This window comes from Stegastes partitus, unplaced genomic scaffold (assembly GCF_000690725.1).
Source record: "Stegastes partitus isolate 25-593 unplaced genomic scaffold, Stegastes_partitus-1.0.2 Scaffold1842, whole genome shotgun sequence".
Lineage (NCBI taxonomy): Eukaryota > Metazoa > Chordata > Actinopteri > Pomacentridae > Stegastes > Stegastes partitus.
The window spans coordinates 57,576-119,539 of NW_007579573.1; the positions used below are offsets into that span (position 1 = coordinate 57,576).

Below are 61,964 nucleotides of genomic sequence, written 5' to 3' on the forward strand. Positions count from 1 at the left end.
AACACAATCAGCACTCAAACGCTACTTAAGTTTCATACAAAGGCCTTTTGTGGCACATGATGAGCAAAAGCTACTTCATCTATTATACGGTTTGTGTGTTTGGTGTGAGGTGAGAAACTTGTTGACAGTTTTTGAAGTTGTCTGCTTTAAATTCATTAAGTTAGAGTTCCAAAAAAAGCACTTAACAACAAGATCAGCTGCATCACAGGATGGTTCAACTGGCAGGTACCTACCGTAGTTCTTCGAAGGGATGGACTTGAAAACAGCAATAAGCTCTGCATGGTAGCTCACTTCCACTCTGAAGCGGTCTTCTGTGTGAGGTACACATTTTCCTCTGACAGAGATGGCAGGTTTTTTTGCAGGTACAGGATTTGAAGGTGCAGAGTTGGAGGGAAGCTGTGCTGCAGGACTTTGGCCAGGTTTACTGTTTTGGTTGTAGAATGAGCTCAGTGAACCTCCGGAGCTGCTGGAGGTGAGGTTAGGTTTGGCCTGAGCTGACTTGACACCAACACTTCCTCCACCAGACAAGACAGGGCTGTTGATATGTGGACTTGTCCGTGGAAGTGGGTCAATGACTTGTATCTACAAAGGAAAATGACACAAAGAATGAAATCACTGCAAGTCACCTCCACAACAGAACATGAATACACATTTAGGCACAAAGCTCACCGGTCTTGAAGAAGTAGAATTAAACCATGAACTATGGCTGGTTTTATTGCCACTGGTGGACAAGTGCTGCTGATGATTTGGGTGTTGATTTTGATCACTGAAGCTCTGCGAGTCTTTTTTGAAGGGTGGAACAAACCGTTGGGGTGCAGGAGCTGAGACTTGTCTCTGATGAGCAGGATCCGTAGAAAAGCTCTGTTTGGGGGGCTGTGCTTGCACCGAAGTGCTGCTGGAGCCTGCTGAGCTCTGCTTATCGGTGCCGATAGTCTGTCCAAGTCTTTGGGCTCTTCTCTCTAAAGCCTTCCGTCTGTTCTCCTCAATCTTTCGCTGCTGCTCTGCAGTCAGCTGATTGGACATGTTGAGGGACTTTGTTGATGTTAAACAACTAAAGCTAATTAGCACAAACTCAGATGACTGCTAATCACAATCTGAGCTAGCCTGTGCATATAGTTACCTGCAGATGAGTGATCCATGTAGACGCATCTGGTGTTTACGAGCGTTTAGTTAAAACTTTGAAAAGGCGCTAAGTTGCTTGCACTGCTGCTCCCATGGCTAGTGATACCAGCTAACGAGGCTAGTCCTGTCGTCAACAGCTAAACGTAGCAACAAAACACGTCAACAAAGTCACAGTGGCGCTAAATGCAAGTGAGCAATCTTCCGTGGAACTGCAGACGACCAACAGCGCGATCTAAACTAAGTACAAACCGTAAAGTTTGTATGAAGGCAGCGGGCGCTCGTTAGCAACGTGCTACTTCTGTATCTACCGCGCAGGAGGTGACGTAGGAAAACACGCCTGCACGTGAAGGTGGTGGTTGCTAAGTGACGGAGGGAGACGGTGAAATATACCCGTTAATATTCACCGTCATAATATCAGTGAAATTGTTCCTCAGTTCGCATTTGTTTAAAAAAAAATAGCCCATATGGACACATTTTACAAGTTAGCTCAAAAAATAAGGCAACAATTCAAAGAAAATGACGACACGTTAGTCGCTACACCGTCCACAGTCCAGTCAGGTAAACGTTAAGCATGAAGATTAAACTAGCTGCTGTCTGAACAGTAAATAGATCAAGTCGGTTCTGTATCTACGTTAAGTACATTAACGTTTGACGTGACATTTTTCCCCCAGCAGATCCATAGTAAGCACATATAGCTGATAATACTTTAGTAAGATTTTGAATTAAGAACATTTAATTGTCATATTTTTTTTCCTGAGGTGTTACTACCTTTAACCCTGCAGACATGTTTTACAATAGTTAAAAAAAACACTGTGCTTTGAATCATAATTTGTGTCTACAATGGTTTGTACATTTAAAAAAAATACCTGTTTAAAATTCATAAAATGACATCTAGTTGTTCCTCATCCTTTACAGAACAAATACAATATATAAAAATATTTTGTTTATCGTTTTTCATTTCCATCCATCCATCCATGTAAAGGAGAGACCGTGTGAGGAGATTCTCTGTCATCTACACCTTTCTTATTAATCATTAAAGGGTTGAAATTGAAGTAATCGCTGTCAGACTATGAAGTTGCTTTGATTTCAACATGCTTTCCGTTGAAGGTGTCCAAACACACTGGCGAGTTCGAAATTCTCCAGAAATCCTGTACTACGTCCGCTCACTGTGTTCAACACACCTCAGGCATAATCAGGTTGGCGTGGTGCTACAACCCAGTCTGTAAGCAGCTGCTGTACCCTGTCCAAAGGGCGAAGTCATAGCCTGTCTTTTAGAAACATCCCCGGGAGTCCCGTTTGTTTTTCTGTGTTTGACATGTGGGGCAATGCAGCTAATGTGGATCTACTGTAGAACTGACTATGTCTAGGGGAAGGACCAGACTCGGTGCCATTCAAATACCTCAATGAATCAACAACCTCACTGGAAATAGGGAAACCGCAGTCCCCTTCTGGAGCCATTGCAGGGCAGGGAGCTTGCTGGCTTGCATCTGGTAGCTAAGCCCCCACCCTATAGCCACCACCCAGCAGGCCCACCACCTGCAGGCATAAGCACTGAGGTTGGGTGTACTGCAGGTCAGGCGGCAGGCAAGGGCACTACATGTGCTGACTCCTGACTAATGTCAGCAGCGGCAGCATCTACTGAGGAAGCTCAACACCTTTGGTGTCAGCAGCAACATCCTAAGGTCATTTTCCTTCATTGAGAATATCATTATATTCTTTATAACCTGCTGGTTTCACTCCATCGGGCTGCAAAACAGGACCATCAAGGTCTGCTCTAAGATCATTGGATTCACACTTAGACTACTTTGTACCCCATGTGAGCAGCAGGACAGCTAGCAGGTTCCTCCAGGACCCCTGACACGCTCTGTTCCCAGCATTTGAATAGCTGCCTTCAGGACGTCGGCTCTGCTGTCCTGGATGCAGGACTAGGAGGAAGAGAGCAACCTTTTTTTCCCAGGGGCTGTTCAGCTCCTCAACTCCCAGTCAGCACTGCCTCCCTGCGCTGGACCCCTCTTACTCACCCTGCTTTTGATCCCCCCTCCTTGCATGTAGGCATTGCATAATCCATACATCATGGACATGCACCTGCACCTTAAATTATTTATTTGTTGATCCAACTGCTCTGCGTTTCTTAGATTGCCCCCAGGGGACGAATAAAGTTTTTTCTATTGAATTGAATTGACTCCTGGTGATGCAGACAGGTTCTGGGGATTTGGAAAATGCTGGCCAGAGGAGCCAGCTGAGGTGGTTCAGGCCTCTGATTGGAGTTGCCTTCTTGGTGCCCACCTATGGAGGTTTTTGGGTGTGTCCAACTGGGAGGAGACCCCAGCTTAGATCCCAAATCCACTGGAGGGACGATTTATTTAATCTGGCCTAGGAATGCCTTGGAATTCCCTAACAAAAGAGTGTTTCTAGGGAGAGAGATGTCTGAAACGTCCTGCTCAGGCTTGCTGCCACTACAAACGAATGGATGGATGCCTGCATGGATGTCTCTCACATCACTGGAAGTCAGTTGTCAGTCCAGTATGTGTGAAGACAGTTAGGTTTTCAAACCACACTTGTGTAAGGTTCCTTTTGAATCAGGATTGGCTCCCAAAAAAGTTGCGATACCACAAATCATGTGCACACCTTCAACTCAGTTTTAAAGTAAACACAGAGAAACTTTTCACGTTTAATGGAAAGCATTGTCAAAAACCTCTATTGTAAAAATTGTGCTTCATTGTGCACAGTGAAGGCCAAACACAACCAAGCATTGGCCCAACACAATGCAGAGTGGAGGTGGACTTAAGTAACAGACCTGAATACTTCTTCCACCATTGTGGAAGATCCTAGTTTGTGTCAGATGTTTTTTCCACAAGTCTAAAATGATCAGCTGTCTTGGTTGGCTTATTTTCAATAGCTATTTAATCAAACACTACTTTGCACCTGAGATGCGATGTAAGAGCAATCACTGGCAATTACCTGCCAGAAAAGAAAGCCAGCAGGAGTGAGAGCTACAAGTTTAATGTGTCAGTTTACTGTTGGCAATCCATTAAACGCTCACCCCGTGACCACTTGTCTGACAACAGTCTTATATAAATTCTGGCAAAAAAAAAAAAAAAAGAGAAAGGAATACATTTCTGCTGGCTGGCAGAGTCCAGCCACAGGTGTGTTCTTTTGAATTATTCAATCAGGCAACACAGCTGCCCCGGCTGTCCAGCTAATTGTTCTCTCCTGTGTCTGTGTTTTTTGTTAATTTTTTTGTCTTTTAAATTTACCAAGTGCACTAACTAAATATTGGATTTTAATTTTGAAATACTTTTTGTACGTCATGTGCTAATTTATATTTCTGCTGGGCTAATTGTCAGAGGAAAATGTTGTCATTTGTTGTACTCTGCTGCATTTGTCCAACGTCTACATTCTAATTTTAACCATATGATCAGCTTATTCTGATACAATAAATGACCAATTAGTGTTTAAAATAGTAAAAATAGTTCTAACTCAACCAGCTACCAAACAGCTGCTCATGTGCCAAAGTATGAGTAATACAATAAATATTACAAAGATACTCTTTAAAGGGTCATATTGCATCTTGGGTATGCTTTAGATACTTTAGGTACATTTACAGGAAAATTCTAGATAATACTTTAAAGTACTTTTAGATGGCTCTTAGCTAGTGTGAGTGTTTTCGCAGTGTGTCATTATTACTGATGAAATAATTAAAAGTGGGGGAAAATAGGCAAAAAAATTTAAATTAAAAAAAATAGCCTATTATTTCTATGCATAATTTCTAAAAGTAATTTCCGGTTCCAGCTGAATATTATCTGTTTTATTAATGATGACAATATGGCTGGATGACTGTTTAGAGACCAAATGATGACTCAGTGGATTAATCAAGAAAAACAGCAAATTAACTATTAACTTATTTTAATGTTACTTATATAAAAATAAGAAAGAGAGAGAGTGTGTGTGTGTGTGTGTGTGTGTGTAAATATATATATATATGCATGAATCATGTGGTGAATTGAGGGTTTTTGTTGGCTGCCTTAGGGATGCAATTTCTCCCTTAACTCCTTTAGACCTAATCATTTTTGCAAATATTTTAGCCACTTTCAGCCTAATTAAAAATTAATATGTATGCTGAGCTAAATGAGTCAGTCGAGCTGAGATATTAGGAACATTTTGTGTTTCCCTTGTGTTGTCTGATGTTTGAATTGTTTAATTACAGTACAACTTCATTTTCTGCTCCCCTCCCACCTTTTTTTTTTTTTTTTTTTTTTTGCCTGATGTGAAAGTACAAGCCATTCTTGAAATCACATCAATGTCACCTTTGACTTAATCCCTCCTCGAATTCCCAACGCTGAGTAATTAACCGTTTTCCATGTATTTGTCTCAGTCCACAGTTGTAATGAGTTGGCTGCTTGCATCACTGTGCGGTGGTGACGTGCAGCGTCTGGGAGCTGTCCCAGGAATCATGGTGCTGAAGCTGCAGCACCGATTCAGCAGCCAATGATCACAGGAGAATCCGGGGCTACGGATGCTTTCACCCGGAGCAGGACAGTCCGACAATCGTGTTGGATTTATACGGACGGATTTCTGGATCCTGCTTGTTCCTCGGACATGGAAATGCGATAATTGGGGGATGTAAGCTTCACAGAGACTTGCCAGCGACCTGCAGTCTGGCTGAAAATCTATGAAAAAAAAAAAAAAAAATCCTGAAACTGTGAATCGTATGGAAATCGGTCTCCAGGTAAGACGGATTTTGCTTCCTAACATGGCACGCCGTCGATTGACTTAATTTGGTTTGAAAGCCTCACAAGACGTCGACAGCCATCTGAGCTGTGCTGATTTATATACACATTTAGGAAGAAAAAACAAAAAAAAACAAAAACGTGGCTTTCATTGTTGTTGGAATATTTGAATTTTAAGACTGAGCGCTGACATTTTGTTTCTAGTTCAGTTCGTTGTACCAAAGGCAGATTTGATTCTTGGTTCCTGCACTCACCGTGAATCTGGAGGGAGAAGCCTGTCTAGATAGTTTCTGTTGTAGGGAGCAGGCAGACTATTAAGGCCATGAAATGACAGTGGACACTGAGTGAACGGGCCATAGCCTTATTACTTGAATGCATATTCCTATCAGTCTTAGCCTTTGACTTTCCTCGTTTGGCTGTTTTAATTCATTCAACTTAATGGCTTCAGACACTTGTTTGCATCAATGGGATTTATTTACCTTTTGCATCCTCGTGGGAAGACAATAAAAGGCACACCATTAGAATACATGAACATCAGCATCAGAAACTAAACAACGCTGCTGTAAACCCCGACTGGAAAACGCACCCCACTCCTCCTCCTGCCCCCCACTATCCCATCCCACGACATATGAAGAGGTGCTTGCTTATGACGGGGACACACACGGCACACACTGTTGTTTCCCAGCACCTTTGCACGGTGCTGTGAGTTTTTTTTTCTGGCCGGAGACAGCCCGATGCTGCGCAGCCAGGGCATGCTGAAGAGCCGCTGTTGCGTCCTGCTTGGTGACCTGAGGGTGCTCCTGCTCGGGCCACCGGCACCGCCGACACCGCTGCCTCCGCTGACCCCCATGAGCGGCCAAGCTTCTGAAAGCCATGAGACAGGCGTCACCGTCCCCGACAACAACAACACGTTAACGCGGGGCCACCAGCACGCCGGGGACCGAGCGGCCGCACCTGCCACGGGAGCCGCCGGGCCACCGGGCGGAGAGCGACCGGTGTCTGGCTGGGTGGATTCTGCAGAGCTGTCGGCGGCCCTGCGCGGCTGCAGCAGCTCCTCCGATGACTGCTCAAAGGGCAAACTGGAGGAGAGGTTCTCCCTCACCAGCTACACGGAAAGTGGCTTCAGGACGCCTGTGTGCAGGATCTGCTTCCAGGGACCAGAACATGTAAGTCATCAAACGTTCATCAAATGTTAAAATGGGATATTTATACCATGCACTGTCCATCTAATCCATTCATTAGTAATCACCTTCCTGCTGGGGCTTCATAAAATAGTAAAATGTGATGGTGTTACATTTAGCTGGAGTGGAATCTTCTAACTACTTGCTCTCCAAGGAGCATAGGTTAACTGCAGCAACAAGTCCTCCAACCCACACACCAGAGCAGGTGATGCAAAAGTTGCATCTCTACATCCAGGAATCTAACATGCAGGCTTTCTGTTACATGCTGTGGTCAAGCTTGTTTTCCAGTGCATAAGAAAAACACTGGCAGTGTGTTGTTAGGGCAGCAGGAAAGCCCTCTGAGCAGGAATCCCTCTGCATCCTGCACTCATCCCATTGCGTGGCTTGAAAAGACAGCTATAGCTAGCAGTGGGAGGATAATGAAAGACCTTGTCCCCGTGGCTGACAAGTGTGGAGGATACACAGGGATGCAGTAACAACTCATTACAGCCAAACAGTGCGAATTCACGTCGAGGCATTATATGCATGAAAAAATCAAATAATACCTCTCACTCGGCTGCTCACGCTTTCCGCTTGGAAACAGCAACAAAAAATAAATAAATATATAATAATAATGTGCACAGAACAGAAGGGAAGAGCCTGCAGGTTAATCACACTGCGTGCCTCCGCCTTTGGGGCCATATTGATGATAATGTCACACCACATCAATCAGGAGAGGAAAATGTGAAAGGAGATGGCTACAATAAATAATATTAAATTATAACAGAAAAGCAGACACTTAGCAATTTGCAGACGCATTAGTTACACTGTTTGACAGAGCTTTTGAGAACACATTGACGAATATGTCACACTTCACCAATTGGTAATGGAGGCAGGGAGGTTATAAAAAAAAAATATCAGGAAGCAAGGTAGCTGAGGTGTAGAACATAACTTTTTTTATCCGGCAGCCTGTACTCACGGTTGCTTTTCCTTTACCCCAGCAGCAGATTTACTGTATCATTTCATGGTCATTGCACTGTGTATAGCCTATAATCTTTCTATGTTTCATCAACTAATTACTCCAACAGCAATTTTGTGCATCATTCCACCTCTGAGCTCAGACTTTGTAATTATTACTGACATGGGGTCTAGTTATGGGATTGGAAGACAAGGCATCATCCTTGCTTTGTTTTGTTTTGTTTTTTTCCCCAAAAAAACTCCACAGATAGTCAGCACACTCATAGTCAGCAGTGCATACAAAGTACCGGCTTCGAAATTTCCACTATTTCCCATGGCTTCCTCCAATACATCTCATTATGCTTCCTTGAGACATTGCAGCAGGTCAATAGTACTCGATTTCATGCTTATCATTATGCAAGTTTTTATCTTTCACCCTCCTTCCTTTTCCTGTCGTCTCTGAGTTGTTGGTTTGGGTGAAGTCCAGATATGGATCTGCTGAGGTGTAAATGGGTACAAGGAGAATGAGGCTCCATTTGAAAAGAGAGATGAGTGGACTGTCTGTGTGTCACTGTGTGATACAGGCAGAGGGGACATTAGTTATCCTCTATTCTCCCTTAGCCTCCAGGATGTCACATAGACCAAGGCAGCCAGTATCTGATCTGACAATCCACCTCCAAAACACTTCCATCCCCAAGGCTGAGATAGTCAAGACAGAGTAAAGAAGGGAGGGAAAGACATAGCTTTCCCCTAGCATCCCACTAGGAAAGGGCCTTGAGTGTCTGAGAGAGGCAACCATTGAAAAATGATTGTTTCCTGATTTAATGTGACACCAAACAATGTAATAAGTCTGTGTAATCGAATCCCTGTCAGTGTTTTTGGTGCTGTTTTCTTTGAGGTGAGATTCATAACCGAAGTTCTTGCTGTTTTTAAGGATCAGTTCTTTTTTAAAATTTGTCTCATATGTAAATGTAAAGACTTATTGGTGTCTGCAAGCATTCGTCTTTGCCATGAATTGATCCGTGTAAAGGCCTGTAAGCTGAATCGAGATGAATCACGACAAATTCCTTCTCTGTGACACTATCTCTTCTTTACAGCTCAACAAAAAAGCGCTGTACACAGAAACAAAAATAAGGAATTCTGTATTACATTGACGGTAACTGTGGAGGATGCTTTCAGTTGCACAAATCAAGAGCTGTGGATTTTCTACCTGTTACACTGAAATCATACTATCATACATCATGTCACGACCAGTATGGACAGGATGAATGATTCATCCACCAATAACTTTTTTACTGCATCTGTGGGCCTGTGACTTACGCACTAAGATAGACTTGAAAAATAATCCGAACCAGACTGTAGGTGAGCACTACCAAAAACACATAACGTCCAATACAATGAACAGCTGAGCCAGTATCAGAAATGGGATAAATTCTTTTATGTCCCGACCTCAGGTTATTCATCTACTGTTTCACAAACAGCTAACTCGAGACATATTTCAACCCATTATTTGTTCTATTTAGCTAAAGGTCAGCGACAACCTTTACAGAGGGCTCATGGAGCTTTTGCTTTATTCAGGCTCGTGCTTTCGGACTTAATCTCAACCTTGTCGCTCAAAGAATAAGCAGTTTCTCTGCAACGTCTTCAGATTATTAGCGATTGCCAGGAAAATGTTCATGTCATACACAAACTCATGAAAGGCACTGTAAAAGTAATATACCAAAAAAGAAGAAAAAGTCGTGGATTGTCTCCCTGTGTGAGGGATCCTGAGGTGTCACGAACATTTACACTGAAAAGCCCTTTGGGGATGATTCTCCTACTGTCTTCACTTAAGCTTTATGCTGAAACCATGCGAGCTGCTGCTGCTGCTGCTGCTGCTTAGAAAAAGATGTGTGCTGTCCCTTCAAACGCGGATGATGCACTTGCACGGTGTGTTTGTCTGAGACACAATGAGAAGCCTTGAGGGGTCAAGTTAGCATCATTCTTTCTATATGGCCCCACGGTTGCGAGGCAATCTGTATTCCATCATATGCAGTATGGCTGCTCTGCCATTTGTTGGGAATGGGATATAAACAAGTTACATAAGCACATGAAATGTTTTTGGCTGCTTTGCTGAAATCTATAGACGGGAGCTATGAAATCATAGGCTTAAATTAGAAACCCTGGTTTCTCTTTTATTCAATTATCATTAAAGAGTCATTAGCTGTCACTGTAGGCCCAGTGGTTCCCGTAAAATCTGCCGTGAGTGGAGCGTCCTCTTGCATGTATTTTATGACTAGTCATTATTGGTAAATACATTTGAAATGATATCCTTATTGGACTTCTTTTCCCTGAAACTTGTTGCATATGGTTAAAGCGTATATATGAAGCTGTTTTTTAGTGCAGTATTGCAGGCTTTTATAGAAGAAATGCTTATGAACTGAATATTATTGGCCATTGTAAAAATCACTTTCATTCAGTTTCTGTGCGAGCTAGTTTATTATAGCGCAATTTTCCCTCGCTTAGAGTTAATGGAGTTCACTTGCATTGATTCCAGACCCTTAAGAAATGTGAATAGCCATCTCTAATTTATTTTCATGTCGTTATATACATTGGGAGTGGATCTAATTTTATAAGGAGAAAATTAGGTGCAATGAAGTGTTTTGGGATACTGCAGATCAGAGAAATGGAACAATACTGCCTAAACTATCAGACATATCTTTATATATATTATTCTATTGTGGGGGGTTTTTTTTCAATGATTATTGCTGTTTGATCAACAAAAGGACATTTAGTTATCACTTTTCATATGCGTGGGCTGTAGTGCCACGTTTGTTATCAGTCTCTCTTGCTCTCTCTCCAGCCTCAGTTGTATTGGAGTGATCTAGGTTTCAGCTCTTGGCTGCGATCAGGCCAGTCACAGTGAGCGGCCTGAGTCCCACTGGACACGACAGAAGTGTTCTGGTGCTCCTGCCAATACACTCCCACCCTGGCCATCTGTAGATGGGCCTTTTCTCCTCTAACTCCCTGCTTTTTCCTCTCTTTTCTTCAACCAGGGCGCTGCTCCGTCTGTCAGAAATGTCAGCATAATAATGACACGGAGAAATAATTTGGAAACTTACTCCATTTTGCGCTTTTAAAACAAAAAAAAACAGTTTTGTGTTTCTTCCTACAGTCTCTTCTCTCGTGGTAGACTGGGAGAGGGAATACTGAATCAACAATACCTTAGTAATGTAATGCCTCCGCTTAGAGAGGAGAGAGAGGAGGAGATTTCTTGCAGCAGACGGGGGTTGGCTAATTTATTTTTTCATTCACTACAGGCTTTTTATTCAGCCCTATTAAGATTAAAACATCATATACAAGAAGGTCCTGCTATGAATCTCATAGATCTGAGTTCCTTAAGTGCAGGTCAGGACCTAAAAATGGTGGCGGGCCTTCATCTTTTAGGTCATCATCAATATCCAATATGACAAGATTAGTAATATATTTTAATGAGCTTGGGGCCCAGGGTGAGAGATTATAAAACTCTCATCTGTTCCTCAGGCTGAATACGGCTTAAGAAGAATGGCTGGTTAAGAATATGGCAGAGCGCATATTGCTGTTAAGTGAAAACCTTGTGATCCCAAATTTAGTGAACTTCATGGTTTCACTCCATTTGAAGAATTTAACAGTGTTATGTACTGCAAATATAAAGAAAAGTCCCCTAATGCTTTGGTTTGCTGAAATCTTGTCATCCCCAACTGGATAGGCTGAAAACAGGATGGAAAGACCGAGCATACGGCTGCCAGGTCTCATCTCCTGCACCTGACAGCAGTGATATTTTCAGCAATGCTTTTCACGTGGTTCAAGAGTTCACAAGTCTACCTCTGTTGACCACTGAGCAGCTCTTCAGGAGCAAAAACCGACCTTTACTTCAACTGCTTTGAGGTGCTGAAGGAAGGGTCATGTTTTATTTCAGCTGCTTCGACCTCTGTACCTCTTCAAGATATAGTCTAGTGCCACCTAGAGGTTAAACACACAATGCAAGCGTTGTTATTCTGATGTTCACTGACATCAATCACACAGTATGTGGCTGTCACCGTGCTGACATCGAGGATTTGAAATGCCCTCAGTTACACTAACATCCTGACTGACTGACAGTGAGTTCAAAAGTGTCACTCCAAGATGACCAGCGTGTCAGGAAACCACGCTTTCTGCAATCACTCTACCAAATGTTGGACCTTGTTTAAAATTGTAAGATAAATGTTGGCCAGCCAGATTTCAAGGATAACATCGTGTCCTTAAGATAGACAGAGAAGGGAGTCAAGGAAGACATTTTACATCTCTATTTGGTCTCAAATCGCCAACTGTAACTATAAAAGAACATTTTCATGCCACCTGTGAGAGCTGCATTAATTTTATGACCTGCAGTATCAGTGTAACTTTAACGCGGCATTCTGCTGCTTTGTTGCGGTTTGCTCTTTCACAGGAGCTTCAGTGACTAATCCTCCACTTTCAGAGGTACTAGTAATCAAGCATTTTGCCTGTCAACTAGGTGTAAGGCAAAGCTTTCATTTCACACCTGAACTGGCGTTCTGCTGTAATAGGTCTGCGCAGTGCTGTGTGCTCTGCGTGACTGTGTGTGTGTGTGCGTGCATGCATGCTTGCCTAAACCGTGCACAAAAAGCCCTTGGAAAATCAATAAGCCAGCACAACGAACCGCGAGGAAATATAAATATATGTATAGTGTAACCACTGCTATATTGCATGTAAAAGAGTTACTGCAGGGGGTAAATAAGATAAGAAGGACTGTCAGCGGTCAATGATTGCTGTAGGCAGATATTTCTTCTGAATCACAAGTCACTACTTAACCGTATCCTGCTCACAGGCGCCAGTCAAGCAAGAGACTGTAGCAGCTTTTTATTCTTGTATCACAGCACATATATATCCACTCACAGCGAAAACATTTTTTCATGTAATTTGACTGAATGATACAAACATGTGGCAGGTACTGATTGGCTCTGTGTCTTTTCCTGCAGGGGGAGCTCCTGAGCCCGTGCCGGTGCAGCGGGTCGGTACGCTGCACCCACCAGCCCTGCCTCATCAAATGGATCAGCGAGAGAGGCTCCTGGGCCTGTGAGCTCTGCTACTACAAATATCAGGTCATTGCCATCAGCACCAAGAACCCACTACAGGTGAGCTGTAGGTGTGAAGAGCACCAGTGGTTAGAAGGAAAAAGAGCTGGGAAAAAACTGAAGTGTTAAAGTGTAAGTCTTGGTATGTCTTTGGGAGAACCTTCTCCTCCAGGAATCATGTTGGAGGCATTTCTGGGTTTTATGTCAGAATTGATTTGGGAGGTAACACCCAAAACACTTTTTTTTTTTTTCCAAATCACAGAGTTTTAACTGCAGCTCCAGCTTTACTCTGATCATGAGCTGAGGAATTCAGGGGGAAAATGAGGCGTTTTGAATTAAACAAGGCGCATTTGCTCTGATCTTCAGAATTGGAAGATTGCAGAAGGAACTTTTTATCAGTTTTCAGGTTTAATGGCATCAATGGGTTGTTTGTGAGTGAACACAAATTTTCTTTTTAGGTTTTTCTGCATGAGACTGGTGTGTGAAAGACTGCTTTTCGGAGTGGATGCTGAAGTATAATGCTTTTATTATAGTGCAATAGATGATTATGATCCAGATTAACCATTTATAATGTAAATGTTTCTGTTCCTTTTACCTAATGATGGTGTCCAGTGACAGTGTCTTTATCTTCTCCTTGCATTTGTATCTATCTGGCCTCTGTAAGACTTCAGTACAAGACAGAAGAAAGAAAAGCAATGAACTGAGCTGTGCTGTGTCTTCTTGCAGTGGCAGGCCATCTCCCTGACAGTGATAGAGAAGGTGCAGATAGCAGCAGCCATCTTGGGCTCCCTGTTCCTGATGGCTAGTATCTCCTGGCTGGTGTGGTCGTCTTTTAGCCCGTCTGCCCGCTGGCAACGTCAAGATCTGCTTTTCCAGATCTGCTACGGCATGTACGGCTTCATGGACGTCGTCTGCATCGGTGAGGTTTTAACCAGTTAGCAGTGATTTAATATTTTTTAAAATTTCATGCAACGTTTCTACTTCTGCTCGGAACGATTTTGTGCCTTTTTACGACTGAGAATAATATTGAGTCTTTCCACTCCGGTCACATTAATGCAGGTGCATTCAACAGGCAAAAGTAAATGTCAAAAGTGTTCAGCAGAGTCAGTAATTATACCTGACGGCTGTTCACAAAAAACTGTGAATGCCATGAACAATTTACATTATTGACAATCAATGCAATTAATCTACACCACGTATTCAGCTGCTTCGAATCAATATTGTGTGCAGTCGGTTCATAATTGATTGCATACGTGATTGTTTGGCCAATCTTGGTGAGCATTCCTGCAATATTGTCTTTATCACAGTTACTATATGAAAAATGATGAAATGCCTCATCAGGCCTACTTTATAAATTAAACATGAACTCCAAATGTTCAAATCTCAGTGTTTGCACCAACTAAATTGGTTTTCATTGCATACATTAAAATGCATTTCAAACTATAAAAATAATAAAAAAGCTACAGTGCTAAATGCAGGCAAACCATTGTGTGCTGTCATAACACAAGAGAGAGAGAGAGAAAGAAAAAAAAAAAGGTGCACTGGAGCATTTTTTCAGAATTTGCGTGGGTGTCCAAATTGAAACTTATAGCATCTGTTTTAAGCCTGCTGTCCTCCTCTGGCGCTTCAGGGCCCACATGTTTTGGATGAATGTGTGATGGCATCTCACATTAAGAAAACTCTTAACTGCCACTGCAGCAGACAGCGGGGGGAGAGGAAAAGGAGATTGATTGTCTCCGGTTTGGTGGCGAGGATTGACTGTGGAGTCATTAACTCTGCACTTTACAGAGATTAACTTGTCACCTGGTAGACGTTAAAGAGCAAAGACCTGACTTTCACTTATCCGCAAAGTTAGAGGGGGGGGGGAAGGAGCAGAGTTGAGGAAATGCGACAGGATTTTATCAATAAACGCCGACTGCTGTCACTGTGGCTGCCGCCTTATGTAACGGCTCATAACAGAGGGCGTTCTCATACTATAACTGTAATAAAATACTGCATCGGTTACAATCGGTTAGCTGTGTGATGATTCATGTGCGGCGGTAACGCTTTAACACTCCCGGTTTGCATTTATAAGCAGCGTATAAAGATATAATTCATTTAAAGCACATTAAAGTGCAGTTATAAGAGGAATTAAAGACATTTTGTTGCACAGTATTTTCAACAATTACATCTCCTATGAAGATTTATGTATCTGTTTATATAGAAGCATCTAGTGTTGGATGGAGGAAGGGTTAAAGTTAAGACAAATACTTTAACAAACACGTAAAAAGACCTTATTACCATATTGCATTTTTATATGTCATTATATGTCAAATGCTTAATAAGGGTTTAAAATAAAAACCGTACATACTGTATTTCCCTATACATGACTTTAATATGGAAAAACACACACACAGTAAAATCTCCGAGTCTGAGCATCTGCTGTTACACATTGATTTCAATTTTCCAGATACTGAGCTCGATGAACATGAGTCAATAAGCAATTCTGAACTGAGATAAGATGTTATCGAACAACCCCAGAGAACAGATGCAGCATTTTTTTGCTAACCTAAATCTAAAAAACGGTGGAGTATCGCTGTGTCATGAGTTGCACCATGTTTCCACTTTTTCTTAGAAATAAAGATCTTCTCTGTGGGTTATGGTGCAGCGCTTTAAAGATAAAGAGTTGTTTTGTTCTGCCACTGCCTCGGCTAATACTTTCTGCAGGCTTTAACACAGAGAATCCACCACTGCAGCGGTGTACAGTACATCACTTTGTGGCGTCATTAAGACTGCTGCCACACAGTGACATCGTCTAACTGATGCTTTGATCCCCACAGCTTTAATTGTCCACGAGGGACCTTCTGTGTTTCGCATCTTCCACCGCTGGCAGGCCGTTAACCAGCAGTGGAAGGTCCTGAACTATGATAAGTCTATGGACAGCGATGACCTGAAGGACTCCACTGTAGACAGGACTCTGTCTCAGCCCAGCCCGGGCTACCAGACTGGGATAGGAGTGTCCACCTCCACCTCCTCGCTGATGGTGGTGGCCTCTACAGCCGCCGGCTCCACTTCTACAACCGTGGTGACGGCCGCGGGAGGACTGGGAACACACGTGGACCCCAACAGCGGCAGCGCAGTGCCAGACCAACACTGTCCCTACAACATCCTCCACCTGCTCAGCCACCTGAGGCAGCCGGAGGCCCGCAGCCAACCCAGCAATAGCACAAGAGAGCTGGTCATGAGAGTTACAACAGTCTGAGGAGTCAGTTGAGGCCTTATCTCACACGGAGGTGAAAGATTTATGAACCAGCTGACAGTTGAAAAAAAACAAAAAACAAAAGTCCTATCTTAACTGCACTGGATTAATACCATGTTCTTGTTTGTTTCAAAATGCATCTCTGATGTCCTTACATTGATTGAATAAAAGTCAAAGTTGTTTGATTTGCAGAATCTGGTGGAAAATTTTTGAGTATTTGTAGGAAAGGAGCAGCGAGTGAATGTGTGCATCGGTGCTCAGTTGTGATCTTTAGAAGAGTTCATTTGCAAAAACAGATTTTCAGAAAACTAATATCAAACTGAAGCTGAGTGGATTTGACTCAGTAGAAATGACACCACAAAAATAGAGATAACTGAAGTTTGATTAATTTTGTCTCAGGTAGACGATGGAAAAGTTGGTTTTCTGAAGGTTTGTGAAGATGGAGTTATCTGTTTTTGCAAATGGACTCTTCATATATAACTTACTATTGTTACTAATAAGAACATCGCTAATTTAGATCTTACAGCCAGTCAGGCAAAAAGCCAGAAAACTAGCAACCACATGGAAGAAAAAACATTTAAAATCTTCTGAAGATTTGAAGGTTTTACTGGTATAGTTGGTGTCAGTGTATTCATAAGAGGAATTTCTGAGATTGTTGTCGATTTTTCATAAATTGCTAATATTTTTACCTGCCTGTGAGGGAGAAGAACTAAAACCAAAGCACCACAGTCCTCTGAATTTCATTTTACAATAGAAAATGTCTGACATTTTTGCATATGTATCCAGATCAACACCGCAGCTAGTTGTGATAGACACACATGGAATTCATTTAGATTTCTTTAAGTACAGTCGCTCTAATCAAAACTGTAATGAGGTACTCAGGGTTTTTCCTGCTTAGAGGGATTTTTTTGGATCTTATCATGTGTAGGCAACCCCAAAAACCTATTCTGAGCCAGGATAACCCCTGATGCTGCATGTTTTTGTCATTTGTTCACATGCTGTACTGTGTTACCATTTATTGGTTTTCTGGTATTTTTCACCCAAATATTAGTACTAGAACCACAGGTTGCTATTTAAATCTGTTTCTATGTGAAAGTGTGCAGAAGTAACAGTCTGGACACCTGCTGTATGTCAGAGTAGAATTCAAAATAGTAGAAAATGCAGCTGATGAATATGAGGTGGGAGCATTTATCGAGGCGCGACAGTTATTCACCTTTTTCACATGTGGTGTTGCAGTTCAGCCGATTCTTTAATCCAGTGCAAGAATAGCTTTTGTTATAACGATAACACTGCAGAGGGATGCCGTGTTAAATGTGTTACAGAAATATTTTTCATCCCAGGTGTGGATTGAACCGTACAGTCTGATGGAACTCGCAGGCAGGATATGGAAGAGTTAACAGGCTGCCTAAAATCATTTGTAAACATAATTTTCAGGGCTTTTTTTTTCTCCATCACTGGATCAAAGCAGGTTTGATTCTGATGCACAGTTTAAAAAAAAAAAAAAGAAGATGAAGAAGAAGAAGAAGAAGAAGAAGGGGGGTTTTTCTTTGTACTGTCTTTGATGGACACTTCTTTTTTTTTTGTTACAGCATTTTCTTGTCAGGCATCATTATGTGATTTTGTTGATTGTAGGAGGGTTATTGAGCATGTGTTATTGGAACACCTTTTCCTCAAAATGCACAAAAGAAGATGCTTTACGGTGCTTCTAACAATGAGGAAACGCCGTCGTAAAAGGAAATCATTAGCTAGTTTGTTTAATTGCTCCTGCCAGTAAGCCCGCAAGTGAAATCACGTTCGGGCTTCAAAGCGGTGATGTCACTCGGCTCCGCATTCATGTTCACGTTTGACTCACAAAGCCAGTGATTTCCCCGTCTCTTGGCTCTCAGATTCAGATATGCTGTTTGATATTGCTTCACAGCTCTTGTTTCATGTCCATGAAAGATGAGTTCTATCTCGGGGGGGCTCCACATCTCTAAAGCATGTTGTGGGAGGGAAGCAACACTGTTAAAAACATCCTGGTAGTGGGGCGTGGTGGGGGTGGGGGTATGTTGATGTTACCTGTTTTATCCGACACACTGTACAGTCACCGGGCAGGCTCTTGTTTAAACAGAAAACGGTTTTGATGCTCGCAATAGCCTCTGCAAGAAAAGAAACACCAATCATAAAGTGAAGCATTTTGCAGGCCTCAGATGCCTTTGAGCCTTTTCTCACATTACATTAAAGACACATCATTAGCTTAAAGATTAATCTCATGTGAATGATCCAGATTAATTTAAGTGAAGCTGGAGCTCACAGTGCAGCAATACCACAATATAACACTGTCTTATCAATACACCTGCTTAACAGTTGCATCATTTGCTGTCAAAATGCATCTTGCCGAAGTGCAACATCTGCTTTTCTGTTTATGATTTAGCATTGTTTTAATTAATCTCCACAGCACCGGGCGGATCTGCTCTTTCACAATCCTGCTACATCCGTCATCATAATCAACTACCAGGAGTATAGTATCTGCAGAGAATCAGGTAGCACCGTGATTTTCTGCTGAATTATTTAAGCCATGAAGTGCTGATATCAATGGGTGGGAGCTGCTGTATAGAACGAACTTGCAAGGAGCCGGGAGGTTGCAGAGAGTTCACCATGAATCTGCTTGCCTCAGTTCTCTTCACACCTTGTCTCTTTGAATTCACAGACGCATACACCTAGCTTTGATGAAACACAACTAAAAAAAAAAAAAAAAAAATGCACAGGAATCTTATTCTTCGAGGATTGACGGGGAGCGCCTGCAGTTTATTCATCCATACTAACTGCGCTCACATGTTGCACATGCTTAGATCACGCAATTAAAACACGCTGCGTGTTGAAATTCAGTTCCTGTAGCTGTTGCTGGGGCAAGGAAGTCACACTTGCTTTTGAATGCTGTGAGACAGCTGTGAGGTGGGATTTAGCATTGTTTACACTATTCAGCTTTCATTTAAGCTCCACACAATTCTCCCATCGGAAAAAGAAGTATTTTTAGCAAGTTCAATTTGAAACTAAGGCAGAAGCGCTGAAGCAGTTTTGTCGTGTTTAGCTCAAGAAAATCACGACAAAAACAAAGTCTTTGATGAAACTCATCAGTCGGATGTTTAATCCAGTACAAAAGCTTTTTATCAGTGTTTTATAAGTAAAAGTATCTCTAATAATTCTGCTCTTTGCCTGAATGTGTAACATTCAGATGAACCTTTGATTTCAGAAACGTCGTCTTTCCTCTGGTCCGGGGAACACTGTAGTAAAACTATTGCTTTCATTTGCAGAAAATTGACCCAGAAAGGATTTTTTGCAGACTATATGGAACTCTGAACCTTTGAAACGGAATAAATTGCATACAGCTAATGTGCTATTCATGCAGGTTGTCTGAAGTCTGAATCACGCTGGAAGAAAGCGTCGCATTCACTCCCTGCAACTTCTTCTAACGCTGCAAATGAAAGAGGGCATTTCGAAGAGCCGCTTTTTTGTTGTTGTTGTTGTTGAGGTGAGAGGAATTGACAGGTGTTATAGAGAAGCTGGAAGCGTCGACGGACAGTGACAAATTGCAGGAGAGTGAATGCATAAATATACTTCTGTTCTTCTGTACCCACTTATTCTTGTTCAGGGTCAGAGGCTGCTGAAGGCTGAGGAGACATTCACTGTTTTTCTGAAAGACAGGCTTATGGGTAATTTACAGTTCAACTGTGGGTGAAACCTAGAGGTCCTACACACACACAAATGTAGAGCTGAGATTCACGGCCAGGATAGTCGCTGTAAATTGTCAGAACAAACCACTGAACCACTGCCATGCCTCTGCTTAGAGACCTAAACTGTGCAAAAAGGGGGAAGAAAAAAAAAGATTACTTTATCTGGGATCTTTCATTATGTTTAAATAGACTTTTACAAGAGTGGAACCAATTGAAAAGATGAAAGGCGTTCTTCACTTCACTTGTCAAAAATGATCATCAGTAACAGATATGATTCTCCGTGACTTGTTTTTGCAGCTTGTGTTCCCCCCCTGGTGGATAACTCACATACTGCTCTTGACTTCTTGCAGAACAGGGGCCGCTTGGAGATCTTTGGGCTTGATGTTCACACCAAAGTGACAAAATCTGAGGAGTGGGCAGAGATTTACGTGTCAGTCACAAGGCGACGCTCTGTGTGCACCTTCAGCCTCGACAGAAACGACCCGTCCGTGTGACGATGATGTACAACCTATGAAATCACTAGCGGTGCTGACTCAAGCCCTTTTTTTTTTTTTTTTGCTTGAAGCATCATTTGAACTTGAATCGCTTGAGTATTTCCACAAAACAACAACTTTGTACTTCACTGAAGAGAAAGATAACATACTTCAATACTACATTTCTCTGTCGTTTAGAGCCGCGGCGAGGGTTTTAGAGGTCACAAGTCCTCCCAGCCCGCCCCTTCAACACCACAAACTGAGTAACCAGAAGCTAAAATAAAGAATTTATTGTACTTATTAAGCGTTCCTACCTTTAGACCTTATGCTAATGTATTTTCCCACCATAAGAGCTTCACAGAACTGTGCACACTGTCAGAAATACTATCTGGTAGCTTGTAGATACCAAACAAACACACGGTTTACTGTTCGATGTTGCTAAAAAGCCACAAATGTACACTGAGAATCTTCACAGTCACAAAATGTATACGAGAAAAAATGCATTTTTGCAGCTGCATTCAAGTAAACCTATGTGGAGCCACTATGTAAACTGTTTAGATTTATTTATTCTTTGCTTTGTAGCATCCAGCTGTATCTTCAAGAGTGATTCTGACGCAAATTCCTGCCTCATCGCGACAGATTCATGGGGTAGAGTTCGCTTGATGAAAATCCAAACATAGCATCTTTTATATGGGATACAACTATTAAGTCTTGGTCTTACTTCCATTGTTTTGCATAAACTCCGGTACGCAAGTCAAAAGTACACGTGCACCGCCATTCATCTTGTGTACTTATATGAATATCGGTTAAAAATGTATTTGTTAACACACAGTGTCACAGATGCATGAATGTTTAATGTGCCTGGGTTTGTGGACTGTGGAGGTCACTGCAATCTTTGACGCTTGTTTCTCTTTTCATGCACAGCTGCGCTACTGTAAATGTTCATCTGGATGCAGCAGGCGTTTAAGAAGAGTGTTGCCCAGGAGAAAGACTCTCAGATTGCCTGCCTCTCTCTTAATCGCTCACTTGCTCACTCAGCATCCCTTCGGAAATGCACCCCCACCCTTCACACACACACACACACACACACACACACACACACATTTGAGTGCTCTATAAACAGCAGCAGCACTCTGTGAGCAGGTCAATGGCAGTATCACTGCATTTCTCTAATTGAGCCCCTGATGAGGGACTTCCTGAGCTCGCTGCCTGATGTATTCCTGCTGATAGTCACACAGTGTCAGACAACAGTGTGTGACCTGATTAAAAGACATTTCTCAAACTAGGGCACTTGCCTCTATGTGTCCAATCTCAAAGCGCAGTATTCCCAAATCACCCCCCTTTTTAACAGGACTGCCGTGTTGTGTTTGCGCTGTGGAAGATGCAGCTCTACTCTAAACAACTCTAAACAACCCTTGCTGCAGAAAGGCCAGTTTTCATGCCTTGTCCGCAGATTTTTGGAAAGTTCTTAGGTTTGTTTTGACAGTGAAGATTTAGTCCTTTACTTAAGGACGGAGTGATTACATTTCAGCAGTGATGGAGATCTGGAGTTCTCAAGTACGGGTGGCTGCAGCTGTCAATGTAATGTGTTTGACAAAGGAACTAAGCAAGGAGTGATGCTGATGAGGATTAGGTCATTTGATCTATTATCCATCCATCCATAAAGGATCTTACACACTCTTTCTGTATATATAAAGATGTATAGAATATATATGGTACAGAAATGACTGGTAACACTGATGAACCTCTGATTTTTTTTTCTTTACATATCAACAATACATGGTGGTCACGCAAATAATGGCCTCCTTAACAAATTATTGTGAAACTAAAAAGAATGGATAATTACAATGACAAGCTCTGGCTCGTAACATGAACCCCAGCATCCCGACTGATTTATCTTCATGGCGGGAGTCCTTGGTCAGCTGTTGGAAAACTTACAGTGTAGTATACACTCCAGAGTCTGTAAGTGACTCTCATAACATTTTCACCAAAGCATATCTGTACTTGCTTTTAAATACTAAAGTTAAATGAAGCATAAAGTTTCAATCATCAGAACCGCTGAGTGACCTCGTCGCTGCTACTGCAGGGAGGACACATCCCTGCCCTTGATTCATTAAAGTACGCATAAAATCATGGAGGCATGAAAAGACAGGCAGGTCATCTGTAATAATCTATCCACAGCGAGTGACAGGAAAAATGTCCTTCAAGAGACAATGAGGATTTGATTTTATGTTCCATTGCTGTAAGAACTAACTCATGCTGCGGCATCAAATTCAGAGGACCTCTGCATGCGTTTCCCACCAAACATTCAAATGGAGTGAGGTTAAAGTAACGAAAAAATGGGTTTAGTTTACTTCAAGAAGTTATTAAAAAGAATTACCGAATCAATGAATCGAATCAAAACTAATTAACCCCTACGACAAATTAAGATCGGGTTACTGGGGGTCAGTGCTCTGGGCTTTCACATGAAGATAAAAGAACGCCTTCAGCAACTCTGTGAAAAGGTTATTGAAACGTACAGCTAGGGGATGGACACACAGACATTTCCAATCACTGATATCCCTTGGAGTAAATAAATGTAGTGACTGTGCAAGATAAAGACGATTGAGGGCGGCCACCAAGATGTTATGACTCCTCTGAAGCTTTAGCAGCTCAGATGGGAGAGACTGCGCTGTCGGTTCTTCACCATCCATCCATCCATTTTCTATACACCGCTTAATCCTCATTAGGGTCGCGGGGGGGGCTGGAGCCTATCCCAGCCGACTTAGGGTGAAGGCCACGCAGGGCCACACTTAGAGACAGACAACCAAGCACACTCACATTCACACCTACTGACAATTTAGAATCACCAATTAACCTCAACATGTTTTTGGACTGTGTGGGAGGAAGCCGGAGAACCCACGCTGCACGGGGAGAACATGCAAACTCCACACAGATTCCGGTGCCCCCACCGGGACACGAACCGGCAACCTTCTTGCTGCGAGGCAACAGTGCTACCAACTGCACCACCCTGCAGCCCGGTTCTTCACCAGTCAAAGCTTTATGCAAGAGCAGAAAAGAGGAAAGCCACTGTTTAAAAACTGTTAAATCTCAACTAGAATTCATCAGCAGGCATGCAAGGGACTCTAAAGTCAGTTTGAAGATATGTCTTTGGTCTGATGAGACCAAACTTGAGGTCTTTTGGCCATCAGACTAGATGCCAAACATCGCACATAACAACAAGGACACAATCCCCACAATGAAGCACGGTGGTGGCATCATTATAATGTGAGGATGTTTCTCAGCAGCAGATCCTGGAAGGCTTGTAAAGGTAGAAATGAAGAGTTCAAGTGCAAAAACAGATAACTCCATCTTCACAAACCTTCAGAAAAACCACTTTTCTATCATTGACCTGAGACAATATCAATCAGACTTCAGTTCATTTCTACTGAATCAAATCCACTCAACTTCAGTTTGATTGATATTATCTCAAGCAAACAACAAAAAAAAGTTTTCTGAAAATCTACAAAAATGGAGTTATCTGTTTTTGCAAATGAACTCCTCAAATGTAAAATGATTGCAGCAAAGGTATAAAGAAATCCTGAAGGACACTGTGTCCCAGCAAGACAATGACCCGACCAAAGCTAAAACAGGCAACGACTAAATGTGCATGAAAAACTACCTTGCAAATGTTTTACAAGCGAGTAAATGCATTAAACATCTGCCAGGCCTCATGGACATGTACACTATTTGGGTTAGTAATACAGAATGTAAACAGGAACTTTGTTTGTTTACAGAAGAAATTCTGCAGAATGCCTTTAGGTAAAACCAGTCATAAAATACTCCATTATAAGGTAAAGCGCTGCCTTCATAATATTAGTAGTATTAGCAGTGCACAAACCAGAGGCTCTGGTCCACAGAGATGTGGAAAAAAGCGATGTGATCACATGAGTCATCTCTTCTCAACAAGTGGGCGAGTGCACCAAGATAAAGGTCTGCCTTTAAATCTGTAATTATTTTGTTTACAGATCTTTTTCTGCATTTTTTGAGAAACACAGAAGTATAACTACAACTACAAAAAGAGACAGTGGATTTACATGTTTATCATAAAAGTACATTCAAATCCCAAAAGTGTAAGACAGCTGTGCTTTATCTTACAGAACTACAGAGGATATAACTTGTGATGTGATCATAATCAGTCTAGATATACATCCTCTGTGTTATTTACAAAACACCAGAGGTAGGCGCTTACATGCTGGCTACAATCAACAAGCATTCAGTAGCTTCACTGCATTTAAAAAACACAAATCTTAGTCAAAGTCAGTTCTGCTACACGTGTACACATACAGAGAACTGAAACTGAGTTTCTCTCAAACCCTCATTTAAAAAAAACACATTTTAAAAAATATTCGTACTAAAAAATGTTTAAGATAAACATATAATAAGCTGCAAAACATACAATTTAAACATACAATAGGCTACAAAACAATACAATCTAAACATATCATAGGCAAATAACCCTTTAAATGCTGTTCTGCCAACTTCAATCAGAAACTTCTGGCAGTATATTTGCCCTGCAGTCGTTAATGTAGTTAATCTACATTTGCAATTTTCACAAATATTTCAAATTTGTTTATTGTATGAAACTGTTACGTTAAGTTTGATAAAGTAAATATAAATAAAATTAGTGACAGATAACAAAAAGTTTTTAAAATGTTATAGGTATGTTTTATATATATTATAGATAATTCCAATGTCACATGTGTAAATATCCTAAGAGTTTTTTTTTTTAAATTAATAATATATATATTACTGTATTTCATGAGTTGACAGTATTTCTAGGTGGGGCATTGCTGCTGCTTTTTTTTTCTTCAAGATATATTGATATTAAACAGGAAAAAAAGAAAACTATACCTTTCACTACTTTATTCTAAAAAATAATCACAGACATTCCTGGTCAGTTAATCGAATAACCGTGACATAAACTGTAACACTTGGACAGTCGCAGCAGCTTCATTCCAACCTGACATCTCTGGTGCTGTATAGGCCTGAAATCTAAACAGAGACGCTGTGAGCAGCTCTGTCCATGTAAGGATGTGAAGCGGAGGCAGCTCATGGCTCCGTGAAGAGACACCAGTTCAGTGTCCCTCACATCACGTAGATAAACAGCCTGCTGCAGCCTGTTGTGTTTGTGTGAAACCGTTCAAAGCGAACACATCTGCGTCTTCTTTCCGGAGACGGTGCAGCCTGTCTCCAGCCGACCGGACCGGCGGACCAGCATCTAAACTAAACATCTCCAGAGAAAACCTCCCGCGGCCGTGCGTGCGTGCGTGCATGCGTGTGCCAGCGTGCCTGCGTGAGCGCGCACGTCAAGCTGAGGAAAAGCGACCAGGATCTGACCCCGGCCGTCCACTGATATGGGAACTTTCCGCCCGAGATGATAATCTTTAGTTTAAAGTCTTTAGAAATTGCTTGAATTTCCTGAGGTTCTGAAGTCGCAGCTTTGGAGTTTTGCACCGTGTTTGCTGTCACTGCGGTGAGTCCAACTTGACTTTATTCTAACTTTAGTGGAGGTTCAGAGGATGTGTGCTGCACCTACACAGCTTCAAGTATTTCTTACTTTTTGATCAGTCATCAGCAAAGCTTACTGGAAGTATTAAAAGTAAAGAAAATGCTCCCACTCACTGTAAACAACTAAAATAATTCTTATATTGTAGATGCTTCAGGTTTGGCTGATTACATACTGTTGGGTAGATTCATCCACAGAAATGTGTCATATTTTGTATATCAGCCTGTATATCACCAAAAGGTTATCTTTCTTAAAAACAGACCTGCTTTTTGGCTTTGTGACAATATGTTTTCCAACCAATCCAAGTTTTTTTTTCATTTTATTTCGCAATACACATATTTTTGCAGCTGCCTGACTGATAACATTTTCAGCACTTTGGTCAGGGCAGGTTGTATTACTATGCAAATAAATTTAATTTGAAGTAAAACCCATCAAGGTAGGCTTACAGTGTACCAAAATTGTAAAAATGTAGTGTGAATTTTGCGTGATTATTATTATTTTTATTACTGGGCATGTCGAAATTGAAAAAAATAAAGTAAAACAAATGTAAAGTACAATATTTCCCTCAGAGATGCAGTGAAATACTTAAATCTGTACAGTACTTGAGTAAATGTACTTGGGTACATTCCACCACTGCCGCTGGTGCACGTTTTGTAAGATACTTACTGTTAAAACATAATAAAATTATATATATATATATTCCTAAACACCTAAAGTTGTCTATAAGGAATTTTTGACTTGCAAAACAGGTGTTCTTATTGTAGAATACATGTGACCACAAATCCTCTGCTTCAGTAAAAGTAAATCTACAAGTGCCCAGGTGTTACACTCAGTGGCCATTTTTTTTAGGTACATTTGTGTAATCTCATTTAAACTATTTCAACTCTTTTGCCATCAAATTTACTTTTATGATGCCTGTAATCTTCCAGCTTTTTTCTTTTTTTGGTCATTGAGGTGCTCAGTAACGGGGTCAGCGTGAGTTGTGCTGTTTTCCTGCATTCAAAACTTTAAAGTAGAGAAATATGAACAGCACTCTTGCATTAATGCAAGCAGCATTTTAATGCTAGCCGGTAAAAGTGGGGCTATTTTTAACTACACGGCTGTGGCGATGCATCCATTTTTTTCATGTAAAATATTAATCCACAAAGTAGCGAGTAGATATAAACGTGGTGGAGCAGAAGTACAACATTCCCCTCTGACAAGTGTTGAAGTAGAAGTGTAAAGCAGGGTTTTTAAAAAGTCGTACAAAACAGCACTTAAGTACAGTAATTAAATAATTATATTTCGCCACAGTGTAGGATCACAAAACTTCCTGGATTTGACTTCCACTCCATGTTTTCTTTGTGTTTTGATGTTCTTGACATGAAATAGTTTGGGAGTCCCTGCTGCAGCCTGAAGTTACACTAAACCAACAGTTTAATCTGTCTAATCAGTTTAATCTTTGGCGTTTGTTGATGTTGGGTTATGCTGTAGGAATTCTCTGCTTCCTTTTTAGAAGAATTCCTCCCCTGCAGCACACACCACCCTCTTGTCGAGCAGCACAACTTCTCCAAGGATGATAGTTCCTCACACAAACTCTCATGTAGTTTGGGATTTGAGTTTGACTAAACAGGTGGCATGCGACAACAAGAGCTTCAATTTAAATATTGTCCTCTTTTTCTGCACATATTCGCTGACGTTGTTTAAAGCAGCGATAAACATTCGAAGGCTCTGTGGAGACGCCTTCTGCGAGGACTCACTTGTTTGACAGCTTCTTCCTGCATTTCAAGAGCGCTTTGGAGACAAAAGTAAGCTTTCAACAACTGACCTATCCACCCCTGGCTGTTTTTTTTCTTTTTCTGCAGCAAAACATGGCAATAATTTCAGGACTCATCTTTCTGTGCGTGCTCCAAGCTGCAGTCCCTCAACCAGCGCCACCTCGGGGAGACAGTCCAGAACCAACTCAAGCTCCATTCCCACCTCAGCCCATACCAGGACCTGGGGACTGTCAGCGTGAGTTCATTTAATTTCTTTTCAGCTCAATAAAATATCTTGTCTTCGCCTGGATACTCTTGCAAAAGAGATTCTTAATTTTAGCAAGACTTTCCCTGGTTATATGAAGGTGAGATAGGACAGTTTAATAAATGTGGCCCCATAAGAATCAAATGGAATCAAATGTAGAGGGTGAAAAAGTGCCACATCTCCCAAGGAAATGTCATAGAGTTATAGTAGCATAAAATGAAAATACCCAAGTCAAGTGAAATTACCTTAAAACCATACCGGTGGTGGTCTCCAGATGCTTTAATTAACCTTTCTGTAATTTGCTCTATTGCAAGGTAAAGATATGCAGTGACAGTCCTCCATAAGTCATAGTATTGTAAAGCATCAGGGACATAATACTTGAAGTAATGCAAGTAAAAATAGTCAATGCAGAAACATTAAATCATCGTCAATTTGATTTAAGCTTTTGGACAAAAATTAACAAAAACAAAAAGTATGTATTATTAATTAACTGACATTGTAGAAATTTGTTTTAACTTTGACGTGAAAGAGTCCATCCATCCATCCATCCATCGTCTATACCCCGCTTAATCCTCACGAGGGTCGTGGGGGGCTGGAGTCTGTCCCAGCTGACTCAGGGTGAAGGCAGGAGACACCCTGGACAGGTCATCAGTCTATCACAGGGCTACACTTAGAGACAGACAACCAAGCACACTCACTGCCTCACTACAGACTATTTAGAATCACCACTTAACCTCAACATGTTTTTGGACTGTGTGGGAGGAAGTCAGACAATCTAGAGAGATCCCACGCTGCACGGAGAGAACATGCAAACTCCACACAGAAAGATCCCAGGTGTCCTCACCGGGACGCGCACCGGCGACCTTCTTGCTGCGAGGCAACAGTGCAACCCACCGCTCCACCTTGCAGCCCCATGAAAGAGTCTTGTCTTGTTAATAAAAATTGAAAATAAGCACAATATATTACAATACATCGATTCACTGTTGAAAACCAAAACTTCCAAGATGGTGAATCCTTTTTATAGGCACTGTACCACTAGTTCTAACCTTAAACTCATTAAAAGTCAGTTGAAACTATGTAAATAATTATAGGTGCAAACAATAAAGCATCATATATCATTAGCTCTTCCTGTGTTTGCATGGGGGCAGCATGGGGTTCGTCCTGTTGCCTCACAGCTCGAAGGGATTTACGGAGGAGTAAGCAGTGTATAGAAAGTGGATGGATGGATGTTTGTATGGACAAACCTCAAGTACTGTACTTGTCTGCATGCCCACTCCCCTGTTTCCCTACATTTGTAGCATTAAAGACCACAAACAGTGCAGTAAAAGTTATTTACTCTTTTGTCGGCGTTCTCTTCTCCAGCGAAGATCATCGACTGTCCCATCAGGCTGTATTTCACCATCGACACCTCAGAGACCATCGCCTTGCAGGAGCCCCCTCCTGGCAGTCTGGTGAACAGCATCAGGAACTTCACCAAGATCTTTGTCCAGAAGCTGGAAGACAAGGAGTACAAGGGCCAGATTGCCATTTCTTGGTCCATAGGAGGCCTGCACTTCTCCCAGACGCAGGTGGTCTTCAGCAACTTCACATCCAAAGACAACTTCACCAGGAGTCTGCAAGACATCGTATACCTGGGCAAAGGCACCTACATCGACTGCGCCCTCAAACGCATGACTTACCAAATGAGCCAAAACTACACGGGGAAGAAGCCCATCCCCTTCTCCGTGGTCATCACTGACGGCCACGTGACGGGAAATCCGTGTGGCGGGATCAAGACGATGGCGGAGAAGGCCCGTGAGCAAGGCATCCATATATTCTCGGTGGCGGCGTCCAGGGTCATAGACGACCTGGGAATGAGGGAGATAGCCAGCTCCCCCACCGAACTGTTCCGCGACAACTACGTCGTCGTGGAGCTGATCGACAACAGACTGCACATAAGCACCGCAACCATTGATCGCATCATAAAGGCCATGGTGCTCTGAAATCTTTACTCTTCTTGTCTTACGTGCTTGTATTTCAATTCATATTTAAATGTCAGTATTAATATCAGGTGATTCCCACTGACTGTTGTCTTTTCTTTGTAGGAATATCAAGCATATTTGCAGGTAAGAAAGATTCTATGTACATCATCAACAGCAATGATATTTAAAAGGGGGCGTTGATGCATTATCGCTTCTCTCTTGTCTTCTATAATTTCTGCCGTACCACATTTAATATTGTTTTTTTCCCCCTCTTTCCATTGATCTTGTAGTGTTATAAACCGTTCTGCTATGAGATTCCTGGAGGCCCTGGACCAAAAGGATCTCCGGGTCAAAAAGTGAGCATTATGAAAACTAAATTAAAGTCAGCCCTGTTCACTTCTGCAAAACATTATGTTGTTGAACTGTCGATGTTTCTGTTTGTTTATAGGGCATAAAAGGAGGCAGAGGCAATATAGGGGCAAAAGGTGAAAAGGGTAAACAGGTGAGTAGAAACTCTGTCGAGCAACTTAAACCAGAGTTGATTAAAAACACATTGTGTCGTTGTTTATCGTTGACTTTGTTGTATTTCAGGGGGATCCCGGCATTGAAGGTCCAATCGGACGACCCGGACCAAAGGTCTGCTGACGCCACCTGGTTGATGATTTTTGGTTTTATACACAATCCGTCATCATTTAATATCTCATTTATTCGTTTTTCCACAGGGAGAGATTGGTCATAAAGGCGACAAGGTGAGAGATGAATCTTTACATTCCTGCTTTTCTATTCATCTGTCAAACTGAATAAAATGCTGCCACATTAACGGGTCTGTTTTATGTCAACAGGGTGATATTGGATTAGGTGGAGCGAAGGTAAATTGCGTTTTTATGCTACGTTTACACACTCCACTACAGCATATCTCAACAGTGAGTGGTTACACAGTGTGGCTCATTTTGTCTCTCCTCTGACGTCCAAACGTTCAGGGGGTGAAAGGTGCACCTGGCAAGAATGGAACCGACGGACAAAAGGTGAGTTTAACACCAAGATGTGAAACTGTGAGGCTAATCTGTTCAATATACTGATACGATATGATCATAACTGTGAAACTCTTTAGGGTAAAATCGGCCGTATTGGAGCTGCTGGTTGCAAAGGAGATCCAGGTGACAAGGTAAGGTCCACTTCTATACTAACCATCTTATTTAATCAAATTTGTTTGGTGAAATAATGCATGTGGCTGTTTGATTGTACTATTGATCAGCCATGTTTATCGAACCATTAAAACATTTTGTGTTTGTCTCTAAAAGGGACCTGATGGTTACGCTGGGGAAGTTGGTGAAACTGGGACACCAGGGGACCCCGGAGAGAAGGTATGAATGAAATCAAAACCAAGTTAAATTTAACCCTTGAAACCCCAATCAGTTTCTGTGCTTTTTTTTTTTTTTTGTGCACCTGTCACATTTTTAGTCAATCATAGTTTTTCACTGCAATCTAAAGTCCTGCACCTCAGTGGAAACAGCACAACCATGGCTAGAAGTAGAGCAAACAAAAATATGTTCTGTGCATTATGACACCATTATATTACCACTGATTTTGAAGGGGGAAAAAAGTAGAATATTTTATTTATTTTACAAAAAATGAAAAAAAAAAAATCTTCAAGTGCCCACAGGTGTTATCAACACTGGAAATAAAGATAACTTCACAAACTATAAACAGCTTAGTACTTACATTTTTTTGTTGTTTCCATACTCGTCCTTTTCGTGTCGAGGAGTCCAGACTGTTTGGATTTGACAGAATCTGTGAGAGAGTCATATTTTGTCAAGATTTTAAAGACATGTAGAAATAAGGGGAGAAATATTACAATTTCAAACTTAGATTTGGTGAAGATTTCCAACAGAACAGCAGGTCACAGACGATTAGTCTAAAGGATTTTGGAAAACTGCTAAAGTTTATGGATTTGATTAATGGTTGAATTTGTGGTAGTTCTTGTCAAGAAAACACGGCTTTCGAATCTGCTGGGGGTTGATTCAGACATACTGAAAAGAAAGAATGGTGCAAAACTTGCAGAATGAGAACTATAAGGATCCCACATGACTGGGCCAAAGTGTAATATTCACAGTAACAAGGTGAATATCATTGAGGCAGTCAGAAAGTACATCTGGCTGACTGTGATGATCTAATTGGACTGTTAATGAAGGTTTTGATTAGTCAGGATTATGCCAGCCATGATGAGCACTACAACTAGAAAAGGCTCCGTTTTAACAGGAATATTTAACTGTGCTCACTTTAACTGAAAGGCAGCACATCACAGAGCCTTGAAGAACAGTTTCTAATGTCTTGTAGCTTGTTCCCGTAGATTAATCGTAGCAACTGCTTGAGTTCCTTGAAGACGTTCCACCTCTAATCCAAGAGGCTTCATCAGTTCTGACTGACTAGTTGGGAGTTCCAGATACTTATATGTAAAGTGTAAAAGACAACGGAGATAAACGGTGATTGAGAGATCTCTAACCAGTCGCACTATACTGGCAACAATGATGAATAATAAAAGCTTTTTTATTTTTCATAGCTTTCCGTTGATTGGCGACTCCTCTAAAACAAACAGCTGGAAAGACCATCCCTCAACAGAGGTGGAGGTCTGAGGCATCATCTCTCACCTGTTTACAATTCAGTCCTAAGATCTCTCCCCAAGAAGATGAAACCACATTCACGCCTAGCCACAAAAGACCCTAACGAACCCCATTATGGCAGGGGGAGCACTAATGACTCACATAACGAGGGGGAAGAGCAACAAACCCCTAATTGAAACCAAAACTCAGGTATTAATGGCTCCTTAAGGATACTATAGGTCTGATGTTTGACTCATTGGCGGCTGTTTTCCAAGCAATAAAATCTTCGAATTAGATGTCAACGTTCTGCACCAGCCGGAAAAAAACAGAGAAAGAAAATTTGCCATTAAAAATGCAGCAAATACCTGTTTCTGTAAATTGACGCGCCGAAGCAACATCTTTGAAATCTGCACGTTCCTTCAGTCGCCATGAAAGCGTAAAGTGCTCCTGATTCAGAGTCTGTGTCAGCTGAAAATGAGATTAATGGGATGTTTACTGAAAATAAGCAGCAAACAGGAGACGGCAATTATGAACACAATGTCAGATTGAATAGTAAAGTAAAATGGCACCGGAGGGAAGCGTCTCCGCAGCATGCCTCCCAAACACACTGATCTGCACAAGCACGCACCGTTTCTTCTGTGTAATTAGGAAAACACCTGCATGACTTGGACCGTCCCATTATGGAGACGGTTTGTGTGGGACAATGACAGGCTTCATTCAGACAGTACAGTTTATGAATGTTGGATTTTAAGACTGTGAATGGAAGCGGATGCTACAGTGTTTGAAAAGAAATGAGGGAAGTGAAGACGGATTCACTTCAGTTTGACGGAGCTCTTCTCATCCAATAAGATAATATCTCCAAAACAGTGACCTGAGTGTGAGTTTGAGTTTTGCATTTTGAAGGAAAGGAGGTTTACATTTTAATATATAATACATGTGTGAAAAGGGAAACAGGAATGGCTGTTTTTGCTGAAGACATCACCCCCTGCTCATCTCACAGCACATATCAAACACTTTAATAGAAGGACACCTATCCTCAAGAAGCTGAACATCTCAAGGTTTTCATATTTGGAACTAGTAACTAGTCAGGTTAATGCGTGTGCTATGTTAGCAGCTGCATTCTGTTGCATTCATGGAAAAATATCTTATTCTGTTCCAGCTGGACAAAATGTCAGAATGAACCATTATTGCTCCTTTTTAAAAAGCTAAATTGGCAAATACAAGTAAAACTCCCAGCAGCTCGGCAGCTATTTTTCTTCTGGTTTGTTGACATTTCTGTAGTTATTTTAATAACAAGCTTTACAACTTTATGGCTAGTATGGGCATGGTAATCTCCAATAATCCATTTGTAATCCATCCATCCATTATCTATACACCGCTTAATCCTCACTAGGGTCACGGGGGGCTGGAGTCTATCCCTACTCTTAGAGACAGACAACCAAGCACACTCACATTCACACCTCCGGACAATTTAGAATCACCAATTAACCTCAACATGTTTTTGGACTGTGTGGGAGGAAGCCGGAGAACCCGGAGAGAACCCACGCAGAAAGATCCCGGGTGTCCTCACCAGGACACGAACCTTCTAGCTGTGAGGTGACGGTGCTATCCACCGAGTCACCGTGGTAAAACAATGGTAATTCTGTTAAACCAAAGTAAAATCAAGAAAAATTGGTCTCAGCAGTTCCTTTTATGGGCGTTTTTTGTTTGTAGACCTAAAATTACATGGTAATTACATGTTTCTAAATGAGAAACTCAAAAACATCTCTAGATTCGCTTTTTTTTTTTTTTTTAGTCTAAATGTCTAAAGACAAAAAGAATATATTTGCATGTATCCTTGGTAGGCCTGTCTTGCCTGCCAGCAACTGATCAAGATATTTGGTCCTCTCTGTCTCAGATGAGCAATGAAAAAAGTTATATACAAAACCCCAAACTGTAGCATTTCTTGAGTTTTTAGACAAAAATAGTCTCAAGCATAAAAAAAAAAAAAAAAAAAACATGTTCTGGGCGCACATAATCCTTTTTGTTCTTTACGTTGGTTACTGGACAAAAACCATTTGTTCCCAAATCCTTATGATTCAGGCTTTTATTTCTCATAGAGCCAAACATTTTACAGGTCCTGTGGGTTCCATATTTTCAATTAAACCGTACCAATTAATGTCTTCAGTCGTGTATTTGAGTTGTGTTTGTGTTTGTTTAGGGTGATCCAGGCATCCCTGGGAAGTCAGGCCCCCCAGGCCCTGATGGTGAGCGAGGACCAAAGGTAACCTTCAAGTTAAAATACAGAAAGAAAAACAAAAAGTCAAACAAAAATCAAGATTTTCCTTTACTTTGAAAACTAACCTGAATTCCTGTCCTGTAGGGTGAAACTGGAAATCCTGGAATTCCAGGAATGCCAGGGGAACATGGGATTCCGGTACACAACAGAATTTAGTTTTATTATACTTGACTCCTGTATGAAGTAAGTTAATGTTTCAAAGCTGTTGCTTAAGTAAAACTAATAACTCTTGCAGGGGCCTAAAGGATTACCTGGACCAAAGGGCGAAAGGGTATTTCAAACACACTCATTTAAAAAATACTGCTTTGAGAATTTGCCATTGTTTGTTATAAATGATTATGAAATAAATTTGAACAGGGGAGTCGTGGAGACCCTGGAACAAAAGGGGGACCAGGACCTGATGGGCAAAAAGGAACAAAGGTTCAGCATGTTCTTTAATTACTTTCCCATTCATTCATTTGTTTAATTTAAATTCAATTCATTATCATAATTCATTTGTTTGTCGTTTTCAGTTTTTAGATTTGACAGCAGTCGACTTTTTACAAACTGTAACTAGTATGACTCATTTTAGAGTAGCGTGGTTTAAAAAGAAAAAAAAATAACGTGGAGAAGAACATGAGAGACGGAGAGCTGCTGATGCTGATCTGAAAGCCAAATATCTATTTATTTTGAGACACTTTCAGACAGTTTCTGTTGACCTTACAAGAGAATTTAGTGAGAACGACGAGTCCCGGCTGGCTTCTACTCTTCCAGAGAAAAGCCCATGAAACGCTCTTTTCCAGATATCTTTTGTTTCTAAGTCCCCGTAGCTCTATTTTTTTTAGATCCTCAAGAAACCTCTCCACACATTTCCCTGAAATAAAATTACTGACTTCCAACTAAGTCGTGTTTCACAGACATTGTGCAGTGATTAATGGTGTGTTGCGAGTTCTGACACATTAATTTATTTTAAAGGGAGAACGGGGGCCAGAGGGAGGCAGAGGTCGGCCAGGGGAAGACGGACTCAAGGGCTCCAAGGTGAGGAGATCACGGTGTGGGTGGATTTTGGCAAAGCGGTGACTCAGCAGCTTCCTAAGAACTCAGCAAGCCTTCGTTACAACTCCAATAGTGGAGCTGCGCCTTCGTGAACCTGCTGCCAAAATAACCCGAGCCGAGCCCGTTATCATCAAAACCTGTTTTCTAAGGAAAAGCTCTGAAACTAAAAAGCCTTTTAAAATGTGATTTGTGCAGTTCTGGGCATTGCCAAGTCCACATGAGCGTGAGTAATTCTCTGTGTGTGTGTGTGTGTGTGTGTGGGCTGGAGTCAAGGTCATGTCCAGTGAAATCATTTTGTGTTGCTTTCTCTGTCTGCCAGGGAGACCAAGGATTACCAGGACCGAGGGGTCCACCAGGAGAACCAGGGGGCCCTGGAGAAGATGTGTGTTTTTTTTTATAATATCACAATCATCTGCACTAACTCCTCAATGTTGGAGCTTATTGCTGATACAGCTTTTGTACTGTGTGGCTGCAGGGCTCTTTGGGAAATCCTGGAGAACCTGGACCAAGGGGAGACTCTGGACCACCTGGACCAACGGTGAGGAGTGGGAGTACTCAGCAAATTAATTATTGTGCACAAAACACTGCGTAACTACAACACAATGGTGCTTAATGTTATTTGTTTTCCTCTACAGGGGGACAAGGGAAGAGCAGGATTCAACTATCCGGGACCAAGAGGACCAACTGTATTGTTTTCTGTTTCACTTGTGAAATTTCCTGCATGTTCTAAATCCTCTGAACCTCAAGCTGTTTTTTGTTTCTACTACGGTCACACTTTTCACTCACTGTGGGCTCATTTTTCCTCTGCTCTATAAAGTCCTGCACCTCTACAGAAACAAAATCCTCAAATTTTGGTCACATTTGTCGCAACTGAGTCACTAATGGATTCATGGTTGCACTGAGGAGCTCAGAATTTTTTAATTTTTACAGAATCGTGCTAGACGGGAAAAAAAAGAGTCACGTAGAATAAATTGAATTTAGTAAAACATTGTAATTTGAATCTTAGATGTGACTGACTGATGAGTAGTTCGAGGACTGTCAGAGGACGGAAAATCCCACAATTCTCTGTTTATGCAGTTTTCTGAGTTTGACAAATGCTGGAAGATAACAAGCCTTTCAAACCTGCTGGTGGGGGTATCCGGGTCCAGAGGGTTAAATGTCGTGCTTGAGGGTTACTTTGCTCTTTGTAGGGAGACAGAGGTGACCCAGGCAGGCTGGGACCCAGAGGCGGCAGAGGCGAATGTGGTGCCAAAGGAGGACCTGGGAATAAAGGACCGCCAGGAGAGCCCGTAAGATTAATGACAAATGCTTTGTAAACGGAGATGGAATTGGCTTTTAACCAGAGATTTTGATCAGGCAGGAAAACAAAGGCTGATGTTCAAAAAGGGAATAACCTTAACTATGTATGCTGCTCAGCCTCTAAGTTCAAAGGTTGTGTTTGAGATCTATATGAAAGTAAACTATTTCCAAAAACAGTGTCCTGGTTACCTAGGATACTGCACAGACCTCACTGTGATCACTTTTCAGTGTGACGATTTCTTCAGTAGAAAATAGCTCCAGAGTAAATTCTTGACAAGCCGTTCCTGTGTTATCCTGGGACATCGTTTCTGGAAAGAGATGTTGAATATTTGAGTGATTTGTCCACAACAAATCCAGTTTTATCCACCTCTTAAGGCAGAAATCGTACAGATGTCGAAACCTCAGCTGATGAAACTGAGAATATGTGTAATGCATGGCTCGCCTTTTTAGAAGTTATGTGGAAAAAAAATTGACAGCATTGTACATGGAGTGATGTGTCCCTTTAGAATACAAGCAGATCCCTTATATCGCTTTGAGTGGCAGGGCGAAAATATGGCACGAAAAATAAACAAGCATGTGTTCTATATGAATTGAGCTGGGAAAGAAAGCTGTGAAGTCGGTGGATGTTTTACCAGGTGCGGCTTTGCACTGATGAGGTGTGATTTCTCCTGGGCGTCTTCGTCATCAGCACTTAATAACGGGACTATTATGTTGTGTTAAGTCATTCAGGTTGCCTCTGTAGCACTTAGTTCTTGAGAAACACAACATAAACTAATAGTAAAAGAAGCTACTAAGACCGTCTTAGGAAGGGATCACACGAGCCGCCGATGTCAACATGTTGCCATTTTGACCCGTGACACTCAGAGAGTACATGGATCAGGTCCATCCTTAAACTTGGCCTTCTCTTAGATCTCAGCTACACCCCTGTAGAGTTTTATGACTCTATCTTGCACAGCTGGGATACTGTTGCTAAAATCTGTAAAATAAATAAATAACAAAATAGAATTATTATGTTTCAGAAAAATGAGTCTATTCCACTGAAAAATGTTTTGTGTTTAGGGTCAACCAGGGCCGCCAGGGGAGCCAGGAGAGAGAGGACGCAGAGGAGATCCTGGCCTTGATGTAAGCAAAAGCACAGCCACTCAAATAATGACTTGACCAGGTGGTAAATTTGTGATCTCTCCTTGTGCTGTGGTCTGTGTGTGCAGGGGGGTCCAGGACCTGAGGGCGATCCTGGGCTCAACGTGAGTGAACTTTAAAAGCTTCCCAGATTTTAAATGAATATATTATTATTCTCTTTGATGTATTGCTTCTGCTAACGTTCATGCACGTCACTGCAGGACTGTGACGTCATGACTTACATCAGGGAGACGTGCGGCTGTTGCGGTACGCGAATATCGTCAACACTCAAAACACAGGTTCACGGTAAAGGCTCGTACGTTGTGACACGCAGACTCTCTTTTTGTCTTTTCTCTCAGACTGTGAGAAGCAGTGCGGAGCTTTGGACATCATATTTGTGATTGACAGCTCGGAGAGTATCGGAGAAACAAACTTCACCCTGGAGAAGAACTTTGTTGTCAACACCGTCAACAGGCTGGGATCTATGGCCTCTGACCCCAAGTCGCTGACCGGTACAGTCAAGCAAAAAAACTCAGCATGGACTCCACTGTAACAGACAAAGATGTAGAGATTCCTAGGAAGAATTAACCTTTTTCAAAGAGCGATTCACTTAATCTGCCACATAGGGTACAATTATAGACAAAAAACACTTGGACAAGTCCTCATGTGGACCCTGTACTCCTGATTTAAGCTACGATTGTGCAGAAACAACTAAACACTAGTTGTTGTTGTACATCTTCAGCCATAGAAAGCATAAAAAGTGAATATTTCAGCTTTACACCGCAGTCAGTTAATGTTCAAGCTGTGACCACAACATCCAATTAATTGGAAAATTGCTTAATAGCACCACTTTCTTTAGATTACAAGTATTAATGCATATATTTTAAGCAACTAAAGTATGACTGATGTATTTTTATTCTGTGCCACAGAGCTACATAAAGCCACAAGAGAGTCCAGGGTGACATAACAAAGAAACGCACTGTAGTTTAAATCCATCCCACAACTGTCCTGCTGCTGCTGCTAATACTTAAAAGTAGCCCAAACAAATGCCCATTTTATAGCAGAATAACATTTACTTAAAAAAAAAAGAGGCACATTTCTGATGTAGTTTTAAAGATCTGCAGACAGTTTTTGTGGGATTCCTTGACAATTAAAATGCAAAGCAAGATCAGCCTGAACCTGAGAACTGATCTGTGACCTCTTCTCCATCTTCCAGGCACAAGAGTCGGAGTCGTACAGTTCAGTCACTTAGGAACCTTTGAGGCTATTCTTCTCAACGATGCAAACATAAACTCCATGTCTGCCTTCAAAACGGCAGTGAAGAACCTGAAGTGGATCGCCGGGGGCACCTTCACGCCATCAGCCATGAAGTTCACCTACGACACCCTCATCAAGACCAGCAGGAGAGCCGGAGCGAAAATAAACGTGGTCGTGGTCACAGACGGCCGCTATGACCCCAACGACAATGACGACAGCAAACTCAGGTCCCTCTGCCACCCCGGCGTGGATGTCAATGCCATTGGGGTTGGTGACATGTTTGACAAGATACATGATAGCGAGACTCTGCGGTCAATAGTCTGCAACGCTACGGGCCGCATCACTGCCATGAAGCGTTACACTGACTTGATGGCTGAGGACTTCATGGAACGCATGGAAACTGTTCTGTGTCCCAGTAAGCCTGAACCTACACACTCAGCAGGATGACAGTAGAGATCCTTCCAGCATTTATCTAACCTATCTGATTTTCTTTCCAGATCCAATAATTAAGTGCCCTGATCTCCCCTGTAAAAACGGTAGGTTCTATTAAGGACCAGATTATTGGTTTAGTGTTGGCATTAAGTGCAGCTCAGTAAGCGATTTGTGTTTTTTTCATTACAGCACCCGATGTAGCGCCGTGTGTCGGGCGCCCAGTGGATTTGGTATTTCTATTAGATGGCTCGGAGCGCCTCGGGACAGAGAACTTCCGCTATGTTGGAGAATTTGTGCAGAAGGTGGCAGACAGACTGGGACTGGCCAGGAGCAGGTCTGATCGAATGCGAGCCCGTCTGGCGCTGACGGAGTTTGGCAGGGAGTATGAGAATCATGTTGCTTTCCCCCTCACACATGACCCAGTCACCATCAGTAACGGCATGAGAGCCTTACCTTATCTGGACTCTTCTTCGAGCGTGGGGCCCGCCATCTTCCACACCATCGATAACGTCTTGGGCAGAGGAAACACTCGCCAAACGAGACGCCACGCAGAGCTTTCATTCGTTTTCATCACAGACGGCATCACGAACAGCAGCCACCTGGACGAGGCGGTTAGCGCCATGCGCGGGCAGCAGGTCGTCTCCACAGTGATTGCCACGGGAAGTGACGTCGACCAAGAAGTCCTAACGAAGCTGGCCATGGAGGACCAGGACGCCATTTTCAAAATACAGAAATACACGGATCTGGTGGACTCCAGGTTCTTTGACCGCTTCCTCCGGTGGGTGTGTTAAAGAGAGTCCCTGCTCATGTGAGCGCTGTACTGGTGCTAACGCTGTTAATCTAGCATTTTAAAGGATATTTCCAGTTTATTTCAGCTTGGTGTATTTACCATTTAAGGACCAATGTGTAGGAGTTAGTGGCATCTAGCAGTGAGGATGCAGGCAAGTGAATACTCCTCCCTTTACAATTGTAGAAGAGAAACTATGATGGCTGTCACTTAAACATAAAAAGCACAAGGCTCTCTTTGGAGCTAGTGATTGGTTTGTAGAAATACACTTAATAAAACAGTGAATCAGTTATAGATACATTCCATTTCAGCCAATAGATCCCCTAAATCCGACACAGAGCCAGACCGTTCTCTAGTGCTGTGCAGAATGGTCTGACTACACCTAATTACCATTCTGCTATATCGAGGGGAAAAAACCTCTGGTGCGTTTATATTTCTGTAAATCAATCACAGCCGTCTTGGGGGGGAGCGAAGATTAGGATGAATCATCTGTGTTCCCTCAAAAATAGAGACATGGGAATTGTTTTGGTGGAACATTTGCATGCAGGCAGGCGAGTGCTGTCACTAAAATGGATAATTAACTGAAAAAAAAAAAAGTAGGAGAGTTGGGGTATTACACGATGCACACGTTTTGTGTGGTATGTTGCTGCCTGAAGGTAGTTGTTGTTTCCTGTAGTGATGGAGATTTTGAAAATGGTAACGCACAGATAGCAGAAACGTGTGGCAGCAGCAGGCAATCTAGTGTATATCTGGTGAGTCAGACTAGACTGAAAACACAGACAGAAATTTGCTGCCTGGAAAGGACCTTTCGCTAACTGCATTAGAGATTGCCATCTGGCACAACCTGTCAGCTGACTTAGTTTCCCTGGGTGCGTTGTCTTGTGCGACAGTCAATTTGCCTTTTTGCCTTTGCGCCTTCCATTTGATTCACATCCTCATGTGTGGACTCCGGTTCGAATAGATGTGGTCGATCATTACACTAAAAGGACTTACAGTCATCCACGATGTGATCAAGTTTCCAGAAAGCCAGCTTGCTTTTCACAAGCTATATGCATTTACTGTTTCTCGAGTGCTTTTTAGTTCTTCTAGTGTTGTGAATAGTGAGTTGATTGGTTCTTCTTGTCCAAAACATTTCATTGCAGGTTAACACACAGTTAATGTTTTGATTTCTGTGGACTTCTGATCAAATGTATGAAAATGTTCATGAAAACATGATTTTTTTTGGAAAGCTGCACAGAGGTCTCGCTTGTTGATATAAGTTGTTCGTACGACTCACATTTCCAAATCTCTAAAACAAAAGTTAGCATGACTAGATATGCCATGTTGAAATAAACTGGAAACTATGCGCTGTACAATTTGCAAATAATGTCACAGCATTGTGCTTTGTACCATTTTGTCAAAAAAAACTGTATTCATCTTTAGTATTTTGTTACACAGAAATATAATACAAGCCATGCATTCTTTATCGACCATTAAGCTTTCCTGATTTGACATAATAAAGCTGCAGCTTGGAAGACGCCGCAGTGCTGTCTTCTGTAAAGTCCTCAAGCGGTTCTAGTGCACAAATATCTCAAGTGTTCTCATCCAGCATTAAGAGTCATAAAAATTACAATAATTCTGACATTCAAAACAAAACACATAAATCCTTCACCTGAATCACTTTGAGGAGTTTTGTGAATTCTAAAGACAACTGTTTTTTATAAGCATGTGTAAACTACATTTGAGTTTAACCCTGTTTTGTGCATGCACCTACTCAACATCACCAGTTACAGTCAGTTTGGTCTCCACAGTTTACGGCAGAACAAAGGACGGCTAAACGGGTTTGGTCTGGCAGCGTTGAAAGGGTGCATTCTTGGAATTTCTCTTAAAGTCCAGTGTAGACACTCCTACTGCCTCCCTTCTTACATCATGTCCAGCTGCACAGGAAGAAGAAAAAAACATGTATCTGAGGACTTAATAAGACCAGGCACATTTACCACACACAGGCTGTGTCACATCCTGCAAATAAACTTGGAGTGGCTTTGACTCGAGTTTTAGTCACAACAGTCATATAAATATTTAAAGATAGAAAAGGGCTGTCTCGGTATATATATCTATAAAAAAAAGCAGAAACACTTACCAGGTCATCAACATCTCCAGTGTCTTCAACTGGTGGCGCAGCGGCCTCCTCTTTCTTCTCCTCAACAATGAGGAACTGAGGATAGAGTAGGTTTCAGTCAGTAAAAAGGACCTTCCCAAGTTCACTTTAAATTCACACGTGTAACATCTATACACACAAATCACCTGATTGGCTTCGGTTTTGGATACGGTGCTTCCTTCCACCTCGTCTTTGCTGATCAGAGTCACGGCATCTGTCAATCAAACACCGAAAATGGAGTCAGACTCCAGACTATGGAGCAGACCTGTGCTGCGATTTGTTTCAGGCATTCATTTCCATTTTCATGTCATTTACTTGTCTTGCACCCAAATTATGTGGAACTTTCATCTCATCTCAGGGGAGGAATGATTTAAAAGAAACCCTGCAGCCCCAAGTAAAGAGGCTTATCATACCTTGAACAAGCAGGTCCCAGAAGACTTCCAGCCCCCTGTTTCCGATGCTGCTTTTCAGGGACTGGAGGTAGCTATTGTACAGATCAGCATTCCCCAGCTGAATGGGAAAAAAAAGAAAAAAAGATGTGAAACATTCAAATTCCATTTAAGGGTCTTGTAAAGGCTCACATCTACATGCAGACACATAAGCACATACTTGCACAATAAGCTCGAATCCCATGAAAAGAAACAGACTCATTGTAATCTTCAGGACTCATAATCTCCATAGAAAAGCCGAAGTACGCGGCTCGACAGAAACCACCACATCATCATGTACTTCCCAAATGGAGGATGTTTATTTACCTTAACTGACTGCTCTCTGAAAGCCTGGATACAGGTGATACTTTTCATGTAGTACGGTGTGTCCTTGTTGCTAAGCAACTGCTCTATCCTGTGAGTCAGTTGCTGACAGACTGGAAGGACACGGGGGTCACCACAACCAAACAAAGAGACAAACACAATTACAAGGGCTTGAACATGAGTCATAATGGTTTAGAATACAACCAGAAAACAAGTTTATCTGGGCAGCTCGTCAAAGATAAAGTCCGGAAAACTGGACCTCACCCTCTCCGAACGGAAGAGTCTTCTGCTTGATCAGAGTGCGGAAGTCTCGGGCTGGATCCACGCTTCCCACCTGCGTAGTCGGTGAAATGCAAATTTTATAATACAGCTGGTAAAATCAAGCAATGGAGTACTTTATCTAGAAAAGCTGATTTTTAAAGGATTATTGTGTCATCCAGCTCCTCTGATTCTCACCGAAGTGACAGAGCCCTCAGCAATGTCAGCCAGGTTATACTCCTCCTCTGCCTCGTCTTTAACATTCTTGGCATCCGGCTCTTCGGCGCTGTGAATGACAAAGGAGGCTGATTAGAATCCCGAAAATAGTTTTAAATGTTTCACATTTTTGCAATCAGAAAATGTCAAACACAGCCACACACACACTTACAGATGACTCCTGTAAGACAGTTAAAAAGACAAATCCCATAAATTCCACTTCAAAGTTTTTATGCCGTCTTCTGTATTAATATTTTTCGCTACATAAATACTTGCATAACGACACCCTTGACATTCAAAGACCCGCCAACACACTGAATCCAAACTTACTCTTTGCCAAAAATCTGAGCACTAGTCTTGAGTTTCTTTTTCTTCTCCACTTCGGTGAGCGGGAACTTCCTCTTCATCTCCTCTAGTGGAGCCCGGCAGCGTTCTTTAATGACCTCGGGGCGATCTAGAGCCGCCTGCAGCCATGGCTCTATGGTGGGAAGGGGTGTACCAGGGTTTACTGCCCGATGATGCAGACACTGAAGAGAGGTTGGGAGGAGAAATAAAACAATTGGAGACCAAATTTCAACAATCGCTAGCTGGTTTAACTCTTGTCAGACAGATTAAAGCTTTTGCTTGAAAGTTGAAAATGACATCCACATCTCCTCAATAGATTTGCCGTCTGCTTCATCCCAGAAGTACCAGGAGAGCAGTACTGTGTCTCTGAAATACAAAGTGGACTGCAGTACCTGGAAGTGCCTCTGGAAGGCAGGGTTGGGAATGTTGTGGGGCTTGAGCAAGTCCTCCTGCTCTCCATTCTCATCTTCTTTCACCAACATCATAGAGTCAATGAGAGAGTCTACGGCAGACAGCTGAGCGTCTGGAGGAATCAAACAACAGCAGAAGCTCGTTCACATTCATTCCTCCGTGTATTAAGGGTTCTCACTTCTCTTTAAATGCAGTTAAGCAGCGTCAGTGATGTAAAGCTGTGTCAGACCACAAAGCCTAAATCTGAGCCAAACATAAACAAGTCAAAGCCGGTATTACTTCTCTGGGATACTGGAACCCCACTGTGCAGAATGAGCTACAGTATATTCAGAGTTTAGTGCTAGACGACAGTTTTCAAAATCTCCTGCACGTTTGAGCTCATCCAAAATCCAAGTTTACAGTGTGTATCTGCAAAGAAGCCAATCTTGGTCCAATAGGTGACCCACATAACTGTTAACCTGAACATTTTATCCTGCATTGCACAACACTGAGTATGATCTTTCAGTGATGTGCTGCATCTAGCAATTACATTTTTCAAATGAAATATCTAATTATTCATGTATTCTGAATTTTTTAATCAGAAAAAAGCCAGTGTAGATATCACATTCTGACAGACATCCCGGATGAAAAAAAAACATAAAACAGACTCATATTATTATTCAAAGCACATATCTCATACATCTCCAAGCATGCCCGGAGGGGATCCTTAAGTAATAGCAGCCGTTATGAACTGAAGATGTAGACATGGTGATGTATGTGAATCAACCACATGCAAGGAAACATAGTGAAACCATTTATACCGTCTGTAGCTGACGGAAATATATTTACGCCTGGTCTAAATACTGTATTTGCTGCTGTGACGATACAGATTGTAAAGAATCGGCAGTCAGTTAAACATGCAAATTTGTGAGTGTGTGATAAGCCAGTTCCTTGCGGTGCTTCATATGGAAACAGAACTTACATCAGAGCTTTAAAGAGCCAATGTTTACATGTTGATATAATATTTTGGGGGCTGACTAGAAAGTGTTTATTAGTTTAATGTTAAAATAGCTTCTTTTTTTTTCTCAGACTGCAGCACCTCTTTTTATTTGCTGTCTGAAATGCTCCATTTTAGCACCTCTCTTTGAGGTCCCCTTCCTGATAAGTGGAGTCTGCTCCGGAAAAAAAGCGAGGTAATGTGGGTTACGTACCGTGAAAGAAAGCTGCTCATTCTTTGTTTGAGGGCATACCAAAGTAGCAGCTAGGTAGGTGTTATGCAAATGTGTCAGGAGAGGTGGGTTTTTTTTGTGGGAAAAAATAAGTCAATTTGGCATAAATTTTGTGCTTTGTAACATGCACCAAAAAGGGCCATACAACACACTAAAGCAAGAGAATGATAAAAAAAAAAAAAACATAATATGAGCGCTTTAAGGGAAGACAACATACAGACAAAGTACCTGAAGGAGTGAGCTTCTTGTTTTCCAGAGAAGGAAATGTAAACTGTCTGAGGTCTTCCACGAAGGGCAGCTGGACGTACATCAAACACTACGCAGGGTGAAAGAACGAGGTAAGGATTGTTACTTCTGTGTTATCTGACACAGACTTAGTAAATATACAGTCGTGACTCGATGATCCGACACTAAATGTAAAACCGTCTTTTATGTCGGATAGCAAAGCTGTCGGATTGTCAAGACGGAGGTCGAGATACAAGGAGGGCTTGATGCTTGAAGGCTCATTTGTTGCCAATTGTATTGTTCTTTCTAGTCTCTGGATATTCAGGCCCAATTAATGATGAATATCTGAAAATTCGGCGCGGGCGGTGGGGCACTTCCACCCCGGGGTAGCGCTCTGACGGGGTGGACGTGGCCGGAACACACAGGCAGTATTTGGCTGCTGATGCCAGTTTAGGATAGCGGCCACAGTTCTGTTTCCATCATCAGCACCGCCGCCACCGCCACCATCCATGTTTACTGAGCACGATCACTGTGTGTGATGTCATTGGTTCCTCTTCAGCTCATGCGGGACACTTTTGGGTCGTATGAAGCTCACACAGCAGATCACATACAAGTCGCATTTAACTGGAAATGTAATATTTTCACAAAAAAATCTGAATTGAGCATTAAGTCCTGCAGTCTGAACGTAGCCGATCTGTGAGATTGTTCAGTCAGATAATACGCCGTTATCCTTATTTGTGACATAAAATGTCACGTCAGAGTCGGAATCCAAGGCTGTCGGTATGTTAAGGCTACTTTTCATGGGCTCCGTTTGTTTTTCCTAAAAACTTGTCAGATAGCAAGATTTTCAGATTGTTAGGGGTCGGACTCTCGAATCACGACTGTACTTGACAAACAGCAACTTCAGGTCCATGTTCTCACCTCATGGTCCTGCTTGATACACGGGAAAGCTGCACCCACTTGAGGGTTGCTGCGCCTGTCATAAGCATAACGCACAATGGCCACCATTTGAAGCTCATCCAGTGCTCGGATAAGAGCGGACAGCGCCACTCCTGCATGCTGCTCAGGCAGAAAAGTAGAATCAGACATAACTGGTCAATATCAACAAGTGGTCACCAGGAATGAACCAGTTCTGTCCATCCTCACCTCATCATCCTTGCCAGGAAATATCTTGATAACCTGACTTCCCATGAACTGATGGCGTTGAACCTGCAGGCATTACATAAATAAAAGAATAAATAAACACAAGGCAAAAAGGGAAAGAAACCTGCCCAGCCTCAGATTTTCACATTTAGATATCTTTTATGTTTTCAGATAGATCACAGTGGCACCATAAAAAGGTACAATACCATGGTCTGTTTGGTGAAGCCCAGCACAGCAAAACACTTCCCATCGTGCTTGTATTTCATCTGATCTTGATCAACTTGGGAGAAGGGAACAATGTCACTTCCATAACGAAACCCTGAGAGCAGAAAAGAAGCAGATTTAGAAGACGACTGGAACTCAGTCTGATTTTAGCTGGTGTTGAGAAGTAACGCGGGGAAACAACACCAGGCACATCGAGTTCAGACCACTTCCTCACCTTGAATGGTGTCGTCCTTCTGCACCTCCGTCTCGTTGTCATCGTCCAGGCAGTAGACAGTCTCTCTCTTCACGTCATCTCTCTTGTTGGTTTGAGCATCAACTGTGACCCACATTTTCTTCAGTTTCTCTTCAGTCACCTGGTGAGCACGACGAGAAAGACTTCTGAAGGAGAAACCTCTTGACACTGTTTGCAGAGCTTTATTATTGCTTTTTAAAATTATTATTCCACACCGTCTGTCTCAGTGTTTTAGTTTCTACGTGGGCTGTTTGTTTCTCTAGTTTTCTATAAGCACAGCACACATTTTAAATGTCAATATCACAGCTGATGATGTTCATTTGAAAGTGGAGAGCCAAAGCTGTGATTATTCAATTACCTGTGGAGCCCTACACTGAAGTATTTGCAGCAAAACAGCAGAACAGTTACAGAACAATAACAACACGTAAGAACTCTGCTTCTCCGGTACAGTCAATAAATAAATAAATAAATGGCATTCAAGTAAGCTGTATAATAAGCATGCAAGTAATAACAAAGTGCTTGTCATAGTCCACTTACTGCTTTGTAGCCAACAATACGGATGGAGAGAGCGCTGCCAATGGTTAGCTGACAGGGCCAGGCCATTGGTCTCCTCTCAATACGCTTGAACATGCAAAGCTGCTCGATCGCATTCCTGCCACAGGTTTAAAGCACATGGGAAACTTGTGAGACCCCGTCCCTACAATAAGTATCTCTAGATGGAGACACAGCCATGTGATTCAGAGACTGAGACATATGCAGGCATGAGAAACATCAGCGTTTGACAAAAGGCCCTCTAACCTGAAGGTGTAAACTTCATCCAGGCCGTCCTCCTCATCCAGACTTAGCATGATGCGTCTCACCATCTCCAGGCCGCTCCTCTGTTCCCTGGACAGACCTTTTCCTGTTCCTGGTCCTGGGTGGCCGGGGCCTCTTCTGTCTGCGTCTCCGTCACCCTCTTCATCCTCCTCCAGAGGGAAAGGCAAGCTAGAATTGAACAGCGAATGGTTAAAAACAAGAAATCAAGAAAAACAAATTGAAAAGGAATAATAACAATGACGTGTTAATGAGTGTTAATTAGATCAAGAAAAATGCGTGCTCAGTTGGGGCTCACAGAAAAAAATGCTACAATAAACAGTATGCGCTGTGCTCTTTTCAAGCTATAAATGAGTCAATTAAATCAACGACATTAAAAAAAACAACAACAATCTCCTACAACCTGATTTACATATTCTATCACATAAAGCAATAAACACATTAACTTTGAAATTGCACAGTATGAGTCTGTTTGAACCTTACAAGAACTGCAGGGTGATGCCAGCTTGTTTCAGGTTTTCAATAATAACATCCAGGTTGTCTGAACTGGCCTGGGTGGTGAGGTCAGTCAGGAGGACGATGTTGAGACGATCGCACTTCTTCCCCCTTAAAAGGTACCACAGAAAAAACGCTTTAGTGTAGTAAACACTGGAACACTCAGTTTTTGCTTTTTGTTTTTAGCGAACAGCACAAATGACTTCTGAAATACAAACGGCAGCTTCTTACTTGGTTTCTCTCTGAAGAAGATCCATAGAGACAACAAGGGCATCCAACCCTGATTAACACGAGTTAAGGAGCTTGTATATTCTCTGACAAAGTTTGGGAGCATCAGGTTGTGCACAAAGAACATCTTGCAAATACCAATGAAGTGTTGGTCTTTCCCTTAGAGCTAGAGTACTGCTCATGACGACAACATGTGAACACAGAGGAGGAGCCGACTTAAGAAAATCACTAACTTAAAATCTAAAAAGCACTTAGTTTAAGAGTCATTTTTCAATCAAATACTGGCCGACCCAAAAAGTAATTAATTCCAGTTCTACTGATAATTTTCAAAAGGTAAAAATGGATTTTATTGTTCACACATTTGCAAATATAATGACTAACTACAGCTGGACTCTTTCATATGAATGAATATCTGAAGCTAAAGGCTCACATTTCCATGAACAAGCTTCCAAATGCAGGTAAAGGCACACAGACTTCATAACCCTCGCTCTATTCAACTATTTTTTAAAGTTCAGGTGAAGGTAATACGAAGCGTCTGCAGACTGAGTTCATCAAACCAAGGGAATAACTCTCAAACTTTCAGTCCTCTCGGTATAAAATTCCCTCTTTGTACTGACAGTGTTTCCTTGCTGAGCTGCAGTCGAGACACAGCAGCACAAAGAGGGGATTTTGTGCTAAATCATAGCGAGTAACTACTTGAAGCTCTTAGATTCAGACATCAAACTGCTCAAGCCTCACATGAACTTTTGAATAAATTTTTTAACTGATTGATGGCGGTGTTTTTTGGCCCCTACTGCAAGCACATTAGGCAGGGATGTACTAAAAGGAGGAATGTTTCAGCAAGTAAAAACTCTCTAAAGTGTTCAAATAGGCATTTAGAAAACTGTGAATCTGCCCCTTAATACCACACTTAGTCCTGATACAAAGTCTTGTAACTGAAAATGTTAATGGATAGTTAATTATTTGACCTGAACGTCTGTTTTGGCCGACAACAAAACAAAGTGTTATCGAGGCTTAAAACGTGACCAAGTTTGGAGTGTCCTGACTGAAGAAGTCACAAAATTAGTGGCTTCTTTTAAACCGCTTCTGAAAAACATTTTTTCCACAATATCTGATTTCATCTTTTTATTGCTGAATAAAGTGTTTATCTTCTGGTTTTAACTTTCTTCATTTCACCTTAACTTTGCTAACTTTGTTTAGCATCACTGGCTCCCTGTTGCTACTTTTCCTTCTGGGTATCCAGCTTTTTTAAACCTTGTTTTTAAAAATGAAATTTTAATAAAGTTATCATTATTATACTATTATTATCATCACACAGATTAAATCAAACATATAAAAACACAAATAAACCAGGAATGGGATGTAACAATTGTTACCCAAGAATGGAAAAAAGCCCTACTACCTTAAACAGGTACATCCCTGCAAAAAATTAACTTTAGCCACTGCACCATTACTACGAATAGTAATAATAATGTTTTTTTTTTCTAGCACATTTCAAAACTGAGGTGCTTTACAAAACATTAAAAAGCAACAGTTAAATATTAAGAGATGTCAATAAAACACTAGTAAAGACAGTAAAACATTCAAAAGGGTAAAGATAACACTTAAAAAATAAAATATTCTACAAATGGCTGTCTGTAGAGTGGCCTTTTAAAAGTTTTTTTGAAATAAGCCACTGATTGTAAACTGGGGGCTTGTTCCACAACATCAGGGCTAAAACAGTAAAATCATGTCCCAGTTTGTTTTAAGCCAAAACTGTGGGACTTTTAAAACCACATGATTATCTGATCTGAGGGGTCCTGGTATAGAAATAAAGGGTATAAAGTCCTGAAATGTTGAGCGGCACCAGATCACAAAGAGGTTTGAAAGTAATAAACAGAATCCTAAATTGAACTCAGTAACAAATGGGTATAAAAAGCATTAAGCAGAAAGGATACAATCAGCCTGCTGGTTCTCTGGATGGATCTGATTTTCAATCTCCACCAGCAGCTCAAAGTCAGGTATCATGAGGTGACGATGCACTGTGATGTTCTGGTACTGGTCGTCCTGGTCCAGGGGGTTTTTGGTGGCGTCTGTACCAAACAGAACTAAAGCCAGTTCATCCTTAGACTCTGCAAAAACCTGACAGAAGACAAACAACAGGTCCAGTGTGTTAACCATGATAAGGACCTCTCTTTTATGCCTGAAGTTTTAGTTTGTGTCTTGTTTTGTAGACGTGTACCTGGCGCTGGACAAACTTCTGGATGACTTTTTTGGCAAGTTCAAAGGGAGGCTCTTCACCAGGGGCAGAGTTGGACATGGAGAAGCCCACATCCATGCACAGGACCAGAGCTGACTGTAGAGGACAGGCATGCCAGGGCTCACAAACACGAAAGAAGGCGTCCTACGTTTCTCAATCGCCCTTTTTTCATGCTATCTGTTCTTAAGCTCTTAAAAGTAGCATGAAAGGATATTTGTATACACTGAATAGGGGGCGTGACAGCCTTTTGCCTCCCTGCCCTACATGCCCCGACATGTCGCCTGCGCTGACGTTAAGTTCAACAAAAAATAATTATTTGTTTCAAACATTTGAAAACCGCCAAATTAAAACAAAAACCACCGTCTAACAAACTATGCATATGGAAAACTGCTTTATTTAGGAAATTTAACAGAAAACAACTTACTTTAGCGCCTGCCATTTTCTTTCTTCCCTCTTCCAAAGGCTGTGTGCCACTTTGTTACACCTCCGGAAAGAAACGCCGGAACCGAAACGACAGGTTCCTGTTTACGGTGAGAATTGTTCCGCGGTTATTTCTAAACAGCTTAACGAGACATATTATTGATTGTTTCTCACTGTAAATTATGGTATATATGTTTAAAGAAATATACCGAGTCTGTATCGAGCTGTCGGAAATGTATTCGCGGTCTTTAAAGTCTGACTAGTGAGAGCAATGAAATGCAAAAATCAGATGTAGGTCAAACGCCCTCCAGCGTTTCATACGACTCTGTGCACAGACTGAGATATTATAAGGTCTGAGCTTCCTCTGTGTTGTACCCGCTGAGATTTCAGAAAATAAAAGTACTGACAGATAAATGAATAACAACAACCACCCGTGAATGAATATAAAAATGATAAACAAATACAATAAAAATCCACAAAGAGAGTAGGCCCGATAAAAAGTGCACATTAGGCTACTCAAAGTCAACCTTCTCATCCTCAAATTTAAAATATTTACTTCATTAGATATTTTATAGTCTATTAGTATCAATTACAAGTTCCATTTCCTGTTATTGGGCACATGGCAAAACAGATTCTGACACCAGCTGGTTTCTTTTTGGATCAAGTCAAGTCTGTTGTCAAGACTCTCAGTACCAGGGTTTTCTAAGTTTTGCGCGGCACACCACAAAACTTCTGCAACTATGATTTAAAAAAACTTCAAAAAATAACAGTTTATCTTAACGTTAAAGGACACAGAGATCATTTCACATGCTTTTATCCCATCGTGCCCTTTTCCCTTCCTGAACCAAAGATCTATTGATCAGCACTAGACTGTACAGAACTGAGGCGTCGGGCTTTTAAATTAGAACCAAGAGATGCAATCCCATCACTCCTGTTTTTAAGTTTAAATATGTTTTTAAGGCCCTTTGTGGCCTCTTTCCTAGCTACATCTCTGACCTTTCAGTACCTTATGCACCAGTGTACACTTTAAGATCCCCAGGCAGAAGTCTTTTGTCTGTTCCAGCTCAAAACTAAATGGGTCAGAGCATTTGCAGTCATGGTCCGGAGGCTCTAAAATGAGCTGCCTGAGGAAATCCAGTCAACTGAGTTAGTGAACTCTTTCAAGTCCCTTTTCTGAGAGCCTTTCCTGATTTTATATGAGTTTTAATTTCATTCTTTTCTTTAAAAACATAATAATAAATCCCTTTTTCCAACATTGTTGACTTTTCTGTTGTATTTTGTTGCCTTGTGAAGCACTTTTGCATCTTAGATTTTGAAAAGTGATCTGTAAATCATGACTGTGAATAAAGATTATTTAATTTTCCTACACGAAGCTTTAAATGTTAAACCTTCTCTACAATGGACAATAATACAATAAACTAATAAACTTTGCATATTTTCAGAAAAAGGATGTCGTCCGTCACCTTACTATCTTTTGTCACACAGTAATTGTGGTCATTTGTGACTCATTTGTGTGGTTTTGATCCATATGCTGTACACTGCCCTCTGTGTTTCAACATTTAACGGTCTGATTTAACAAAATTAGGCAGTAAAACAGGACAAAACAGAGCAAGTTGGTAAATACGGTATGTGTTGGACCGACTGTGCTTTCCGCTAACACACTGTATTTGGCCCTGCTGGCGTTGCATTACAGAATATGGATTTTCTTAATTAGGCTTCCCAGTTTAACACCAGGGTGCCAATAATCTGATCTCCAAGCACCCACACCCCAGAGAGCCATCTGCATCGGTGTGCATCATGCTGGGCTACACGCTGGCTTGTTTTTGTCTGAGAATATGGAACCACAGAAAATAGTCGCCTGCCATACATTACCCTATAACGCCAGCAAACAGGATACCATTATAAGATATCTCTTCCACGGTATAGATTTATTGAAAATGTAACAATCCCACACTTTATTTCATTTTTCTGTATAATTCTTTACTTTGCATTCTGTAGATTCAAAACATGTAATGTGGAAAACAGATTCAATCCACAACAACTGATCGGTGTCTTTTCCTGCATGAAAATACAACTGAATTACTTCACCCGGCCAGGTGTATCCGTAAATATTTAAATCATCCGATCTTTTCAAACCAAACCCATCTGCGAACAATTTCAGTGTGTTTGCGACACATTTATTCCAAAGTGCTTCAGTATAAAACACCTACTGTAGCTACAACAACTTCTGAGAGTGTACTAGCATTAAATATATAAAATAAATCAAAGTAGCATATAAAACATGAATGTGTGGAAACGTGAAAAGAATCATCAACTAGAAAATTACCGAAAACTTCATTTTATGTGTGTGTTTGTGGACCAAGACTGCGAAGACAACACAAGTAGTTTAAGATCACAAACAGCTGTTTGGATGCTTTCAACATGAGAATTAAAAGAAAGATGATTAGTCAGCTTGTCCTCACTATGGCTTTGTCATGGCTGAATTAACGCCCTGGAGGAGCCTGTAGCAAAGAAGAGCAAAGGGCCTACCTCCCTCACTCCCAGTCTTAGTGCATTGCTTAGACGCTCCATCGCGTACAGGGCTCACTACAGATGGAAGCATAAACGCAATTAGCTGACGTTCCCAGAAACCAACAAGCACTCACATGCTTGAATACATCCTGCCCCAGAGTTTAATGTGTTTCAGGTCATTTTTTTGAAACACAGACATCATCCAGAATAACACAGGTATTATAACTGATCTGTACTAACGCCTGGTCATGTTCTACATGTCTGCTTATTTTCAACAAACCCCATAAAAAGACAAACATCCATTATGAATGAAAACCTTCTAGCAAGTTCTATCTGCAGCCAAAGCCTGAACTCCAACTTTCTTGATCCTCCTAGTTTAGGTCATGGATTTGCTTGGTATAAAAAAAACAAAACATAAGTAAAAGCTTTTATTGAGTTTACCAGACCTTGCAAAATTCTAAACTTTCTAATTCAAAATGTTAGGTACAAACATTTGGCCCTCTGAGCTAAATTTCAACATTTTTCTAATTACTTTCTAAGTCTCACTGATTTTTCCCCCACTGGATTGTGCTGAACATCCATGAAACCTTAAGGGTCATTTGCAACTAAACATTTGTTGCTGAATGTTTTTACAATATTTAAATAATAAGAATAGATCATTTTCCACCCCACTGATAAATCACAATTCTTCAAAAAGAAATATCTCCATTATTTTTTTTACTAATATATTTAGATTCTATGTCGTATGACTACAGTTCTGTCATATCTGGGAGCTGTTTGGCACTGCATAAAAAACGGACTTCAAAAGCCTAAAAAATGTATAATTAAAAAAAGGTTTAGAGTAAATCTTTAGGATTTTGCAAGATCCTACAAACCTAATAGAAGTTTTTACATTATTTAAAAAATAAAAAAATAAAAATCCATGACATATACTGGAAGGTTTCGGTTATACATGAAATGATCAATGGTTCACTATGGGTCAGTCTCATGCACATCGTCCTGGTGCTGGAAATACTCACATCAAACACGTTCCCAGCTAATGCACCATTTATTTCCATTTCAGCTTGTTACGTTTGCTAAAAGCTGAAGTAGCCAGCTGTTTGAGGAAAGCAATGTGGCCCAATTTGATAGATCTAAGTCTCCAGTAACAAAAGTTGTTGGTGGGATTGTGTGTAACAGACAGAGGAGGGAATATTGTTGATTTTGGTCTTTTCATGGGGTTTGTCGCCAATATGAAAAATCTAAGGTAACGCCAGGCTTATAGTTTCAAAACTGACACACAGTCGCTTCACTGGACAGATTCTTGTTTTAGTGGAAGCTGTCGTCGTGGTGCATATTCCCACTGAAACAAGCAATAAAAGTAACAGACACACAGTTAACCTGCATCAGTGGCCCCGTTGCCCACTTCTCACAGTTAATAATCCAGTCTTCCTCCTCGTGTTTATGGAGACTTCACAGACAAGACAGTGTTGCCTTCAGAGTTAAAGCTCCTCTCGATGTCATTGCACGGCACAGTGATCACAAATACGCAGGTACAGATATTTACAGATGAGGTGAAACTTAATTCAAACTTTCAGGCTTCCGTTAGTACGTGTATTAGTGTCCACAGCCTCTGAGTGGAAGTGCTGTTCAGGAATTGTTTGGTGGCTATTTAGTGATCTGAGGGAAGCTGTAATGAACCTGGAAGTAAAAAAACTAATCCAGAGTTTTTAGTAACGTTTCAGCACCTACAGTAAGGAAGGTTCAGGCAGTGTTTAATAAGTTATCATTTACAGGAAAGCATAGTGAAGTAGCTTTTAAATACGTTTGCACAAAAATCTTATCAAACGGCTCTGGATGTTTGTTGTAGTTTTCAGCAAAATATCAGAGCCTTTCGTCAGCAGATAATTTATTTAAATCAAGTAAATGGATCTTGAATTTTCTGTCAAATTAGTATTTCCAAGGTCAGAAACTAAGCTTTATGCTGAACTTTCTATGAGTGACTTGAATTTTCTGGTTTTTGTACGTCCTCTATGACCAAATTTATACTGAAAGCACCTCTAACTTTCCTTCACGCCAACCTCTTGACCTCAGTGTCCCTCTTTCACACTGATGATGTCTGGGCAAGTTCACTGGGCGCCTTGCTCTGCAGAGTGCCAGAAACAGTGTCAGAGTCAAGCAGCTCCACTATGCTGTACGGTGAACAGTCCTCAAGTCCCAGTTTCCCGCAGGCCCAGCCACAGAAGCCTTTCTCCAGGTCTCGCACCGACAGCCACCACTCACTGAAGGCCCAGGACACCTGCACCACGGCGGAGTACAGAGCCAGCGACAGCGCCATGGGCATGATGAGCATGGGGTAGAAGATGATGAGGAAGGGGCAAATTGTGATCTTGTGCCAGAACGTCCGCTCCTCATTGTACACCAGGAAGACGTTGTACCAGGTGAGCGTGCCGTAGTAGAAGGAGGTGATGAAGGAGAGGAGGAAGATCACAGGCGCGCACGAGAGGCTCCACAGGACAACATGAGGTCCCTGGCACACACCCAAGCTGCAGCTGCGTTTGCCACCTTCGCCCGCCTCGCATTCCGCATCTAGACGCTCCTTCGACTTGGCAAGTTCCCTGAGTTCCCTCTCCGTCAGAGTGACGTGTATGTCCACCACCTGACCCTTCTTCTTCCCTCGGGTGATGGTGCCAGTCAGGGTCACATAGCGGCTGTCTGGAGGAAGGTTCCAGCCTCCGCCTGGTCAGAGATAACATGACATGACAAACAAAAATAAGCTCTTTCTCCTCGCCTAGAAAAGTTACATCTATTAAACCTTAATGTAGAAAATCTACTTAACACAGGTTTAAATGCTTAAAAGTAATCCAAGTGATGCTGTTTTATTATCCGCACTGTGCTTCAAAGTAGTAAACACAACATGATATCTGGTGAGTGGGCAGCTTGAGAAAACATCTAAACAGAGAGAGACACCTACACAATGAACTGAAGCTCCCAAAAGGCTCAGTTTGACTTTGCATCTTCTCAAAGTAATAATCAAGATGTGAACAAGAAGATCTACAAATTAGATTTCACCACATTGAACACAGGAGTGAAACAGCAACATAAACATGCACACAAAATGCAGAGATTTCAATTCCCTGAGAGAAGGACAGTGATTAATTCGCAGTGAAAGCAACAGAATGCATGAATGCTATATGCTGAATGCATGATTGAGTGATTAAAATGAGACACCCTGTTCTTCGTCATGATTGTAACACAATGTGACACCTTTCTCACCTTCGCCTGTGGGTGTGCAGAGGAATTTAGCTCCTTCCTCGGTGCTCCTCTCTGCTGCCTCCTCACCGTCTTGGTCCTCTCCGGGTGCCCTGTCCATCTCAGAGCGGTACACAATGATGGACTCTGGACGTGGGTCTCTCTTCTTCCTCCTCTTCCTCCTTATAGAGGGTCCCCCTTCTCCGTCTTCCGTGTGGTTCCCCGATATGTCCGATCTCAAGGAGATCATCTGGGGGCTTCCTTCTCCTTCGGTTTGAGGCTCCTCCACCTGTGCCATCCTCTCATTCAACCAACTCTGACTCTGAGGCTGCTTTTCCTTTTTTTTAATGTATGGGTGAAATATGGAGGTTAATAGTGAAATTCTAACCAACACAAACTGTGCCCACCCATTGCGTTCAATCAGAGTGGGAAGGCTGGAGAAGTAATAAAAGTGCATACACACAAACACACAGAGAGAGAGAGAACAGAGAGAGTTTTATGAGCAAAAGCAGGTTTGTGTTGTTTTTTTTTAAGTCACTGTTTAATCCTCACACTGATCCTGGCCCCAATTCTGCACAGAAAAACAAATAAATAAATAAAAACACAACCAAATGGCTCATTAAAACGGGCCTAACTGACATCTGAATGAACAGGGAGCACATCAAACTGATCCATCACAAAGAAAGCATGGCAGATTTGTCCACAGAGGGGACGTGAGGAGGGGGGCTGTTTGCATGACAGCGCAGCAATGATCTCAGTGCTGCCAGCTCAGAATAACAACACCATCCCATCCCCCTGTTAAAAGCACTGACAGCAAACACACACACACACACACACACAATAATAATCATAAAAAAATAATAATCACAGGCGGATTGTAGAGAATGCACAATTCCACGACAAGGCTTGAGATCGACAATGCAAGCCTTCATACAGCTGATCCCCTCCCATTTAAATCCCACCCATGTCCGCTCTTTGTCTGCAGCCGGCGAATGTGTGCAGCAAGTAGAATATTTCCACATGAATCCAGTCTTACCTTCAGGAGGCCGGCGAGCACCGTGCGGACAAAGCTGTGTGACAATAAATCCTTTGTATTTGCCTGATAACATTGCAGGGAGGGGGGCTCACACATCCCGGCGCTGTGTTTTGTGCCGATACAGATGCGCTACGCAAAATGATTTCCAGAATAGCGCTGATCCCGCCCCTCCAACCTCTGTCACGGCAAACCCACCATCCAGGAGCCCCGCTGCTGTCATGTGAACAGGATGGAAATAACGGCCGAGGGATAAACGAAAAAAAAAAAAAGAAAAACCATACAATAAAATGTATTTTTAGATTTTATAAAGCAACTGTCTATACTAAACGGCGTAGTGCTATTTCTCAAGCTATGTACGTCGCCAGCGTGATATATTAATATATTAAAGTGTAATTAAAAGAATAACAGCATGTTTTCCTTTTTTTTTTGGCATATGCTTTAATATATTAAATGTCTGCAAAAGTGGCCACCAGCTATTACCTGAGATAAAATAAATTCTTTATCTTACTTTTTTTTTTTTTTTAAATAGTGGAGCTCACTTTAAAACTGACCTTAGCAACTTTTGTTGATTAGCATCGTGTTAGCATTCCTCTCGTTACAAATAGCTAACTAAGCTAACACAGGTGCTAGCACAACCTGAAAAAAAAATCTTAACCGTTTTTACATCGTTGGTTTCTTAATAATAGTAGATTACAACCTGAACACCCTGTTTCTCCGTTCTTTACTAAATAATGCCAAATTTTCTGCCGAAAATTGCAATGTGTTACAGCTTCCGGAAGCCTTCCGTTAACTAACCGTTGACAGCAGCTCGTGAGAAAGCAAACAGCTAATGTGGCTAACATTAGCCTGGAGTAAAAATGAACGACCAGTGTTCACTTAATAATATCGACAGCCTCATCTTTCAGTTTGGTGAGTTCACCTTTGTAGTTTATTGGATGTTGTTAGTAGTTTTGTCAGTCATTTAATGTCTTGTTGTAGCGCTAGCGAGTTAGCTACAAACTAAATGTCAGTAAAGAGCTAGCTAGTTAGCTGTAAATTCACAAGATGATAACACTTTATATGCCTTTTTTTTTAAAAGTTAAAATATATTTTTTTATTGTATTTATAGCTCTTCAAACTCGTGAGCTTTCTGAAAAGAAGAATGAAATCAACCAAAAAATTGAAGGTACGTCTTGTTAAAGGTTTAAAAGTTAACCTAAGTAAAGGTTTGTGCGTGCTACACTGGTTTTAAGGACAGACTCGGCTAAAGACAAGTTTCTGACTTTTAGTGTCATATTTTTACCTCAAGGAAACATGTATGCCAAAGTATATTATTTTACATGTTTGCCTTTTTTTAAAAGTCTTGTTTACCTAATTTTCTTTCAGTTTAGCTCTACTTTAATGCTTGCATCTTCTGTTTATTTGTGTTGTTTATAATTTGAAGGAGACCTCAGTGTAGCTTTAGTTTAAATGAAGGTTGGGAAAAAAATACAGAACAGTTATAACAACATTTTAAAAAAGCACAGGAACACTGCTCTTCCTCTATCATCTTAGGCCTCATCATGTCAGATCAGCTAAGCAAGTAACCCATTCTGTCACTTACATACAGCCCATTTACTTCAGCACTGATCAGAACCTCCTGATTTAGTCCTCAGATGATGGGTCAGTTTTTCACAACAGCCGCTGCCCTGACCTTAAGGGGTCACATTTTGACCAGTTCCTTCAGATGATCCTTTTACGTGCAAGCATTAGGGTTTTAAACAAAACTTTTCAAAATACGTTATCAGCTTTTAATCCCAGATCAACCACCTTGGGCTCCCTGGGAGTCCTATACTCCTCATTTCTGTTATTTGATGTCACAGCATGGTGTATTGTTTTATATGGAGCTCCTCTTGTGTTGTCTAATATGTCTGTCAACAGTCTGCAGGGTGGACATTGCTGAGAGGAAGTCTTACATTGAGACAGCCAACAGAAATATTGTTAAACTTGAAGAGGAAATCAGTGCAAAGCAGGGCGCTGTAATGCATTATAAAGACAATACAACACGGTATGGTGTTGCAAAAAGAAAATGATGGCTAGATAGTGCATATGACAAACTGTGATACGTCAAGGTGATAACAACATGATCAGACTTTAAGTGTAACTTAATATACACAGTGTGGTGTTGTGTAGTAATTATGTATCTTTGCTTATCTATTAGCATGAAGACGACCAACAACCTGCTTCTTCGGTATGAGCAGACACTGAAAGCAGAACTGGAAAGTAGAAAAGCGAGCTACAACCATGACCTGTGGGTTCAATTAGCAGTGGTGTTTATGTTCAGTACATTTGTGTTTTGTAAGAAACAACACTGAATTGTTCTTTATTTGTATCTCAAAAAGGGAAGTCTATGAGGAGAGAATTGCAAGCTACAAAAAGACATTTCAGTCGCATAAAGAATATTATCTACAGAACCCTCTGGCTCAGTCGCTCCTCGTGCTGCAGGCTGAAAAAGAGGAGATTGAGTGTAGGATCAAGGCATGTGATGATCAAATAATGATAAAACAGAAGGAGCTGGATCATCTCACCGGTAATACATGTTTTATGTCATCGCACTTGCGCTGGTAGAGCTGAAATATTTACAGCTCTTTATACAGTTGATTTAATTTCTGTCCAACCAGGTCCAGAAGTCAGTTCTTTCTCCACTGAGGAACAACCACACAGGTGCCTTTCAGTGAATCTTACAAGTGATGAAGAATAATCACACATAGCCCCGAGCAAAGCGTAGTTTTTCACTGAGACCATTTTTCTTGTAGTGTTTTTGACCAGCAGCCCACAACAGAACAAGAGAAACAATCAGATCATCAGACAACAGAAGATGGGGATTCTTCCATTGACATCTCCTCTCTTCATCTCAGCCACACAAAGGTTCTCAGATGCATCAGTCTGGCATTTTACTACTGCTGAAGTTCTACCAGTCATGAAATGTATACGTTAATGCTGGTCCTGTTACAACTCACCACTTAGATAAACGTGAACATATCTTGCAGAATGGTCTGGAAACTTCTGTGGAGGCAA

General features: G+C 41.5%; 5 protein-coding genes across 5 annotated transcripts in view; 2 read left to right on the forward strand and 3 right to left on the reverse strand.

Annotated features, from left to right (window-relative positions):
• The window catches only part of LOC103372841 (SWI/SNF related, matrix associated, actin dependent regulator of chromatin, subfamily a-like 1), a 13,468-nt gene extending 12,027 nt beyond the window's left edge, over positions 1-1,441 (reverse strand). Inside the window, exons 1-2 of the mRNA XM_008302584.1 lie at positions 670-1,441; positions 234-582 (exon numbers count right to left, since the gene is read on the reverse strand). Of these exons, the coding sequence (XP_008300806.1) occupies positions 234-582; positions 670-1,023 (703 nt within the window). The 5' untranslated portion in view covers positions 1,024-1,441. The remainder of the gene's footprint in view (positions 1-233; positions 583-669) is intronic.
• Positions 1,442-6,586: 5,145 nt separating this feature from the next.
• marchf4b (membrane associated ring-CH-type finger 4b) lies at positions 6,587-16,303 on the forward strand. Its single transcript, XM_008302585.1, has 4 exons — positions 6,587-7,018; positions 12,967-13,122; positions 13,789-13,981; positions 15,882-16,303. Exons 1-4 carry the CDS (start codon positions 6,587-6,589, stop codon positions 16,301-16,303), a joined length of 1,203 nt encoding a protein of 400 aa, XP_008300807.1.
• A 9,537-nt stretch (positions 16,304-25,840) lies between these two features.
• Positions 25,841-42,317, forward strand: LOC103372844 (collagen alpha-2(VI) chain-like). The gene is made up of 28 exons (XM_008302587.1): positions 25,841-26,001; positions 27,879-28,026; positions 29,398-30,008; positions 30,120-30,140; positions 30,287-30,352; positions 30,445-30,498; positions 30,588-30,632; positions 30,719-30,745; positions 30,839-30,865; positions 30,977-31,021; positions 31,108-31,161; positions 31,298-31,360; positions 34,797-34,859; positions 34,959-35,012; positions 35,110-35,145; positions 35,232-35,294; positions 35,829-35,891; positions 36,229-36,291; positions 36,385-36,447; positions 36,545-36,595; positions 37,100-37,198; positions 38,268-38,330; positions 38,417-38,452; positions 38,549-38,594; positions 38,687-38,839; positions 39,544-39,999; positions 40,082-40,120; positions 40,206-42,317. The coding sequence occupies exons 2-28, from the start codon at positions 27,885-27,887 to the stop codon at positions 40,805-40,807; spliced, it is 3,105 nt and encodes a 1,034-aa protein (XP_008300809.1). The 5' UTR covers positions 25,841-26,001; positions 27,879-27,884; the 3' UTR covers positions 40,808-42,317.
• LOC103372843 (X-ray repair complementing defective repair in Chinese hamster cells 5) lies at positions 42,190-52,237 on the reverse strand. Its single transcript, XM_008302586.1, has 21 exons — positions 52,155-52,237; positions 51,713-51,826; positions 51,429-51,612; positions 49,495-49,543; positions 49,252-49,374; positions 48,754-48,939; positions 48,493-48,607; positions 47,938-48,076; positions 47,705-47,817; positions 47,502-47,564; positions 47,277-47,414; positions 46,359-46,446; positions 44,904-45,034; positions 44,497-44,693; positions 44,149-44,236; positions 43,957-44,026; positions 43,696-43,805; positions 43,354-43,450; positions 43,087-43,154; positions 42,923-42,997; positions 42,190-42,719 (listed from the first exon to the last, which is right to left on the reverse strand). Exons 1-21 carry the CDS (start codon positions 52,167-52,169, stop codon positions 42,705-42,707), a joined length of 2,178 nt encoding a protein of 725 aa, XP_008300808.1. The 5' UTR covers positions 52,170-52,237; the 3' UTR covers positions 42,190-42,704.
• Positions 52,238-54,108: 1,871 nt separating this feature from the next.
• LOC103372845 (transmembrane protein 169) lies at positions 54,109-59,033 on the reverse strand. The gene is made up of 3 exons (XM_008302588.1): positions 58,929-59,033; positions 57,917-58,326; positions 54,109-57,379 (listed from the first exon to the last, which is right to left on the reverse strand). Exons 2-3 carry the CDS (start codon positions 58,188-58,190, stop codon positions 56,745-56,747), a joined length of 909 nt encoding a protein of 302 aa, XP_008300810.1. The 5' UTR covers positions 58,191-58,326; positions 58,929-59,033; the 3' UTR covers positions 54,109-56,744.
• Between the last annotated feature and the right edge of the window lie 2,931 nt (positions 59,034-61,964).

Bases quoted from the DNA above. Each gene is read 5' to 3' on its own strand.
- LOC103372845 (XM_008302588.1), bottom strand. From the start codon at position 58,190: ATGGCACAGGTGGAGGAGCCTCAAACCGAAGGAGAAGGAAGCCCCCAG. The intron at 57,380-57,916 runs GTGAGAAAGGTG...ATCTCTGACCAG, and splicing joins CTGCACACCCACAGGCGAAG to GCGGAGGCTGGAACCTTCCT.
- LOC103372843 (XM_008302586.1), bottom strand. The intron at 49,375-49,494 runs GTAAGAAGCTGC...GTACCTTTTAAG, and splicing joins CTTCTTCAGAGAGAAACCAA to GGGGAAGAAGTGCGATCGTC. The intron at 48,077-48,492 runs GTAAGTGGACTA...CGTGCTCACCAG, and splicing joins GTATTGTTGGCTACAAAGCA to GTGACTGAAGAGAAACTGAA.
- marchf4b (XM_008302585.1), top strand. From the start codon at position 6,587: ATGCTGCGCAGCCAGGGCATGCTGAAGAGCCGCTGTTGCGTCCTGCTT. The intron at 13,123-13,788 runs GTGAGCTGTAGG...GTCTTCTTGCAG, and splicing joins GCACCAAGAACCCACTACAG to TGGCAGGCCATCTCCCTGAC. The intron at 13,982-15,881 runs GTGAGGTTTTAA...TGATCCCCACAG, and splicing joins CATGGACGTCGTCTGCATCG to CTTTAATTGTCCACGAGGGA.
- LOC103372844 (XM_008302587.1), top strand. From the start codon at position 27,885: ATGGCAATAATTTCAGGACTCATCTTTCTGTGCGTGCTCCAAGCTGCA. The intron at 30,499-30,587 runs GTGAGTAGAAAC...GTTGTATTTCAG, and splicing joins AAGGTGAAAAGGGTAAACAG to GGGGATCCCGGCATTGAAGG. The intron at 35,013-35,109 runs GTACACAACAGA...TAACTCTTGCAG, and splicing joins CAGGGGAACATGGGATTCCG to GGGCCTAAAGGATTACCTGG.